Source organism: Bufo bufo, chromosome 2 (assembly GCF_905171765.1).
Source record: "Bufo bufo chromosome 2, aBufBuf1.1, whole genome shotgun sequence".
NCBI classification, from domain to species: domain Eukaryota; kingdom Metazoa; phylum Chordata; class Amphibia; order Anura; family Bufonidae; genus Bufo; species Bufo bufo.
The window spans coordinates 100,795,349-100,867,437 of NC_053390.1; positions in this window are offsets into that span (position 1 = coordinate 100,795,349).

Sequence of the window (72,089 nt, forward strand, 5' to 3'; positions counted from 1 at the left end):
CAGACCAGTTGGGGGACTGGGACCTACTTAGTCTACCTTTGGGGGAGGGGGGGGGGGGAGAAATGTCATAGAACCCACCATAACCTGGGCTCCTGGAGGGGGCTGATGGCCAGCCTTCTTTCTAACGACTACGGACCTAGGATTTTGGAGACCCCCCTTGTTTGGTTGAACCGGGTGTCTGGGGCACATGGACGGCAGTTGTGGTGAAGCCTGACCCTACGGCCGTTCAATTTCACAATCCAATACCGGCCTGGGAAACACAATGCGAATGCTGATGGACTATCTTGTCAAATAGAACTGGAATGGTGACTAACATGGACACCCCCAAGTGGACCCGTAGAGGGTCTCACCGGGTCTGCCATCCTTAAACTTGGGGGAGCTATGTGACGACATGGTGAAGAGTTATATGTGTAATTATGTTATGTTGTGTGACCTGGTTATGAAAAGACTGTCAGCACCCCTCTCCCCCCCCCCCCCCCCCCCTCTCATTATCTCCAATCGTACTCTGAAGGAGCTCAGAACAATGCCATTCTGGCCAGGCTTTTGCTAGGGCTGTCTGGAGCTATTAGCAGGTGGACCCCTGGGGTGTGGTGTGGTGCAGACAGAATGTCTGGGGAGGGGAAGGGGGATGTGATGGGATTTTAGTTTTATCTGGTCACAATTTCTGTATATAGGTTTGTGCAGTTGCTCAATACAGGAGATTTTGTTTCACCTACCCAGTGACTGGGGAAACTGGGAGCTACAGATCAGCGGTTTGCAATATCTCCTGAGTAAGGAAGAATACAGAGGCGGCATACTCTTCCTGAGTACTGGGGGTCCGTCACATGGGTAAGTAACTGTGATAGAAAACAGAGGGTGGTTATTAATGGTACACACTCAGTTTGGGTCACTGTCACTAGTGGGGTACAACAGGGGTCAATATTGGGCCCTATTATCTTCAATATATGTACTAATGATCTTGTAGAAGGCTTGCACAGTAAAATATAAATTTTTGCAGATGACACTAAACTGTGTAAAGTAATTAACACGGAAGAGGACAGTATACTGCTGCAGATGGATCTGGATAGATTGGAGGCTTGGGTAGAGAAGTGGCAGATGAGGTTTAACACTGACAAATGTAAGGTTATGCACATTGGAAGAAATAATGCAAGTCACCCGTACATACTAAATGGTAAAACACTGGGGTTTTCTTTTCGTCTAGGGAAGTGTTGGTGTATGATCATCTGTGGCACACCAGACATTATCCTTATATTTATGTATATCTTCTCTTTATCTATTTTTTTGTGATTTGTAATGTTTCCCTTCTTTAGGGTTTTAACAGGGATATTCTAGAATTAGGCACGGGGACAGGGAACCTCCACCATCAGGGGGCAACCCTGGGCTAAGGATAGGTTAGGGCATTACAGGGATAGGATGCCCTGTGGTCCCCTGACTAACCTCCTCTCTTGATTTATCTTGATCCTTTTTTCCCGTCGCCATATTATCATTAATATATCTCCGTTGGAGGATTACATCACATATTGTTAGCTAATAGGTACCGTCGTACCAATACCCATTACTTTGACATTAAAGGTATTTTTAAAGTCACGTTCATTTCCCATGTTTAGTTTAAAACACTGGGTAACACTGACATGGAAAAGGACTTAGGAATTTTAGTGAACAGCAAACTAAGCTGTAGAAATTACTGTCAGGCAGCTGCTGCCAATGGGTTGCATCAAAAGGGGCATAGATGCCCGTGATGAGAACATATTTACAAATCACTAGTCAGACCACACATGGACTACTGGAATAACTGGAATGAGTGGACTACAGTACCCAGAAACATGATCAGGGTCATTCAGTTTAGAAAAAAGATGACTGAGGGGAGATCTAATAACTATGTATACAGTATATATATATCAGGGGTCAGTACAGAGATCTCTCCCATTATCTATTTATCCCCAGGACTGTGACTATGATGAGGGGCATCCCCTACATCTAGAAGAAAGCAGGTTTCTACACAAACATAGAAGAGGATTCTTTACGGTAAGAGCAGTGAGACTATGGAACTCTCTGCCTGAGGAGGTGGTGATGGTGAGTACAATAAAGGAATTCAAGAGGGGCCTGGATGTATTTCTGGAGTGTAATAATATTACAGGTTATAGTTATTAGATTATTGGAGAAGGGTCGTTGATCCAGGGAGTTATTCTGAAGCCTGATTGGAGTCAGGAAGGATTTTTTCCCCCTAAAATGAGGAAAATTGGCTCCTGTAGATCAATTTTTCAGGATAACAGTCTAAACTGGATGGACGTATGTCTTTTTTCAGCCTGTGTTACTATGATGTGGCTGAAAACTGATTCATTAATGAAGAGCAAAAACTACATATGCAGCTTTGTGTTCCCAAATGTTCCTAGAACTGTTTCGATTTAAACTTCACCCGTACCATCAATTCTGTGCAATAAGCGGAGTAGCTTTCTATGTTATGTAATTTTTCTTTTTATTCAATATATTCTTTAGTGGAGAGCGCAAGGTGAAGGAAAAATGGGGTCTATATAATTGAGCTGAATCGACTGAAGCAAGTGCTGATTTTATGTGTCAATGCAATAAAACGTGACATGAATGTTTGATTTCCAGCTCCATTCTCTGCTGTTTTTATTTCAAACATTCTATAATCCTGAACATTTAATTGCCGAAGCACCAGTTTAGAAACTGTGAAATTAGCAGACTGGCTTTTCAGAGCCTTTATACCATAGAGCATTGTGAGAATCAGGTATGACAACTAATATAGGCAATACGTGCTAGGGCCATCCATAGCATCCTAGTGATTGTCCAGTGATTGCCAGCTTTTCTGTATTTATGTCATTTTTTTGTCTGGGCCAGTTTTAAAGTATAGGCCAATTACCTTTACAATAAGTGAATTACTATTGAGTAGAGTTGAGCGGACACCTGGAAGTTCGGGTTCAACGAACCTCATCATCCTCCACATCATCTTCCACCCACTCTTTACCCCTGCCCTCCTTGTCGGTCTGTACACTGCAGAAAGCCGCAGCAGTTGGCACCTGTGTTTCGTCATCATCAGAGACGTGCTGCAGTGGTCCTCCCTTGTCCTCATCCTAAAACATAAGTGGTTGGGCATCAGTGCACTCAATCTCTTCCACTTCTGGGGCCAGGGCTAGGTGGATGGCCCACGGAAAGTCGGAAACCCTGCCAGCAGAGTCATCAAAAAGCATAACAGACCGCTGCATGACTTGGGGCTCAGACTGCTTGCCTGATTTGCAAGGGGGTGAGTTGAAAGACAGATGGCCATGGGCTGTAGGTGCCAACTCTGATCTTTCAGCAGGGGACTGGGTGGGAGAAAATGTGAAGAAACTGGAGGCACTGTCAGCCACCCAATCTACTATCGCCTGAACTTGTTCTGGCCTCATCATTCGTAGAGACGCATTCGGGCCTACCAAATAATGCTGAAGGTTCTGTCGCCTACTCGCACCTGAGGAAGGTGTTTCACTTCGGCGTGTAGCTTGCACAGATCGACCACATCCTCTACCTGCAACAGGAGCTCCACTAACCCCAGCAGCACCACGACCGGGGCCTTGTCCCTTATTTGACGCTCTGTCATTCTTTGCGTTCACCCACTAAACTTTATGTCAGGCGACATTGTAACTGCCAGTAGTCAACAATTAAGTTCACTGACAGTAAGGCCTCATGCACACGACCGTTGTGTGCATCCGTGGCCATTGTGCCGTTTTCCATTTTTTTTCGTGGACCCATTGACTTTCAATGGGTCCGTGGAAAAATTGGAAAAAGCACCGTTTTGCAGCCGCATCCGTGATCCGTGTTTCCTGTCCGTCCAAAAAATATGACCTGTCCTATTTTTTTGACGGACAACGGTTCACAGACCCATTCAAGTCAATGGGTCCGTGAAAAAACACAGAAGCACACAGGATTGGCATCCGCATTCTTTGAACTGTGTACATGACTGCCCCCTGCTGCCTGGCAGCACCCGATCTCTTACAGAGGGCTGTGATCCGCACAATTAACGGATCCGTCCCCATTGACTTGCATTGTAATTCAGGACGGATCCGTTTGGTTCCGCACGCCCAGGCGGACACCAAAACGACTTTTTTTTCATGTCCGTGGATCCTCCAAAAATCAAGGAAGACCCACGGACGAAAAAACGGTCACGGACCTACGGACCCCGTTTTTGCGGACCTTAAAAAAAAAAAACGGTCGTGTGCATGAGGCCTAAGGCTGTGCCGGTGTCATTAAGAGAAAAAATTTCTTGAGGTCACACAACAGTGTGACAGGCGAATGTAATACAATTACTTCACGGTCACAAAAAATTTGAATTTGTCAACCAACAATGTAACAGCAGTATTGACTGGTTGTATTGGACTGTCAGAAATGCAGCGCAGTAGCACAAAAAGTGTGCTTTTTTTTCAACCAACAATGTAACTGCAGTATTTAACGGTTTTATTGGACTGTCAGAAATGCAGCGCAGGCCGCAAATGTACTATCTAGCACAAAAAGTGTGATTTTTTTTTCAACCGACAATGTAACAGCAGTATTTAAAAAAAAATTGGGACTGTCAGAAATCCAGCGCAGACCAAAAAATTTACTTTCTAGCACAAAAAATGGGAATTTGTCAACCGACAATGTAACAGCAGTATTTACTGATTTTATTTGACTGTCAGATATGCAGTGCCGGTGTCAAAAAGAGAAGAAATCGCTTTAGGTCACACAAATATGTGAGAGACTAATGTAATTGAATTATTTTCACTGGCAGGTATGCACTGCAGGCCGCAGGGGTACTTGACCGCCAAAAAAAGGGAATTTGTCCCCCTGGAATCTAACAGATGGATTTAATTAATAGATTTTCCCTGTCAGATATTAAGCACAGGGGTACTTCACAGAAAAAAATTTGAATATGTCCTCCCCCCCCTGGGGCCCTGAAGTCACAGACGGATTACCTATATTATTTTCCCTTCCCCTGGCACATATGCAGTGCAGGTGTCCTTAAAAAATGCCTAGATGTCGCCCACTGAGATACCAGAACAGGATTAAAGTAATGTCCCTGGCACACATGCAGTTGCAAGTGCACTGCAGTTGCAAAAATGGTCGCCGACGCCCACCTAACAAACAGACTGATTAAAGCTTAATTCTCTGTGACACTGGGCTCAGGGGTACAAAAATGTAGCATAGCACCCACAAAAATAATCGCTGTAGTTTGCAGATTTAACACCAAAAACAACACAATTTTTCCTAATATCTCCCTTACAGCTACAGCATCCTCTCCCTACACTAGTAAGAGCTGATGTGACGTGCTGCGCTACATGACTCCAGCTTATATAGAGGCTGTGTCACATGCTGCACTGGCCAATTACAGCCATGCCATTAGTAGGCAGTGCTGTGATGGCTTCTAAGGGCACACAAGTTAAACGCTTGTTGATTGGCTACCCTGCAGCTTTTCAACACGCGCTATTAAATCACCGAATACCGAACTCGAACCCGAACTTTTACTAAAATGTTCAGGTTCGGGTCCGGGGTCAATAAATCTTAAAGTTCGGTACGAACCCGGACTATACAGTTCGGGTTCTCTCAACCCTACTATTGAGTTATTATGTGTTTTGTTTGTTCAGCAGGTGCCATATGTTTTTACTTACATATATAGCGCTGTCAATATTCCGATGCGCAAAACTAGTGTAAAGGAAAACTGGCTTAGGGTGGGTTCTCATCAGCATTAGGAATTCTGTTATAGTGTTGACAGGACTTTTTTTTTCTGTCATGCATAACAGAAAAAAACAGAACCTTTATATGTGCCCATAGAAATATATTAGAACGGAGCAAAACAGAATACCTCTTAAAGGGTTCCGTTTTGCATTCTGTCCTAAAATTCCATTATATTCCGTTATAACGGAATTCCTAACGCTGATGAGAACCCGCCTTAGGTGCGCATAGTAACCAATCAGTTTCCACCTATCGTTTTCCAAAGGAGCTCTTAAACAAATGAAAATGGAATCTGTGTAACTATGGGCAACTAAGCCACTTTACCTTTACACTGGATTTGATAAATGTCCCCCAATCAGTTGCTGTCCCCAGTGGGGCTCACAATCTAAATTCCCTATCAGTATGTCTTTGGAGTGTGGCAATAAACCAGAGTACCTGGAGGAAAACCATGCAAACATGGGGAGAACATACAAACTCCATGCAGATGTTGTGCTTGGTCAGATTATACCCTAGCATCTCAGTGCTGCAAGGACCAGTTCTAACGATGAGCCACCGTGCTGACCTTTTGTTGGCTCATCAGTAGCAGATTAAATTATGGGGGATTGGGGGGGTGGGGGAAGGAGGGGGTTGGGAAGGGGTATTTACTATGTTATTTTTGTTGTAAAAAAGCACATATAAAGATTTGATTTTTTTTTTTAAATATGGAGGATTGGGCAGGGACGTTGGCTGCGCAAAGTGCTCAACAATTAGATGCATATTGTGGACCTGCACAAAAAAGGTGACATTACCAGATCTGTGCAGCTCTTGTTAAAGGTCCTATACTGATAAGGTCAAAATGTCCATATCTGTGCAGGTCCTAAAACAAGAGGACAGAACAGCAAGGAGGTTTCACAAAGGGAGAGTGTGAGTCTGTATTTAGGGGGTCTTTATTAATTTAGGGGTTAGTATATAGGGAATCTGCTCTGGGTCTGATCTGGATTCGTACTTGTTTAGGGTAGTCTGGGGGCTGTGATAATTTAGGGGGTCTGGCATCTGTGTTTGTTTAGGGGTTTTGGTACGGGGTTTGTATTTATTCTGGACATTGGTTTGGATCCTGTCTTTATTTGTCTTGGTATAGAAGGTGGAGATGTCTGCAGAAGGGAGAGGCCAAAGATGTCCTGTCAGCAAACTCTGCAGTAGTCAAGAGAAGTTGTCATGGTGGTCTTTGCTGAATAAAGAAGAAAAAAGGGATAAGCTACAGTTAGAGAAGGCATCACCTTTGAGCCACTGGATATTAGAGGAGTTGTCCTCTCTCCTTACATGTCTGCTAGTAAATGCTTGTATTAAAAAAAAAAATTATCCATGTATCCAGGCCTAACTGACAACTGGATTTTATCATTTCCCTCGACAATAGGATGTGCCTATGATCTATTTAATACACCATTGGAGCACATCAGTGTATAAAGAATGGGAGGATAACACCAGGAACCCAAACAGATCCCAGGAGAATGTGGAAACAGTGATCACTGGGGCATAACAGCCTTCATTGTATCCAGGCACAGCAATGCCTATGAGTGGCTGTGCCTGGTTCTACAGCTCATTCTCATTCACTTGAATTGGCTACACTGCAGTATCAGAAACATTCACACTCGTATGAAAGTTGCTGTCCTAGAAAACAATGTAGAGGTTGCAGGGTTTGATTGATTGCCTTACGCTTTATCTGAAAAAATCAACACTACAAATTATCTGGAAGGTTTATGGAAAAATGTTCTGGTGTACTTGTATCATCATTGTAGTATTGGTGCCAAGAAAACAAAAACATTGTGGTAAACAAAATATATGGAAGGAGCATGCCTTGGCAAGGGAAGCTTTCCATTCTCTTGTCATTGAGTGTGTATGCGGAGATGGAAGTGGAACATTTTGTGAATGTGGTCATAATTATAGGGTAATTTGTGACCACGCAAAATCCAATTTTATTTGTGTGGTCAAATAAAGAAAAAAAATCCCTAAAACAACCTAAGACCTATAAACTACCTTCAGTAAGAAGTTATATAAGACCCCAACATTAATCAGAATTTCCCATTATAAGTAATACCGAGATATAAAATGTATATATAACTATGGAAATCTTGTAGAGATCTGGTAGTGTCTTGTGCTCTAGTAGCCAAGGACTGGTGAATATGAATTGATATAAGCCACCAGCACTTATGATTCCTGAAAGCCAAGAGTCAAATGGCAGCAGGTTCTCATCATAAGAGTGTGAATCTTGGTGGTATCACCTATCCACAGGATACAGTAGGTAATACATCTATTCTTACTGCAGTCCAACTGCTGGAACTCCCACAGATTGCAAGGATGGGGGTCCCCAAGTTTACTAAGTGAATCGAACACTGGTGTAATAGACTGTGAATGAATTGATGGTTATGCATGCACACTCCCACTCCATTCCAACATGGGGGATTGGGGACCTCTGTTGTCTACCCCTGTGGTTGACCAATGATCATACATGTATCACCTTTAAAGGGGTTTTATGGCATTACTATGGTTTTTTAACATATATACTCATGTAGTTGCTTACCTCATGAATATCTACCTAATGCTTTTTCTTTTTCAATGTGGACTCTCTTGACCCATGTAAAGGGAAGTCAGGTGGGCGTATGTATGTATCTGCCCCTTCATTGATATGTGTAGATATGTATATGGGCCCCCTTATATGGCCAATAGGGATATATATTCCCTGTATGGCCGTGTATATATTACCTCTTATGTAGATATATATATGAGGATGTGTGTATGCAGGGCATACATCTGTATATGTGTATCTGCCATGGCTCTCCCCAGGTATATATATATATATATATATATATATATATATATGTGTGTGTATATGTATGTATGTGTGTATATATATATATATATATATATATATATATATATATGGGCCTATAACTGCCCATGTATGCCCCAGGTTTATAATGAGTATATATGTGCATATAGATGTGCCCCAAGTATCTATATACATATATATATACTTAAATGCGGCCAATTTTATGCCTCCAGGTGGCTGGTGACTTCAAAGGCTAAGGGATCAATAGATCTGAGGCCTTTTGTTGAGTTTCCCCAGCTTACTATGCTCTCCCCCACCTGGTGTTTATGACATGGGTGTGTGTGTGGTGCCATGGTGTCTTTGACTGTACAGATTCTGAGCCTCAGGGGGCCAGTCAGTTATCTGCTGCAGTCTGAGTGCATGCATTCCGTCACACGCACACGATGATGTTATATCCCTGCTCCTTGGATGGAGGAGGGAAGGGGAAGGGGGGGGGGAGTGAGAGTGACTTATATATGAGTCCAAGACAAAGGGAAGGTCTCTTGGAATTGGACTACAAGGAGAGACACATGGGAGAGAGCAGCTCCATGACGTGCCGCTGGAGAAGTAACCTGCAGCCCGGACCAGAAGGACCCCCCTAGAGATGAGCAACCCACCCTGGAAATGAGCATAGGTATCATTAACCCCTAACTACCCTATCCCACCAACGAATACCTACCCTATACCTGTAGCCCCACGGACATATATACCCCTATTCCCTATACCACCAATCCTCCCTATACCACCACCGATTTAACCCTATACCAACCCTTACCTGTGGGCCCTACCTACCCCTATTACCCCTGTTCCCTGATATACCCTTATCCCTGTCACCTGTACCCCTGTTCTGCACCCCTACCCTTAACCCCTGGACCACCAATCCTCCACCCTAACCCTATAGGAGCATCTCCGCTCCCTATTCTGGGTTAATCCCTGTAACCCTGTGTCTGTGGCCTGCATTTACTCTTGCAGCGCCACTGTAAACCCTTCGTTCTTAGGGATAGTTTTTAGTCCAGGTTGGGTGGGCTCCTAATGTGTGTGTGTGTAAGTGTATTGTATAGTTAGTTTGTGGGTGGAATTTGGGATTGTGTAGTGTAGTTTAGTACAGTATTTTTAGTACTGTATTGTTAGTGCATTGCGTGCGTTGTGTACTGTAGGTGTTAATAAATACTGTGTGTTATTTGCACCTACTGTGTAACGTGTGGTTACTAGCGGTAGTTAGTAAGTCGCATGCAGCTAGTTTAGTGATTAGCGTAAGGTAAAGTGAAAGTATTATTCATTAAAGGTATAAATAGACGGAGTCATCGGTAGTCGGCCCCTCCTATTTATGAATATTAATTATCAATATTTGCATAAATGTTGGTAATTAATATTCCCCCATAACATTGGCGAGCCAGGTAGGAGAGCCATGGCAGATACACATATACAGATGTATGCACTGCATACACACATCCTCATATATACATATACATAAGAGGTAATATATACACGGCCATACAGGGAATATATATCCCTATTGGCTATATAAGGGGGCCCATATACATACATATCTTCACATATCAATGAAGGGGCAGATACATACATACGCCCACCTGACTTCCCTCTACAACCCATTTTCAATATGCAAGAAAATCATTCTGGTTTTCATCCCATACGTACCACTTCCTGTTGCTGTATGCAACCAAACCCACTTCTCCTTTCTTTACCAGAACTCCAGCGCTGCCCCTAACAAGGCCCAGCTAGTTTATAGCTCCTTCCACACACCTAGTGACATAGACACTGCCCTATCACTTCCCCCAATTGCTGCTCTGACACGCCCATGGACATAACATCACAGGAAATAAGAAAGAGTGGCATGGACATGGTCATGTGACCACAGCTCAGAACAGGAGATAGCAGCAATAAAGATAAAAGAAATACATTACAAAATGACAGCGACTTTCATAAATAATTATTTTAAAGGATGTTGATGCAATCTGGCAAACCCCTTAAATACTTTCATTTAGATTTTTAACTCCTTAGTACACCATGAAATAGATTTTTGCACAATGCTATGCAGTTATGTGATGAAGATCTTGGGGGTTCAGCTGCTGTTGTTATTGAGCTGTGTGCACAGGCAATAATATGCAAAAATACACATTCAAAAGAATAATGAAAAAGTAATGTTGCAAAAGTAAAAAAAAAATATTTTATCAAATAAAGGTTACAACATAAAAAAAAACATATTCACATTTCACTCCTTGAAATTGAAATTGCTACCCAAAGAAAGAAAGGTCGTTGATTTTTGGAAATGATAGGATTGATTAAAAAAAATGGAAATAAAATATTTTCGATTTATTCAGTATCAAATATGAGCACCACGTGCAGAAATACATGCACTTACACGCCTTGGCACTCTATCAATGAGGTTATTAATGGTTGTCTGAGGAATGTTCTGCCATGCTGAATGCACTTGGACATGCATTTCATTAAGATCCACTGCTGGCAGCTCCCTTTGCAATTGCCGACCAATGACATTGGTGGACGTTGTGCTCGATGAGACACATTACACCATGCGGGCTGTTCACAGTAGCAGGAGCAACATGGTGTTGTCCTGTTGAAAAATGGCTTCTTGCTGTACCACTGGTTCCACAACCAAATCAATGTAACACTGAGCTGTTAATGTATGTGAAGTAAAGACTAAAGGGGTATAGCTACCATACCTTATGCCACCCCACACCATAATCCCAGGAGTAGGATCGGGCAGGGGGGGGGGGGGCATTTCAACCCACCCATAGGAAGGAGTAGATCAGAACAGTGAAAGACAGTGAAGTAAGCACAGAGAACAGCCCTGGAAAAAAAAACTGCCAGAAAGGAGCAAAAGATGTAACGAGAAAGCTTTAAAACCTATTTAAGTGAAGAAAAAGTGACATTGTGGAGCATACTGTACCAGTGTTGAGGGGAGGTGAATGCAAAGTTGAGACTATGGAGATAACTTGTATGAGAGGCTTATTGACTCCGCAGTGAAGTTGCCAGCCTAGAAAAATTCTCCCTTTTATCGGAAATACAGTAGCAGCAGAAATTATAGGGTAATAGTGGCATGTGGCCGCATCAGCAGTGGCAGCAGTAGCAGCACGGCATGTAACAGACAAGGAAGTAGATGTGCGTGAGGTTGTGTTGGGGTAGTAGTACTAGTAGTGGTGACTGTGTAGCGGTAATGTAGAGGCATCAATGAGTGTGAATGACTGTCTTCTGGACAACTGTCAAGCTAACAGTCTTCCCTATGATTGTGTAGCCTACTGAACCAGACTGAGGGACCATATAAAGGCTTATGAAACCTTTGCAGGCGCATTGTGTTAATAAGCTGATTACAGTGAGACACCATGAGTTTACACAATTGAACTTTTTCACAATATTCAAATTTTGGGAGATACTGTATTTTTCGCCCTATAAGACGCACCGGCCCATAAGACGCACCTAGGTTTTTGAGGAGGAAAATAAGAAAAAAAATATTTTGAACCAATAGGTGTGCTTTTGGTGGGTTTTGAACTAATTGTGGTCTGTGGATGGCGCACTGTTATGGGGGATCTGTGGATGGCGAACTGTTATGGGGGATCTGTGGGTGACGCACTGTTATGGGGGATCTATGGGTGACGCACTGTTATGGGGGATCTGTGGGTAACGCCCTGTTATGGGGGATCTATGGTTGACACTTATGGGGGATCTGTGGGTGACACTTATGGGGGATCTGTGGGTGACACTTATGGGGGATCTGTGGGTGACACTTATGGGGGATCTGTGGGTGGCTCTTATTGGGGTCTCTGGATGGCACTGTTATGGGGATCTGTGTATGACAGTTATGGGGGGGATCTGTGGATGACACATATATAGCATCTTATGCTATGTGTCATCCACAGATCCCCTCCATAACAGTGTCCCTGTAGTGAATGACCCTCAATACAGGGGGTGGGGGTCGCATCTGCTTTTATAATGACAGCGGGGCCCGTGCATTGACTGTATTCTACTACACGGGCCCCGCTCACTGTATAATCGTATCTGTAATAGTTAATTATGTATATACCGATAATCGCATAATCAGCGCTACTTACAACTACAAGCGCTCGGTAGGTAGCAGAGAGGAGGGAGTAGGCAGGCTGGGAGGACGGGCGGGCGGCGTGAGTCACTACGTCATGCGCCCACGCCGCCTGCTTCATTCATAAAGTGGGCGGCGCAGGCGCGTGACGTAGTGAGTGACGCGCCGCCCGCCCGTCCTCCCGGCTTGCCTCTTCCCTCCTCTCTGCTACCTACCGAGCGCTTGTAGTTGTAAGTAGCACTGATTATGTGATTTCCGGTATATACATAATTAACTATTAGAGATACGATTATACAGTGAGCGGGGCCCGTGTAGTACAATACAGTCACTGCACATGGCCCTGTTGTCATTATAAAAGCAGATGCCGGCCCCCAGCCCCTCCTCCCTCACAGCTGATACACCCGCCGCACGGCATCACGGCGGGTGTATCATTGAAAATACTGCGAAATCATCAGAATTCGCCCCATAAGACGCACTGCTATTTTCCCCCCACTTTTGGGGGGGAAAAAGTGCGTCTTATAGGGCGAAAAATACGGTACGTTCTTGTGCTTTTTCATTAGTTGTAAGGCATAAGCATGAACAATAAAATAAATAAATGTTTGAAATAGATCACTCTGTGTGTAATGACTCTATATAAGATATGAGTTTCAAATTTTTTATTAAATTACTGAAATACATTTTCAACAATATTCTAATTGATTGAGATGCACCTGTAATGGCATGATCGCTGTAAAATACTTTTGCTATAATTCAATGCATTTAATAACATGGGTATAATACCGGTGTTATTGCCGTAAAAGGCATAGGCTATAATTCAAAAAGGTTAATAAAACAGGTATAATATTGTCATTATTTATTTATTTTATGCACTTACACAGCACTGCTATATTCCGCGGATATTTACATGGCCATAAAATGCTTTTGCTGTAACTACCTGTTAACTTGCAGTAATATGTAACGCGTTTAATAACATGCAAAATGCACTGAAATGGTTTACAAGAAAAAAAATGTGCAATTGCTCAGCGTTTGCAGTAGAATGATATTGGGTTCTGGCAATAAGACTATTTACTGTCAAGGATGATGTTGCAGAAAGCTGGAACTTCTAAATAAACATCCGACTGGCTTGATCCCAAACTAAGGAGCATATGGGTGAGCCCTATAAAACCCCTAGAGCTCTCCCTGACTGCTACGCCCATGCAAGGGTCTCTATGGTAGACGATTGCATGCCCACGTACCTAATACTGTGTGACACCTGAAAACCCTATAATAGTGAGGGGATACGACCACCGGCTCCCTGCACTTAATACGGACTGAGTCAGGGTCACCTAGAATGAAGCCAGCAAGGAAACACAAATAAAGGAAAAATACTTATCTGAGGAAACAGCAGCAGCAGCCTCCAGCAGTAAACACCTCATCCAGGAAGTAGTATAAACCGCAAAGTGAGGCAGTATGGGAGGGAATATAAAGGGAGACAATTAGTCTAAATAGGTGACACCTGGGAGAAGGAAAGGAGATGACAAAGTGAAACCAAAACAAAGAACGTCATGCAAGAGGTAGAGAAGAACGTCTGCCAGACCTTCTCACAGAACTGGCGGTGACATTTACTATTGAAACTTTAAAAAAAGCTGTCTGTTCTGTGGGGATTCGCTCTGGTAGTTAGGACTAGCGGATGTAGTATAGAGGCCACGTACACAGTTCTTGAATCAAACAGCGGTGTTTATTCACACATTGGTGTATAACAAAATGCAGATAAGCTGTATCAAAAAACGCAAGTGGCTTGGTGTTTGTTCACACACAAGAAAAATCCTTAAACAATAAAAGTCACCTTTTCTCCTGGGTGTTAATTCACACCCTGCTATGAGTTCAGCCTCATCAAGTCCATAGGCGTCCTGTTCGCATTTAGAGGGGCCTGGTCCTCCAGCACGGCTCAAACCTCAAATCCCAGCACAGCACACAGACTCCTGAGCTCCACTGTCAGAGGGAGGTAAATACACACACCTGGCAGTGCTGGCTGGTTTTTATGCCTGGCAAAACCCGGCCTGGAACATGGGGCGTAGTCACCCACCCAGCACTTTGACTACTCCCAGTAAGAGCCGTGCCGGATTAGCTATGACAGCCATGCTAACTCTCAAGGTGTCAATTAGCAATAGCTGCTGCTGACACATAAAATACCGGCTCTTACTTCAGGAACCTCGGTGACACATACCTTCCATCCACGATGATTCCAGGTACCTTCTTACATACCCCCCATTTGTTCAACCCTGAGGGGGGGAAAACCTACCATACGGTATACCCGGGACAGGGCATCCACGTTCCCTGCAACCGGCCTGCCCTGTGTTCCATGGAGAACTTAAAGTTCTGTATGAACAGGAACCACCTGGTGACTCGGGCATTTCTTTTTGGCCTGGCTCATCCACTTAAGAGGGGAGTGGTCAGTCACCAGGCAGAACTTTCTCCCCAACAAATAGTAGCGGAGATACTCGAGTGCCCACTTGATAGCCAAGCACTCTCTCTCCACTATACTATACCTGGTTTCGGCTGAGGTGAGCTTGCAGCTTAAAAAGACAACGGGATGCTCCTCCCCGTTGACTTCCTGAGAGAGTACAGCACTGAGGCCTACTTCGGAGGCATCTGTTTGTACCACAAACCGGTGACCCACACAGGGCTGACTTCAAAGTGGAAAAATCCTCTTCCGCCCGCTCATCCCAGCGAACCATCACTGATTTTCATCCCTTCAAGAGCTCTCTCAAGGGCACGGCTATCGTGGCAAAGTAGGGAACAAATCTCATGTAATAGCCTATTATTCCTAGAAACGACTTTACTTGTTTAGTGGTGACACGTCGGGGCCAATTTCTTATCTCCTCTATTTTGTTTACTTGGGGTTTGATCACTCCGCGCCCAATGACATACCCCAGGTATTTTGTCTCCTCTAAACCTATCGCGCATTTTTTTGTGTTAGCAGTTAGTCCAGCTTTTCGAAGGGAGTCTACTACAGCCTGCACTTTTGGCAGGTGACTTTCCCAGTCTGTACTGTGATGACAATATCGTCCAGGTAAGCTGAAGCGTACCGACGATGTGGTCGCAGCACAATGTCCATTAGCCTTTGGAAAGTGGCGGAGACACCATGCAGACCAAAGACTAACACCTTATACTGGTACAGCCCCTCTGGTGTGATAAAGGCTGCTTTCTCTTTGGCAGCCTCCGTTAAGGGTACCTGCCAGTACCCTTTGGTGAGGTCCAAAACAGAAAAATACCGGGCTTGTCCTAAATTCTCAATCAGCTCGTCTACGCGGGGCATGTGATACGCGTCGAATTTAGATACCTCGTTTAATTTTTGAAAATTGTTACAAAACTGCAACTTCCCATCCGGTTTGGGTATCAGTACTATAGGGCTGGCCCACTCTAGACTCCTCGATGATGTCTAGTTGCAGCATTAGTTGTACTTCCTCAGAGATGGCCTGTCGCCGAGCCTTGGGTACCCGGTATGCTTTCAACCGGATTTTGGCCTGAGGCTCAGTGACAATGTCATGCTGGATTATGGAAGTGCATCCAGGGAGGTCTGAGAACACATCCGTGTTTCTGCTGACGAAGTCCCTAACCTCCTGAGTCTGTTTAGAGGAGAGGCTGTCAGCAATCTTCACTGTGGCAACCGCTTCCCTTACATCAGACTTAGGGGCCGGATCCTCTCCCCCTAGAAAACTCGGCTGCGGGCTATCGTCAGTACTGGTCTCCCTATCCTTCCACGGTTTGAGTAAATTCACATGGTACACCTAGTCCGGCTTCCGCCGCCCTGGCTGGTGTTCCTTGTAGTTTACTTCTCCAATCTTTTCGAGTACCTCGTAGGGTCCCTGCCACCTAGCCAGTAACTTACTGTCCACTGTCAGTACCAGAACCAAAACCCGATCTCCCGAGTTAAAGATCCGGACCCGAGCCTGCCAATTATACACCCGACTTTGAGCTCGCTAAGCTGCCTTTATATGTTCCTTTATCAGCGGCAACATGGTTTCCATACGTTCCTGCATCTGGGTGACGTATTCAACAACACTTTTATATGGTGTGGGTTGTTGCTCCCACGCCTCTTTGGCTATATCCAACAGACCACGTGGATGTCTGCCATATAGTAGTTCAAAGGGCGAGAACCCAGTAGAGGCCTGGGGCACTTCTCGCATTGCGAACATAAGATAGGGCAGAAGGAGGTCCCAGTCCTTTCCATCCATAGCTACTACTCGTTTCCACATAGTTTTTTAACGTTTGATTAAACCTTTCTACTAGGCCGTCAGTTTGCGGGTGATAAATGGATGCCCGTATCTGTTTGATATTTAGCAACTTACAGATTTCCCGCATGACCTTGGACCCTTGGACATAAAAGGAGTCCCTGGTAAGTCAGAACCTCTTTGGGTATCCCCACTCGGGAAAACATCTCCATTAACTCTTTTGCTATGAGTTTGGCCGATGTATGTTGCATGCACCGCCTCCGGGTACCGAGTGGCGTAGACCAGGACGACCAAGAATTGTTGGTGCCCCCTGGCGGACTTCGGTATTGGGCCTTCCAGATCCATAGCGATTCTCTCAAATGGTACCTCGATAATCGGGAGGGGCACTAAGGGACTGCTGAACAGGTGATGGGGGCTAGTTTTTTGGTAGGTCAGGCAAGACTTACAAAGTCATCCACCTCTCTAAAGACACTGGGCCAGTAAAACCATTGTAGTATCTGGTCCTGTGTCTTCTGCAGTCCCGGATGACCCCCGAGTAAATGTTGGTGGGTTAACTATAACACGAGTTTTCGATAGGCCCTGGGCACCACCAACTGTTCAACAGGTTCACCCTGCAGCTGGTTTACCCAATATAGCATATTCTGGTGGACCACAAAATGGGGAAACATCAACTCGGCCCCAGGTTGTTGGGGTACAACATCAAGTATTACCACTTTTTACAAAAGCCCGGGATTGGGTTGGGTCTCGGCGTTGGGCTTTACTGAAGTTCTCCCCGGAGACGTTGAGGTCTGCCAACCCAGGACTCTGTGGCAACTCCTCCACGTCTCCCATCATTACCCTATGCGGGGTTGTCTCCCCCTCTTCCACCAAAGTGGCGGTCACCCCTACTGCTGGCCCTTCGGCCTCAGGTTCCCAGGGTTCTGGCTGTCCCCCTGAACAAAGCAAATCTCCTGGGCTTATTCCTGTCTCAGGGGTATCCGTAACTCTCACAACCGGCCATAAGGCAGGGAAACCTGGAAAGTCTCTCCCTATTATGACTGCCACTTTGTGGGTCCACCTGCCGGCCACAGTGGTTCGAGACACCAGCAAGTCTCAATGAATGCACATCACCCCAACTTTCCATTCAGTATACTCAGTGGACTGCACCAGGGTAGCCCTTACCAGGGTCACCAAGCTTCCTGAGTACAGCAGCGCCTCCACTTGAGTGTCTCCCACTTCCACCTGACACAAGTGGTCTAGAGCCTCCGGGGTACCAGTGGCACACAGTTTCCTAGCATATAACGATTGTCGGTAACCACAATTAGTGTCCATGGGCTCAACCCGATGAGGACACTCAGCCCTGGTGTGGCCAGGTTCCTGACACCACCAGCAGATTAACTGGGACCGGCCCTCAGGGAGGACCTCCTGGGGGGTTTCATTGGCTCATACCGGTGGGCCTGGGGTGGGGAGTTCTGGAGTTTGCCTGCCCTCCTCCCAAAAGAACCCCCCTTGAGATTCTTAATGGCCTCATAGCGTTCCACCAGGTCCATGATTTCTAGGGCATTTCCAGGAGTTACCTGGCCGATCCAGTGCTGGAGAGGGGGTGGCAGTGCCCTCCAGAATATGTCAGCCAAAAGTATATCTAGCATAGCCGTGGGACTCAGCACATCAGGCTGTAGCCACTTTTGCAAAAGGTGGAGTAAGTCATAATACTGGGGTATCGCGGGCTCAGCCGGCTTAAACCCCCACAGCGTCGGCGGCCATTTTCTGCAAGTTCAGTGCACCAGCACAGCATATGTGCATTTGTGACAGTCAAATACAAGGTTTAAATACTGCAGTTATTGATGCTGCATCCTCATGTGTAGATAGACATATTTTTTTTTGGGCTATACCTCGTACTGCATATCACATGTCCCTTCATTTTACTGAGTTTCAATGTCTTAGAGTTTGGATCCCTCTGCACTAATCCTACATGGTTTGGCATAGTCATAAATATTTACCTTAAGTCCCACAACAACGCCTAAAAGGGTACGGACATGGAGTGATGTTTCCTGATACACTTTTGAAAGGCAAATCAGGAGGGAATCACAAAAAGAGAGAAAGCATAAAGGACAGATACGACTTCTCCTTTTTTAATTTACTAGTTTTGGATTACAAAACTGAATTTGGAAACCTGATTGTGTTGCTGTACCCTATGGACTATAATGTCTTGGTCCGCAAAAGATTAATAAGTGATTTGGAGGATTTAGGTTATGTGCACATACATCACATACAGTATGCAATGTGTCTGCCTGAAGGGGAGGCGTGAGGCCAAGAAGATAGTGGTGTGTCAATAAGGGAGGTTGTAGTCCTCAGGGTGGCTAACCCTGCTCCAGTGCTCCCACAGGCTGTGAGTGGAGGGGCACAACCTTTTTTACCCTTGAAGCACAGCCTGGACTTTCAGGGTCTCATGCCTGGTTTTGGCTAGGAGGCCCATGATATTGTCATGCATAAATCGAGGCATGGACTCACGGGGCAGGGATGTAATATTACCACTTTACAAAGCGTTGGTGCGGCCTCATCTGGAATATGCAGTTCAGTTCTGGGCACCAGTAAATAGAAAGGACGCACTACAGCTGGAAAAAGTACAGAGAAGAGCAACTAAAATGAAAAGGGGCATGGAGGGTCTTAGTTATGAAGAAAGATTAAAAGAATTTAATTTATTTAGTCTTGAGAAGAGACGTCTAAGGGGGAACATGATTAACCTATACAAATATATACATGGGCATACAAAAAATACAGTGAAAAGCTGTTCCATGTAAAATGTGCTCAAAAGACAAGGGGGCGCTGCCTCTGATTGGAGAGGAAAAAGGTCAGTCTCCGGAAGCGTCAAAGCTGCTTTACTGTGAACTGTGAAGCTGTGGAATAGACTTCCTCAGGACGTGGTCACAGCAGGAACAGTAGACAGTTTCAAAAAGGGTTTAGACAAATTCTTAAAAGTAGAAAACATAAATGCTTAGGAAAACGTGTAGAAATCTGAGTCTCAATTCCTTCTGGGATTTGCATCTCCACCTATCCCTTGGTTGAACTTGATGGACTTATGTCTTTTTTCAACCGTATTAACTATGTTACTATGTAACTATGTAGCTATGATGGTGCAAGGCAAGAGAACAGGGACTAACCAACCTGTGCTGGGTGTGGAGACCAATGACCAGGTTGTTTTGATTAAAAAAAAAACTCTACTTTACTGAATGAATGATAGGAGTTATGTATAAACACAGTTCTAAGATACTTTACAGAGTAGGCTCTTCCAAAAGACTGTGTATAGGAGGTGGGTATTATAATGGTGGTCCTCCCTGAGTTTCTCTCTTCATAGCTAGCAATCTTCCCAATTGACTAAAGGCATGCAATTTCTCAATGTTTCTCTGCAATCCCCAACTGTGGGGTGCAGTCCTAGATCAGATGGCAAGTCCATCTCGGTAGTGTGGCAGGCTCCAGAAGTAATATAACGCAAACCACAGGCAGTAAAATTTTAATCTGTATGCATGTGTTACCTTTATTCACTCTTTATTCAGTCTAAGCACGGCCCTTACATTTTCTTCAACCATCTGCAATAACTCAGAAGTTAGTTCCCTGTAAAGTTGCTTTTCTAGAAGCTTTCACTGACAGGAATGGTGTCTTCTTGGAGAAGGATTCTTTTTTTGTCTACTTAGCAGCAGCACACACTAGACACATCCTCTCTCTTGCTTGATGAAAAGCAGAATGCACTAACCAAAGGAAATTGGACCAGACAGCAACTAACACTAAGAACAGCCAGTTAACTTTTTCGTACCCATATATAGCCTTTTTGAATTACATAGTGCATACATCATACTATCACAGTAAACACTTCCTCGTGCATCATTTTTTCTCACTTCTATCAATAGAAATGGCTATTCTTAGTAGCAAAAATGGACAAGAATAGCAGTGAGATTCTCATATCAGGATCAGTGAGAAAAAAAACAATGTGTGCATATCCCCATTGACTTGTATGGATCAGTATTAAAAATTGATAGCACACAGAACAACAATATGGCTGTGTACATGAGCTCTTAACCTAACTTTTTAGTGCCATGTTCTAATGAAACTTTTACATTTTGTCATTTATCTCTTATGTGATGTTAAACTACTTTGTGTACATTGTGGCTTTATGGCAATGTTCAGGTCACAAGGTAACACTGTAAAAGGTGCAGTTGACACAGGTGAATGTATAGTACACTACGTCTTAAATATATGGCTTTGGGATAATGATTAAGCTTTATAGTATGTAAAGCGTACAAGATTATCTAGAGATATGATAACGATCACAAATGAACTTTGTGTATGAAAATACAGTGTAAAATCAGCTAAATTAATACAAAACTCTGAATATTTCAATACAACATGTACTACAAATTGATGTTATAATTCATAAAATTATAATGTGACATTTTTAACAGCCTACAAGTGATTTTTGTTTTTTTTACAAAAGCAGGGTGATAGTTTTTTGGATATACAGTCAGGTCCATAAATATTGGGACATCGACACAATTCAAAAATTTTGGGCTCTATACACTACCACAATGGATTTGAAATGAAACGAACAAGATGTGCTTTAACTGCAGGCTGTCAGCTTTAATTAGAGGGATTTACATCCAAATCAGGTGAATGGTGAAGGAATTACAACAGTTTGCATATGTGCTTCCCACTTGTTATGGGACCAAAAGTAATGGGACAATTGGCTTCTCAGCTGTTCCATGGCCAGGTGTGTGTTATTCCCTCATTATCCCAATTACAATGAGCAGATAAAAGGTCCAGAGTTCATTTCAAGTTTGATATTTGCATTTGGAATCTGTTGCTGTCAACTCTCAAGATGAGATCCAAAGAGCTGTCACTATCAGTGAAGCAAGCCATCATTAGGCTGAAAAAACAAACCAAACCAATCAGAGAGATAGCAAAAACATTAGGCGTGGCCAAAACAACTGTTTGGAACATTCTTAAAAAGAAGGAACGCACCGGTGAGCTCAGCAACACCAAAAGACCCGGAAGACGAGGGAAAACAACTGTGGTGGATGACTGATGAATTATTTCCCTGGTGAAGAAAACACCCTTCACAACAGTTGGCCAGATCAAGAACACTCTCCAGGAGGTAGGTGTATGTGTGTCAAAGTCAGCAATCAAGAGAAGACTTCACCAGTGTGAATACAGAGGGTTCACCACAAGATGTAAACCATTGGTGAGCCTCAAAATTAGGAAGGCCAGATTAGAGTTTGCCAAACGACATCTAAAAAAGCCTTCACAGTTCTGGAACAACATCCTATGGACAGATGAGACCAAGATCAACTTGTACCAGAGTGATGTGAAGAGAAGAGTATGGAGAAGGAAAGGAACTGCTCCTGATCCTAAGTATACCACTTCATCAGTGAAGCATGGTGGTGGTAGTGTCATGGAGTGGGCATGTATGGCTGCCAATGGAACTGGTTCTCTTGTATTTATTGATGATGTGACTGCTGACAAAAGCAGCAGGATGAATTCTGAAGTGTTTCGGACAATATTATCTGCTCATATTCAGCCAAATGCTTCAGAACTCATTGGACGGCGCTTCACAGTGCAGATGGACAATGACCGAAAGCATACTGCAAAATCAACCAAAGAGTTTTTTAAGGGAAAGAAGTGGAATGTTATGCAATGGCCAAGGCAATCACCTGACCTGAATCTGATTGAGCATGCATTTTACTTGCTGAAGACAAAACTGAAAGGGAAAATGCCCCAAGAACAAGCAGGAACTGAAGACAGTTGCAGTAGAGGCCTGGCAGAGCATCACTAGGGATGAAACCCAGCGTCTGGCGATGTCTATGCGTTCCAGACTTCAGGTTGTAATTGACTGCAAAGGATTTGCAACTAAGTATTAAAAAGTGAAAGTTTGATTTATGATTATTATTCTGTTACATTACTTTTGGTCCCTTAACAAGTGGGAGGCACATATACAAACTGTTGAATTCCTACACCGTTCATCTGATTTGGATGTAAATTTCCTCAAATTAAAGCTCAGTCTGCAGTTAGAATTGTGTTGATGTCCCAATATTGTCCCAATACACACGCCATAAAAATATTTAGTTAGGTTTTGATGTATATTATATTTCCTCTCTGGTAGCGCCCCCTGCTGTTTCTATTGCGGCTGAAGTTCTGGTCCACCTTCTCCTGCATTCGGTGGTGGACCCAAATGTTTAGTTCTTCCTCTCATACCGGTGTAGTGATATCGTAGTGACGTGGCCCAGACACCTTTCATTCATTAACTCACTCATCCTTATTTCTAAATTCTTAGAAATATATAATTATGTATGTCTCTTGACATGGAGAGGTTAATTGGGGATGCCATTACATACTATAGTGCAATTTATTAGTATAACCTTGGGGCATTACTCCAGATATTTTAATTTTAATTTGTGGGATAACCCCTTTTAGCTGCCTTTAGACACCACATGTTTTCAAATCATTGATGAATAATAATTGGTTTGAAAGTTCGTGGCTGAGGATCTGATGGATGTCAAGGAGAATCAAGATTGCCTAAAGGCAGCTCACTGCTATGCTGTCCTCCTTATATAAATGTAGGAGCTGCTGCCCACCCACAGAAAGGGAAGAGACAAATCCTACAGGTAATAGTAATGAGTAATGTTGAGCGAATTGAAGAGAAATTAATTGATTTCAATACGAATATCAGAAAAAATTTGATTTGACGCAAAGCCAGACTTCCTCACGTTTCGTGGTAACAAATCTATTTTTCCTGAAATGGGGGCAAAAAAATACATACTCACCTCGTCCATTTGCTTGTGGAGAGGACTTCGCGGCCATCTTGATTGAAGAAACCATGTGAAATCTTGCGCAGGGTGACGTCGCTACGCTGGGTTTTGCGCAGTTTCTTCTATCAAGATGGCTTCTCTGCAAGGAAATGGATAGGGTCAGTATGTTTGTTTTTTAAACCCTGATTAAACCCTGAAAGGCCTCCATTTTAATATCAGATGCCGCGATCAGCAATGAACACAGCATCCTAACGGTTCAATGACAGGGGGCAGTGCGATCACGGTTCCCTGTCAGTGTGCCTGCTACTTAGGGCCCATGCACACGGTCCGCAAAAAACAGATCAGCAAAAAATATGGATGACGTCTGAGTGCAATCCGTGTTTTGCAGAACGGAACAGCTGGCCCCTAATAGAACAGTACTATCCTTGTCCATAATGCGGACAATAATAGGACATGTTCTATCCTTTTGTGGAACAGACATACGGAAACGCAATGCATGAGGAGTAACTTCATTTTTTTTTGTGGACCCATTGAAATGAATGGTTCCGTATATGGTCTGCAAAAAAACCTGAACGAACATGGAAAGAAAATACGTTTGTGTTCATGAGCCCTTACAAAGGAATGTGATTTGTGATGAAGTAATTTGTAAAAAAATTTATTTCTTTGTGAAATTCGGTGAAGCAGCCATATGGAATTTTTCATAACTTTGCTCATCACTAGTAATGAGTGAAAAAAGAGCAAAAAATTGTCAAAATTACACTGGAAAACAATATTTTTTAATTGATGTAGTTAAAATAAAGGCATGCATTACTCTAGATTTTTTTTTTTTGGCGAGATATAACTCCTTTTAGCTGCCTTTGGACACCACAGGTTTACAAATCATATATGAATGATAATTGGTTTGAAAGATCATGGCTGAGGATCTGATGGATATCTGTAGGACTTACATGGTTGCCTAAGTACAGCCCTGTGCAATGCTGCCATTCTTATGCAAATGTAGCCTTAATCAGCATTTGCAGACTGCACAACCAATACCAGTACATTTTTATAGAGACATGATCAATCTTAATAATTTCTGTAATTTTAACATTAGTTTTTCCCCTCATTCCCACTTGCCAATTACTGTTAGTATAATGAGACTTTTTAACATCAATGTCTAATTATCTCTTCTTAGCTGAGAGCAGGACAAGGTACAGTATGTACTAGATTTCAGCCTCTGTATATAAACAAGTGTTCCAATTCACCAACAGCAAATAAATACCTTCAACATGGTAGAGAACTGAAACATAAACTTTATTAAGATGTAGAACTTTTCATTTTTAGACTGATTAAGCTTTACTGATGTAAACCTGGAACCCCCCTTTAAGATGTCTTCTACAAAAGAAACTTAAGATTGAACCATGAGCCTCGTAACCACCTAGGTCAAAGGTTGGAATCCAAGAAACATCTTTGAGGAGTCTGTATAGCCTCCCTATGTTCTTGCGGCTTTTCTCGCTCCATAAACATATTTGGGATGATTCCTATGACATTGGCCCTCGAATGGCTGACATAGGATTGGTGAGAAGGAGCAATCAGTGAACACATCCTGCATCTGAACAGTGCTGGGGAATACGCTGGGACTGTATTCCTAACAGACTAATACTGTTTAGAGCATGTTCCTCTTGCCCTTAGCTGTGTTTGGGACTTTACACAAGCAACCTATTACAAACCATGCCATAAAAGCACGTGTGAAAATCCTTGACTACGCATCTATTCATGGTACGCCCATCAACTAAAGAAAATATGCAGGTATCATTGCTTGCGTTTATAAATGTCCTATAAGGTATAGTAAATTCCAATGGTCTAAAGGGTATTTAAATGTAATTACAGACCAATTGATAAGTACAAAAATACACCCAATCACAGCAAAAGTTTTTTTTTATGGTTTTGCCCTTAAAACATGATGGCTGCACTGTGATTGGTTGCTATAGGCAAAGAGGGCAGTTTTGTTTTAGATAGCTTTCATAAATGTGCCCCATTGTATTAAAAAGGTTGTGTCACCAAGCATACAGTTAGGAACAGAAGTATTTGAACACTCTGCGATTTTGCAAGTTCTCCCCTTCATGGAGGGGTCTGAAATTCACATTGTTAGGTGCATTCCCACTCTGAGAGACAGAATAAATAAAAAAAAATCAGGAAATCACATTGTATGATTTTTAAAGAATTTATTTGTCTTGCACTGCTGAACATAAGTATTTGAACACCTGAGAAAATCTGTGCTAATATTTGCTACAGAAGCCTTTGTTTGCAATAACAGAGGTCAAATGTCTCCTGCAGTTTTTGACCAGGTTTACACACACTGCAACAGGGATTTTGGCTCTATCCTCCACACAGATCTCCTCCAAAGATGTTCTATTGGATTTAGGTCTGGAGACTGACTAGGCCACTCCAGAACCTTGATATGCTTCTTACGGAGCCACACCTTGGTTATCCTGGCTGTGTGCTTCGGGTTGTTGTCATGTTGGATAGAGATGTTGCGAACATAAAATTTTCCGTTCGCGAATGGCGAACGCGAATTTTCGCAAATGTTTGCGAACTGGCAAACTGGGCGAACCGCCATAGACTTCAATAGGCAGGCGGATTTTAAAACCCACAGGGACTCTTTCTGGCCACAATAGTGATGGAAAAGTTGTTTCAAGGGGACTAACACCTGGACTGTGGCATGCCGGAGGGGGATCCATGGCAAAACTCCCATGGAAAATTACGTAGTTGACGCAGAGTCGGGTTTTAATCCATAAAGGGCATAAATCACCTAACATTCCTAAATTGTTTGCAAAAACGTGCTTTAAAACATCAGGTATGATGTTGTATCGATCAGGTAGTGTAAGGGTTACGCCCGCTTCACAGTGACAGACCAAACTCCCCGTTTAACGCACCGCACACAGTTCATTTGCACAACCGCAAACTCCCCATTTGCACAAGGTTGGATACCAAGCTAGCCATGTCCCGTTCCTTGTCCTCACTGATGTCATTGAAGGTCTCTTCCTCCACCCAGCCACGTACAACACCAAGGGTCCCCGAAAGGTGACAACAAGCCCACTGGGACGCCTGCTGTGGTTGGTCTTCCACCTCCTCAAAGCCACCTTCCTCCTCTGACTCCTCTTCTTCAGACTCCTCTCTCTGCGTTGCCTCTCTCTGCGTTATTATAAGGTGTGTTAAGTAGTACTATTCCTATCAGTTTAATCCCTGTTACGTCCCCTATCAGGGGACGTGTATATGGCATTGATTTTAGGAACGGGGAGAGGGAAAAAGATGCTTGGTCGGTCCTCCTACTTCAAATTTGGGGCACTGCGCGTGCAATCTAATGTGCCGCCAGATAGTTGTGGTGTGTTATGTTGTTCTATTCTTATCAGTTTAATCCCTGTTACGTCCCCTATCAGAAGACGTGTATATGGCATCGATTTTAGGAACGGGGGGATGGAAAAAGATGCTTGGTCGGTCCTCCTACTTCAAATTTGGGCCACTGCGCGTGTAATCTAATGTGCCACCAGATAGGAGTGGTGTGTTAAGTAGTTCTATTCTTATCAGTTTAATCCCTGTTACATCTCCTATCAGCTTTCAGGCAAGTCAACCCCAAGACGGCGTGACACTGCCGTATCCGGGATGTGGAATAGCACCTGGGGAGCTGGGGGGGGGGGGTGCCGTTGATGTGGAGCAAGACGCAGCAGCAGAAGAGGACAGCCGAGGAGGTTATGGAAGAGGATGGAGTAGGAGGAGTAGAGGAGGTGGCAGCAGGCCGTGTCACCAACTCGTGGTGGTGTCACCAACTCCTCTGCAGAGCCACGCATTCCATGCTTGGCAGCCGTCAGCAGGTTTACCCAATGCGCAGTGTAGGTGATATACCTGCCCTGACCGTGCTTTGCAGACCAGGTATCAGTGGTCAGATGGACCCTTGCCCCAACACTGTGTGCCAGACATGCCATTACTTCCTTTTGTACAATCGAGTACAGGTTGGGGATTGCCTTTTGTGCAAAGAAATTTCGACCGGGTACCTTCCACTGCGGTGTCCCAATAGCTACAAATTTTTGGAACGCCTCAGACTCCACCAGCTTGTATGGTAAAAGCTGGCGGGCTAAGAGTTCAGACAAGCCAGCTGTCAGACGCCGGGCAAGGGGGTGACTTTGTGACATTGGCTTCTTACGCTCAAACATGTCCTTGACAGACACCTGACTGTGGGCAGATGAGCAGGAACTGCTCAAGGCGAGAGACGGAGTGGCGGATGGTTGAGAGGGGGCAAGGAGGACAGCAGTGGTTGACGTGGCTGAAGATGCTGGACCAGGAGGAGGATGGCAGCTTTGAGTTTGTGTGCTGCTTGTACTCATGTGTTGATCCCATAGGCGTTTGTGATGTGCGATCATGTGCCTTCGCAAAGCAGTTGTACCTAGGTGGGTGTTGGACTTCCCACGACTCAGTTTCTTTTGGCACAGGTTGCAAATAGCATCGCTGTTGTCAGAGGCAGACACACGAAAAAAAATCCGCCAGACTGCTGAGCTCTGCAATGACGGCATTCTGGTGGTGGCAACAGAATGCGTTGATTGGCGTGCTGTCGGGCTGACCCCGGGTGCCGATGCATGCTGTTTGACTGTGCCACTAGCTCCTTGCGACGACCTCCCCCTGCTTCCAACTTGTCTCCTCCTCCTCTCTGTCTCCCCATCTGAACTTTCCCCCTGTTCTTCTTCTCTTCTATCGGGCACCCACGTGACATCCACGGACACATCGTCATCATCAACCGCTTCACTTGTATCTGACAACTCAGCAAAGGAAGCAGCAGCGGGTACAACATCATCATCATCACACCGTACATCCATGTGTGTAATGCTGCCTGACTGAAACATATCCCTGTTATCTACATCCTCTGGCAATAATGGTTGCGCATCACTCATTTCTTCCAACTGATGTGTAAATAACTCCTCTGACAGATCAAGTGAAGCGGCTGTGGTGCTAGTGTTGGTGGTGGCAGCAGGCGGGCGAGTGGTAACTTGAGAGGTGCCCGAAGCTAAGCTGCAGGAGGATGGTGCGTCAAGGTTCCGAGCGGAAGCTGTAGAAGATTGGGTGTCCTGTGTTAGCCAGTCAACTATGTCCTCAGAACTTTTCGAGTTCAGGGTACGTGGCCTCTGAACACTGGGCATTATTCTAGGGCCAAAGGAAATCACAGGACCACGACGGCCCCTGCGGGGTGGCCTGCCTCTGCCTGTAATTTTTTTTTAGATTAGTTAAGTTGTACTATGCGTGCAAGCTACTGTGACACCAGATATGAGTGGCACTGTGCACTGGCAGAAGTTGGCAGAGTAGACGCTGTAGGCCTGACAGACACGCTTGCAGACAACTAACTGCTATTCAATCTATTACAGTCAAAATTGTATTTTTTTTTTAAATGTGCACTACTGTTACACCAGATATGAGTTGCACTGGTGTGACACTGTGCCCTTGCAGGCCCTGAAACGCACACTTGTGAAGGAAAATGACTGCTATTATTTCAGTCCAAAAAGTTTTTTGTTTTTTTTATGTGCACCACTGTTACACCCGATATGAGTTGCACTGTTGTGACACTGTGCCCTGGCAGGCCCTGAAATGCACACTTGTGAAAAAAATGACTGCTATTATTTCAGTCCAAAAAGTTTTTTTTTTTTTTAAATTGTCTTTTTCTTTGTATATATATTTCGCCATAGCAATGTGCACCTACATATAGCGTTGTGCTGATTGAATCCCCCACATTTTTTTTTAAATGCAAGCTATTGTGACACCAGATATAAGTGGTGGCACTGGGCAAGAGGGCACAGTATACGCTGTGAGCCTGACACACACGCTGGCAGGCAGGCAACTGCAATTAGATTACACAGGAAAAAAAAAAAAAAAGCAGACTGATGTTCTAGCCCTAAAAAGGGCTTTTTGGGGTGCTGTCCTTACAGCGGAGATCAGATGAGTCTTTCAGGGCTGTAGTGGACACTGAATGCACTAGCCTAGCTATCGATTTCCCTATTAAATCAGCAGCAGCTACACTGTCCTCCTCTCACTAAGAATGCAGCTTCCGAATGAATCTAAAATGGATGCTGTCCAGGAGGTGGGAGGGTCTGGGAGGGAGGGTCTGCTGCTGATTGGCTGGAATGTGTCTGCTGACTGTGAGGTACAGGGTCAAAGTTTACTCAATGATGACGAATAGGGGGCGGACCGAACATCGCATATGTTCGCCCGCCGCAGCGAACGCGAACAAGCTATGTTTGCCAGGAACTATTCGCCGGCGAACTATTTGGGACATCTCTAATGTTCGAAGACCCAGCCACGACCCATCTTCAATGCTCTGACTGAGGGAAGGAGGTTGTTGCTCAAGATCTCACAATAAATGACCCCATTCATCCTCTCCTTAAAGCAGTGCAGTCGTCCTGTCCCTTCACAGAAAAGCACCCCCAAAGCATGATGTTACCACCCCCATGCTTCACAGTAGGGATGGTGTTCTTGGCATGCAACTCATCCTTCTTTTTCCTCCAACCACAACGAGTGAAGTTTAGACCAAAAAGTTTTACTTTGGTCAAATCTGACCACATGTATTTCTCCCATGCCTCCTCGGGATCATACAGATGGTCATTGGCAAACTTCAGACGGGCCTGGACATGTGATGACTTGAGCAGGGGAACCTTTCATGCAATGCATGATTTGAAACCATGACAGTGTAGTGTTCTACCGACAGTGACCTTTAAAAACTGTGGTCCCAGCTCTCTTCATGTCATTGACCAGCTCCCCACTTGTAGTTCTGGGCAGATTCCTCATCTTTCTTATCATCAATGATACCCCACGAGGTGAGATCTTGCATGGAGCCCCAGTCTGAGGGAGACTGACAGTCGTCTTTAGCCTCTTCCATTTTCTAACAATTGCTCCAACGGTTGATCTATTTTCACCAAGCTGCTTGGCAATTTTCCCGTAGCCCTTTCCAGCCTTGTGGAGGTCCACAATTTTGTCTCTGGTGTCTTTTGACAGCTCTTTGGTCTTGCCCATGATAGTAGTTGGCGTCTGACTAACTGTGGGGTGGACAGGGGTCTTTAAAGATCTCAGACAGGTGCTACTAAGTTAGATTAATGAGTGGAGTAGAGGTGGACTTTTTAAAGGCACAGTAACAGGTCTTTGAGAGACAGAATTCTTGCTGTTTCTCAGGTGTTCAAATAAATTCTTTGAAAATCATACAATGTGATTTCCTGATTTTTTTTAAAAAAATTCTGTCTCTCAGAGTGGGAATGCACCTACGATGTGAATTTAAGATCCCTCCATGATTTCTAAGTGGGAGAACTTGCAAAATAGCAGAGTGTTCAAATAATTCTGTTCCTCAGATTTTAAATTTTTTCAAAATAACACCTGGATCTGACTACTTTTGTAGTTCCATGTAGTTAAAAATTTTGCATAGCCAATGAGCTATTCAATAAAATGTATCTGTGTAGCATTACCTGCTGTTTGTCCTTTTTATTATTTTTTGTCCGTCTCACTGAGAAATTTTTTTTTTTGTCACCTTACATCACTAAAAGTGCAACACCAAGCTATTAAAAAGGTGTATGCCCCCCAAAATAGCCGTTACCTCCTCCCGTAAAAAATGAGCCCCAACTAAGACAATTGCCCAAAAAATAAAAAAAAATGGCTCTCAGACTATGGAGACACTAAAACATGATTTTTTTTGTAGACATATTAGGTATCGCCACATTCGTAACCACCTGCTCTATATAAATACCACATGACCTAACCCCTCAGGTGAACACATTAAAAAATAAAACGGTGTAAAAAATGTCATTTTTTTGTCACCTTACATAAAAAGTGTAATAGCAAGCGATCAAAATTCATATGCCCCCCAAAATAGTGCCAATCAAACCATCATCTCATCCTGAAAAAATTATACCCTACCTAAGAAAATCGCCAAAAAAAAAAAAAATATGGCTCTTAGACTATGGAGACACTAAAACATGATTTTTCTTTTGTTTCAAAAATGCTATTATTGTGTAAAACTTAAATAAATAAATAAAAGTATATATATATTAGGTATTGACACGTCCGTAACAACCTGCTCTATAAAAATATCACATGAACTAGCCCCTCAGGTGAACACCGTAAAAATAAAAAAATAAAAACGGTGTTAAAAAGCTATTTTTTGTCACCATACATCATAAAAAGTGTAATACCAAGCGATCAAAAAGTCATACGCACCCCAAAATCATACCAATCAAACCATCATCTCATCCTGCAAAAAATGAGGCCCTAAGGCTACTTTCACACTTGCGTTCGGAGCGGATCCGTCTAGTGTCTGCACAGACGGATCCGCTCCTATAATGCAAACGCTTGCATCCGTTCAGAACGGATCCGTCTGCATAACAGTTTTTTTCAGATCTGATTTTTCACTTCGTGAAAACTCAGATCCGACAGTATATTCTAACACAGAGGCGTTCCCATAGTGATGGGGACGCTTCAAGTTAGAATATACTAAAAGAACTGTGTACATGACTGCCCCCTGCTGCCTGGTAGCACCCGATCTCTTACAGGGGGGCTGTGATCCGCACAATTAACCCCTCAGGTTACTTAGCAATTGTAGAAGCATTATACTTACCTGCGATGTCTGTGACTGGCCGGGCGCTCCTCCTACTGGTAAGTAAAAGGTCTGTGCTATAAGCAATGCGCCGCAAAGACCTTTCACTTACCAGTAGGAGGAGCGCCCGGCCGGTCACAGACATCGCAGGTAAGTATAATCCTTCTAAAATTGCTAAGTAACCATGGCAGCCAGGACTGCAGTAGCGTCTTGGCTGCCATGGTAACCGATCGGAACCGCAGCGATTAAACTGGGACTCCAATCGGAACTCTCCGCTGCCACCAATGATGGGGGGGGGTGATTTTAATTAGGGGGAGGGAGGGAGGGGGGCCACACTGGCCACCAATGAATATAATACTGGGGAGGGAGGGGGGCCGCACTGGCCACCAATGAATATAATACTGGGGAGGGAGGGGGGCCGCACTGGCCACCAATGAATATAATACTGGGGAGGGAGGGGGGCCGCACTGGCCACCAATGAATATAATACTGGGGAGGGAGGGGGGGGCCGCACCGGCCACAAATGAATTTAAAACTGGGGAGGGAGGGGGGTCTGGCCCCTGCTGCCTGGCAGCACCTGATCTCTTACAGTGGGCTATGATACGCACAATTAACCCCTCAGGTGCGACAGGGGGCAGTTATTACACAGTTCTCAGTATACTATGGGAACGCCTCTGTGTTAGAATATACTGTCGGATCTGAGTTTCACGATCTAACTCAAATCCGATGGTATATTCTAACATAGAGGCGTTCCCATGGTCATGGGGACGCTTCAAGTTAAAATATGCCATCGGATTGGAGAAAACTCCGATCCGATCGTATATTAATAGGGACTCCTGACTTTACATTGAAAGTCAATGGGGGACGGATCCGTTTGCAATTGCACCATATTGTGTCAACGTCAAACGGATCCGTCCCCATTGACTTGCATTGTAAGTCAGGACGATCCGTTTGGCTCCGCACGGCCAGGCGGACACCCGAACGCTGCAAGCTGCGTTCGGGTGTCCACCTGCTGAGCGGAACGGAGGCCAAACGGTGCCATACTGATGCATTCTGAGCGGATCCGCATCCACTCAGAATGCATTGGGGCTGTACGGATCAGTTCGGGGCTGCTTGTGAGAGCCTTCAAACGGAACTCACAAGCGTAACCCCGAACGCAAGTGTGAAAGTAGCCTAAAACTTTTTTAAATGCTGTTATTGTGTAAAACATAAATAAAATTAAAAAAGTATACATATTAGGTATCACCGCGTCCATAAGAACCTGCTGTATAAAAATATCACATGACCTAACCCCTCAGGTGAACATGTAAAAAATAAAAAAAATTAAAAGTGTGGCTAAAAAGCGTAATAGCAAGTGATCAAAAAGTCATATGCACCCTAACATAGTACCAATCAAACCATCATCTCATACCGAAAAAAAATGAGCCCCTACATAAGACAGTCGCCCAAAAAATAAAAAATATATGACTACATAAGACAGTCGCCCAAAAAATAAAAAATAAACTATGGCTTTCAGAATATGGAAACACAATTTTTTTCCAAAAAATGCTTTATTATGTAAAACAAACAACCCAAAAAAGTTGTCATATTTGGTATTGTCGCGTCTGTAACAACTTGCTCTATAAAAATACCACATGATCTAACCTGTCAGATAAACATTCTAGATGACAAAAAATAAAAATGGTGCCAAAACAGCAATTTTTTACCTTGCCTCACAAAAAGTGTAATATAGAGCAACCAAAAATCATATGTACCCTAAAATAGTACCAACAAAACTGCCAACTTATCCCGTAGTTTCATTTTTTTGAGTTTCTACTCTAGGGGTGCGTCAGGGGGTCTTTAAATGTGACATGGCAGCTTAAAATTATCCCAGTGAAATCTGCCTTCCAAAAACCATATGGCGTTCCTTTCCTTCTGCGCCCTGCCGTGTGCCCGTACAGTAGTTTACGACCACATATGGGGTGTTTCTGTAAACTACAGAATCAGGGCAATAAATATATGCTTTGGCCAAAATATAAACCAATGTCTCATCCAGCATGGAGGGCAGAGTGCTGGATGCAGTGTGCGATCACATTTGCATTTTCCGTTTGTGTATGTATTTCGCCATAGTGATGTGCACCTGCAGGCAGGTTGTGCGGACTCAACCCCCTATATTTTTTTCTTTGTAGCATATATTGGAGGCGTGGCGATCTCCTTTGAGTCAAGCACACCTGACCAGTTAATCTGTCCTGGAGGCTGGTTTTAAAGTCAGTATAAAACTGAGTCTGCTTATATAGAACCTACCATTAGCCATCTGGCTCCAGGAGAAGTATATGGTGGGTTCAGCATGCATGTTGGTACTTGCATCCCTGGATCCGATGAAAGCTGTAATGGCACCGGACGGGGTTACAAGCAAAGTGTACTTGGCTTGCATGCTAACCTGCATTCCCTGGATTTTATGTGGCTGTCATGGCCCATGAACAGGTAGGAACAAGAGTTAGGGACCACTCAATTGAGACGACCTTGACGCGGTGAGTGGCTTACTATGCTTTGGCCAAAATATAAACCAATGTCTCATCCAGCATGGAGGGCAGAGTGCTGGATGCAGTGTGCGATCACATTTGAATTTTCCGTTTGTGTATGTATTTCGCCATAGTGATGTGCACCTGCAGGCAGGTTGTGCGGACTCAACCCCCTATAATTTTTTTCTTTGTAACATATATTGGAGGCGTGGCGATCTCCTTTGAGTCAAGCACACCTGACCAGTTAATCTGTCCTGGAGGCTGGTTTTAAAGTCAGTATAAAACTGAGTCTGCTTATATAGAACCTACCATTAGCCATCTGGCTCCAGGAGAAGTATATGGTGGGTTCAGCATGCATGTTGGTACTTGCATCCCTGGATCCGATGAAAGCTGTAATGGCACCGGACGGGGTTACAAGCAAAGTGTACTTGGCTTGCATGCTGACCTGCATTCCCTGGATTTTATGTGGCTGTCATGGCCCATGAACAGGTAGGAACAAGAGTTAGGGACCACTCAATTGAGACGACCTTGACGTGGTGAGTGGCTTACTATGCTTTGGCCAAAATATAAACCAATGTCTCATCCTGCATGTTGGGCAGAGTGCTGGATGCAGTGTGCGATCACATTTGCATTTTCCGTTTGTGTATGTATTTCGCCATAGTGATGTGCACCTGCAGGCAGGTTGTGCGGACTCAACCCCCTATATTTTTTTCTTTGTAGCATATATTGGAGGCGTGGCGATCTCCTTTGAGTCAAGCACACCTGACCAGTTAATCTGTCCTGGAGGCTGGTTTTAAAGTCAGTATAAAACTGAGTCTGCTTATATAGAACCTACCATTAGCCATCTGGCTCCAGGAGAAGTATATGGTGGGTTCAGCATGCATGTTGGTACTTGCATCCCTGGATCCGATGAAAGCTGTAATGGCACCGGACGGGGTTACAAGCAAAGTGTACTTGGCTTGCATGCTGACCTGCATTCCCTGGATTTTATGTGGCTGTCATGGCCCATGAACAGGTAGGAACAAGAGTTAGGGACCACTCAATTGAGACGACCTTGACGCGGTGAGTGGCTTACTATGCTTTGGCCAAAATATAAACCAATGTCTCATCCAGCATGGAGGGCAGAGTGCTGGATGCAGTGTGTGATCACATTTGCATTTTCCGTTTGTAAATATAGAATTTTGTTTGGCTTTTAACCCTTGCTTTGTTAGTGGAAAAAGATTGATTAAAATGGAAAATCTGCCATTTTCCAATTCTTGTGGAACACCTAAAGGGTTAACAAAGTTTGTAAAATCAGTTTTGAATACCTTGAGGGGTGTAGTTTCTAAAAAGGGGTAACTTTTTTGGAGTATCTACACTACGGGTGCATCAGGGGGTCTTCAAACATGACATGGCAGCTTAAAATTATCCCAGTGAAATCTGGTTTCCAAAAACCATATGGCATTCCTTTCTTTCTGCGCAATGCCGTGTGCCTGTACAGCAATTTATGACTACATATGGAGTGTTTCTGTAAACTACAGGATCAGGGCAATAAATATTGAGTTTTGTTTGGCTGTTAACCCTTGCTTTGTTTGTTCTGTTCAAGTATCTTGCATTGTGTATTAGAATGCTCCTCCCCCCCCCCTTTTTTCAGGCTTCTAGTTAGTTTAGCCTAGCCACTTCCTGTTTTTCCAGTGAGGCCTTGCTCATAGTGTGCTCAGATTTCTGAGTAGCAGCAATCTTCTGAGTTAGGAGTTATTGTTGGCATAATTATTTTACCATCTGGATTACCCGGCAACATCTTGTAATACAATCTCCGGATTAAAAGGCTACTTGATTAACGCCTGGGTGTCTGATGCGTAAGATGTAAGTGGAGAAAGTCAAATTCAACAAGTGCGCATAGAGGTTGCTCTACACAGGTGTGTGATTGTATATAGCTGACTTTTGAAACGCCACAGTAAAATAATTGCCTTAGTACTCTCCTTCTCTTGCTAAGGATAGAATATTCCACTCCTCCAAGTAATAACACATCATCATTAGTCTCCTGCTTGCTGCAGTGGAGGGTAATTGCACCGCTTGTGTAAGACTTTTTCATCATATCTTTCTCTGCACTGCATTCACTGAGGATCGCAGAAGCTTCTAGCAATTGCAGTTTTCATACAGGCGAGGAACTGCATTCAGTCCTGTTTTTCTGAGGCAAATATAATCTGCCTGCTATCAAGTTACAGGGCAGAGCCTATCATATTGATACATTGCAAGGCTTAAATCAAAACACCACCTGTAGTAGGAGGTCATGTGACTGCCTTTCTGGCACCCGGCCAACATTGTAAGCTACTAAAAGACTGAACTAACCACTAGAGGTAGCTGCTGTGTAACAAATGGAAATGGAAGACACAGCTAAAAGATTTTCCAAGCCCTCTTTAAAAATGAAAGAGTCCCTCCTAACTAGAGTTGAGCTGACACCTGGATGTTCGGGTTCGGCAGGTTCGGCCGAACTTGAAAAAAAAATTTGGGTTCAGGACCCGAACTTGACCCGAACTTGACCCCAAACCCGAACCCCATTGAAGTCACTTGACCCGAACTTGACCCAAACTTTTGAGCACTAAAATGGCTGTAAAAATGTCATGGAAAGAGCTAGAGGGCTGCAAAAGGCAGCAAAATGTGCTTAAGAGCATGGCAAATGCTCTGCAAACAAATGTGGATAGGGAAATAAATAAAAAAAGCATAAAAGACCTTAAAAAAATAAAAATTAAGAATGATGTAGGAGGAAGAGGTTGAGGAGGCGGTGAATGGGTGGATGTGGCCGTGTAGGCTCACGTGGCGGTCTAGGTGGAAGCGGCGGCGAAGGAGGAATAGGTAGCCAACACAGATGTGTGTTATTTTGCATTTTTAGATAGGGGTATCCCCCAAAATATTGGCACATATAAAAAAAAAAAAGGAATAAGTGCACTTGAGTACAAGGATGGATGGTTGAGGCTGTTAGAACTGTCTATTCTGCACAAGGCACAGATAAGTCCTGAGGGATCCAAGCCTGGTTCATTTTAATGAACGTGAGCTTGTCCACATTGGCTGTGAACAGGCGGCTGCGTCTGTCTGTAATGACGCCTCCTGCCGTGCTAAACACACATTCAGAGAGTACACTGGCTGCAGGGCAGGCCAGTACCTCCAAGGCATACAGGGCAAGCTCTGGCCATGAGGACAATTTGGAGACCCAGAAGTTGAATGGGGCAGAACCATCAGTCAGTACGTGTAGTCGTGTGCACAGGTACTGTTCCACCATGTTGTTCAAATGCTGCCTCCTGCTAACACGCTCCATATCAGCAGTTGGGGCCGGTTGTTGCGGCGAGGTGACAAAGCTTTTCCACATGTCGGCCATGCTGACCTCTTCCTCCTCCCTGCCTTCGCCTTATGCTTCCTCTTGTCCCCCGGCGTCAGTCGGGAATGCTCTCATGAGCGCGTCTCCCAGCGTGTGCCTGTAGTCGCGCATCTTCCGATCACGCTCCAGTGAGGGAATTAAGGACGGCACATTGTCTTTGTAACAGGGATCCAGCAGGGTGGCCACCCAGTAGTCAGCACACGTTAAAATGTGGGCAACTCTGCTGTTGTTGCGCAGGCACTGCAGCATGTAGTCGCTCATGTGTGCCAGGCTGCCCAGAGGTAAGGACAAGCTGTCCTCTGTGGGAGGCATATCGTCTGCGTCCTCCGTATCCCCCCAGCCAGGCACCAGTGATGGGCCCGAGCTGCGTTGGATGCCACCCCGCTGTGAACATGCTTCATCTTCATCCTCCTCCTCCTCTTCCTCCAGTAGTGGGCCCTGGCTGGCCAAATTTGTACCTGGCCTCTGCTGTTGCAAAAATCCTCTTTCTGAGCCACTTCTAAAAGACTGACCTGAAAGTGTTAGAGATGACCCCTCTTCCTCCTTCTCGTCCTGGGCCACATCCTCTTCCATCATTGCCCTAAGTGTTTTCTCAAGGAGACATAGAAGTGGTATTGTAACGCTGATAACGGCGTCATCGCCACTGGCCATGTTGGTGGAGTACTCGAAACAGCGCACACAGGTCTCGCATGGAGGCCAAGTCATTGGTGGTGAAGTGGTGCTGTTCCGCAGTGCGACTCACCCGTGCGTACTGCAGCTGAAACTCCACTATGGCCTGCTGCTGCTCGCACAGTCTCTCCAGCATGTGCAAGGTGGAGTTCCACCTGGGGGGCACGTCGCATATGAGGCGGTGAGCGGGAATGCCGAAGTTACGCTGTAGAGCAGACAGCCGAGTGGCAGCAGGATGAGAACGCCGGAAGCGCGCACAGACGGCCCGTACTTTACTCAGCAGCTCTGACATGTCGGGGTAGTTGTGAATGAATTTCTGCACCACCAAATTCAGCACATGCGCCAGGCAAGGGATGCGCCAAACCGGCTAGTCCCAGAGCTGCAACGAGATTTCGCCCATTATCGCACACCACCAGGCCGGGCTTGAGGCTCACTGGCAGCAACCAATCGTCGGTCTGTTGTTCTATACCTCGCCACAACTCCTGCGCGGTGTGGGGCCTGTCCCCCAAACACATCAGTTTCAGAACGGCCTGCTGACGTTTACCCCTGGCTGTGCTGAAGTTGGTGGTGAAGGTCTGTCGCTGACCGGATGAGGAGGTGGTAGGAGGAGGAAGCCGAGTAGGAAGAGGAGGCAACAGGAGCCAAAGAATAATGCCCTGCAATCCTTGGCAGCGGAAGGACGTGCGCCAAACAGCTCTCCGCCTGGGGCCCAGCCGCTACTACATTTACCCAGTGTGCAGTTAGGAAGATATAGCGTCTCTGGCCATGCTTACTGGTCCACGTATCTGTGGTTAGGTGGACCTTGCCACAGATGGCGTTGCGCAGTGCACACTTGGTTTTATCCGATAGTTGGTTGTGCAGGGAGGGCACGGCTCTCCTGGAGAAGTAGTGGCGGCTGGGAACGACGTACTGTGGGACAGCAAGCGACATGAGCTGTTTGAAGCTGTCCGTCTCCACCAGCCTGAATGACAGCATTTTTAAAGGCCAGTAGTTTAGAAATGCTGACATTCAGGGCCAGGGATCGAGGGTGGCTAGGTGGGAATTTACTCTTTCTTTCAAAGGTTTGTGAGATGGAGAGCTGAACACTTCCATGTGACATGGTGGAGATGCTTGGTGATGGAGGTGGTGTTGTTGGTGGCACATCCTCTGTTTGCTGGGCGGCAGGTGCCAACGTTCCTCCAGAGGTGGAGGAAGAGGCCGAGGCAGCAGCAGAAGAGGGAGCAGGAGGGGCCTGAGCCGTTTCTTGGTTTAGAAGGTGCTTACTCCACTGCAGCCCGTGTCTCGCATGTAGATGCCTGGTCATGCAGGTTGTGCTAAGGTTCAGAACGTTAATGCCTCGCTTCAGGCTCTGATGGCACAGCGTGCAAACCACTCGGGTCTTGTCGTCAGCACATTGTGTGAAGAAGTGCCATGCCAGGGAACTCCTTGAAGCTGCCTTTGGTGTGCTTGGTCCCTGGTGATGGTGGCCAGTAGCAGGCGAACTGTTTTGGCGACGGCTGCACTGCTTTTGCACCCTGCTCCCGCTTTTGCTACGCTGTCGGTCTCACCACTGCCTTTTCCTCCGAACTCTGAAAGTCAGTGGCACGACCTTCATTCCATGTGGGGTCTAGGACCTCATCGTCCCCTGCATCGTCTTCCACCCAGTCTTCCTCCCTGACCTCCTTTTTGGTCTGCACACTGCAGAAAGACGCAGCAGTTGGCACCTGTGTTTCGTCATCATCAGAGACGTGCTGAGGTGGTATTCCCATGTCCTCATCAGGAAACATAAGTGGCTGTGCGTCAGTGCATTCTATGTCTTCCACCCCTGGGGAAGAGCTAGGTGGATGCCCGTGGGAAACCATGCCAGCAGAGTCTTCAAACAGCATAAGAGACTGCTGCATGACTTGAACCTCAGACAGGTTCCCCGATATGCACAGGGGTGATGTGACAGACTGATGGGCATGGGTTTTAGGCGCCACCTGTGGGGGGGTTTTTGTAGAAGACTGGGTGGGAGATAATGTGAACGTGCTGGATCCACTGTCGGCCACCCAATTGACTAGCGCCCTGTACTTGCTCAGGCCTTACCATCCTTAGAACGGCATTAGGCCCGACCAAATACAGTTGTAGATTCTGGCGGCTACTGGGACCTGAGGTAGTAGGTTCAGTAGGACGTGTAGCTGTGGCAGAACGGCCACGTCCTCTCCCTGCAACAGAGGCTCCACCAACACCACCACCATGACCATGACCGCGACCCTTATTAGATGTTTGCCTCATAGTTAGCGTTCACAAAGCAAAGTAAAAAGTGGTTAAGTCTGTTAAAAATAATTAACCGCCAATAAAAACCCTGATGTAGGGTATTGCACAAAAAAAATTTTTTTTTAACTCTATATGACAGTGGTATTTGTGGCCTAAATTTCACAGTAAATTATGCACGTCTAATCCCAGATGTGCAGTATATCAGAGGTTTTTTTCACCCCAGTAACCAAAAAGCCATATTTCTGGCCTAAATGTGACAGTCACTTATCCACGTCAAATCCCAGATGTGCAGTATATCAGAGTTTTTTTTCACCCCAGTAACCAAAAAGCCGTATCTCTGGCCTAAATGTGACAGTCACCTATGCACGTCTAATCCCAGATGTGCAGTATATATTAGAGTGTTTTTTCACCCCAGTAAGCAAAAAGATGTATTTCTGGCCTAAATGTGACAGTCACTTATGCACGTCTTATCCCAGATGTGCAGTATATCAGAGGGTTTTTTCACCCCAGTAACCAAAAAGCCATATTTCTGGCCTAAATGTGACAGTCACTTATGCACGTCTAATCCCAGATCTGCAGTATATATTAGAGGGTTTTTTCACCCTAGTAACCAAAAAGATGTATTTCTGGCCTAAATGTGACAGTCACCTATGCACGTCTAATCCCAGATGTGCAGTATATATTAGAGGGTTTTTTCACCCCAGTAAGCAAAAAGATGTATTTCTGGCCTAAATGTGACAGTCACTTATGAACGTCTTATCCCAGATGTGCAGTATATCAGAGGATTTTTTCACCCCAGTAAGCAAAAATATGTATTTCTGGCCTAAATGTGACAGTCACTTATGCACGTCTTATCCCAGATGTGCAGTATATCAGAAGGTTTTTTCACCCCAGTAAGCAAAAAGATGTATTTCTGGCCTAAATGTGACAGTCACTTGTAACGGTCGCGTACACACACACACACAGGGGGGAGGGAAGTGACCACTGCGCTCCACCCTTACCCCTGGCCCTGCCTACTTGCCTCGCGAGTCCTAATGACAGGGGACAACTGAACGGCAATCCCTAACTTGGAATAAGTGCAGGGATGACAGACAGACAAACAACAGGACGTGAACGGACCGAGTCAATACCAGGAAAGCTACAAAGTACAAATGGAGCAAGCAGAGAATTGTCAGGAGAAGCCGGGGTCATAAATACCAGGAGAGACGTGAAGTACCAAAGGAGTCAGCAGAGGATCGTCAGGAGGAGGCCGGGGTCAAATACCAGGAGAGCAGCAAAGCACACAAGGAGCAGGCAGAGGATCGTCAGGAATTCAGCAGGAGGTAAGTACGCCAGGAAAGACCAAATCACAGGTGGAACCTAAATTAACAGGCAACCTGTGGCCAGCAGGCTGCCTGTATTTATAGTGGGGAGTGAGGGTCATGTGATGTGGCCAGCGTCACATGACCGACAGACCAACCAGTCGAGCACCGAGTGATCAGCTCGGCGCTCAAGGCAGACTAGGAGCCACCCAGCTAGTAAAGCCGCCCTGGGAATGAGGTCAAACACAGATCCTCATTCCCAAAGCTAAGCAACAGTTCTGCGGGCAATGGGGGACCGAGTGCACCTTCGGAACCCCGTTACATCAATTATGCACGTCTTATCCCAGATGTGCAGTAGGGTTTTTTCACCCCAGTAACCAAAAAGCTGTATTTCTGGCCTAAATGTGACAGTCACTTATGCACGTCTTATCCCAGATGTGCAGTATATCAGAAAGTTTTTTCACCCCAGTAAGCAAAAAGATGTATTTCTGGACTTGCAGACATGCATATAGCCTGTGCTGGTGCACTATCGTTGCATAAAATGGCTGCCGATTATGTATTGATATTGACAAACTGAAGCAAAAAAAGTTCGTTTTCAGCAGTAGTTGGCTCAGGGCAGGCTTAAAAAAATTGTGCACTGCACCCACAAAACACATTTGCTGTAGATCGCTGAGTAAAAAAAGCAGTTCTTGATAAGATTTCTCCCTGATCTCTCTCTCACAGCAGCTGCAGCCTCTCCCTACACTAATCCGAGCAGAGTGACGGGCGGCGCTACGTGACTTCAGCTTAAATAGAGGCTGGGTCACATGCTGCAGTTGGCCAATCACAGCTATGCCAACAGTAGGCCTTTTGGGGCAAGTAGTATGACGCTTGTTGATTGGCTGCTGTGCAGCCTTTCAAAAAGCGCCAAGAAAGCGCCGAACACTGAACCCCGAACCCGAACTTTTACGTAAATGTTCAGGTCCGGGTGCCGAAAAACCTAAAGTTCGGTACGAACCCGAACTTTACAGTTCGGGTTTGCTTAACTCTACTCTTAACTTACAAAATTGAGATATGTAATAACTTATCCAGTTTGTGGGAAAAGACTAAACAATGTATGGATGCAGCATATGGATCAGGCTATAATGAAGATCAACTAAAGGCCATGTGTACAAAATTGAATAAGACCTATGAAAGTTATAAGAGACTGTCTGAAAAATATTCTTCTCTGTTATCAAGTCTCAACTCAGAGTAAATCATCCTAGAATTAAAGACCTACACTGCACTTAATGATGAAAGATATAGCAGATTTGTGGAAGTCAAGTCAATGCTAGAGGACAAAATATCACAACAATATGAAACTGTGTCCCGCCATTCTAACCTTTCAAGGCACTCTAAGGCTTCATCCCGTTCCTCGAAATCTATTGCTCAGTCCTTATCGCTAAGGTCTCACTCACAGAACTCTTCGCTGAGTAACTCACTGGCGTTAGCACGGGCAAAAGCGGAAGCAGAGAATGTACAGGCTCACTGCATTAGAAAGGAAGCAGCCATTAAGGCACAAGTCGCAGAGACACAAGCCCAATCTAAAGCTAATCAAGCAGCTATACAGGCTCAAGCGCAAGCGACCAAAGCCAAGGCCGAAGCTGAGTTGGAGGTCCTTCAGAAGGAAAGGGAAGAAGCAGTAGCAATGGCTGAACTCAGAGTTCTAGAAGAAGCTGCTGAAGAAGAAGAAGCTTATCGTCCTATGTCCAAGATATCTAATGACTCAGAAAGACGTACCCTGCAATTCGTCCTTAAACCAAAGTCAATGCATGTGCACCAGAAGATTCGGCCTCTGCACGTCAGCCTGCTGAACTCATGCGAGTAGAAAAAGAGGCAGCCGATAACTTTACCTTTGACCCCAGTCCAGTGAACATTTCTCTTTCTTTCAAACCTCTGGCACCTTACACTATATTTCAGGCGCCATTAGAGACCAAGCCACTTCAAGCTCATCAAATCACATTAAACCCTCCTGAGACTAGTCGCATAGCGACCAAGACGCTGGCGCCAAGATTACCAGATGTGAAGCCTTCACTTAGGCTCAACCCAGCTGCCACTCCATTCCATCTTCCAACCCCCAAACATAGGGTATCAGATGGTGCCAATAACACCAGCGAGGCAGAAGTTCCCGTCGCCATGATGCAGGAAAGAAATTACGCATCAGAAATCACTAAGTACCTCACCCTCAGGGACCTCATCAGTACTATCCTTACCAACTTTGATGATTGCCCAGAGAATTATAGAAGTTTGAAGGCCACCTTCAAGGCAACATTTCAAACCCTTGGTGTTCCGCCTATGCAAGAACTTGACTTACTAATTAGATGGCTAGGTCCATGGTCATCAAACTGTGTTAGGAGACTCAAAACCATTCATATCTACGAACCAGTCAAAGGCCTTCGTCTTGCATGAGAAAGATTAGAGCAGACATACGGCGGCTCGGAAGTAGTTGAACGTGCCTTATTTAAACGACTATACGAATTTCCTGAATTATCCAATACAGACCACCGAGGGTTCCAGGCATTAAGCAACCTTCTTCTTGAGTTTGAAATCGTCAAGGGAGACCCGCAGCTACCAGGTCTCAGCTTTCTTGATACCTCCCATGGTGTTGGCCTGATCGTGGAGAAATTACCCCTCAATGTTCAATGGGCAAAAGCAGGTTCAAAATACAAGGAGCAACATCACGTTTCCTTTCCACCATTTTCATTCTTCTGTAAGTTCATCAAGGGCTTAGCTAGAGCCAAAAATGATCCGAGCTTCAACACCTTGGGGACCAACATCTTTGGCTCTACTAAACAGAGACACGAGACTTTAAGTCCCAGACAGAGAAACCCTAAACATTTAATTTCCGTAAAAAAGAAAGGGGTTGTGCCCACTATTAACGCAGCCGCTTTCATTGGAAACTAAAGCCTAAGGAACCCGATCGTCATTGCCCTATCCATGATAAAACACATCCTTTAAGGAAGTGCCGTATCGTCATTGGAAAGCCCTTTGAGGAACGTAAGGAGTTCCTAAGGAGTCATAATATCTGCTTCAGATGCTGTGCATCCACTGAGCATTTCGCCAGAGACTGAGGTTCCAGTCAAGTGTTCTGAATGTAATAGTGATCTACATGTGTCCGCCGTTCACCCGGGACCAATGAGGCGGAAACTAGAACCAGTTAGCTGGCGCAAGCCCCATTGTGATCAAGGCAGGGAGAGTCATGGCAGGGAGAGTGCCGACCATCCAACCTACTCTCCATATGCCCAGAAACTTACAGTGGGTTGGGTCATCGTGGGAGATGTATGTCTGGACAGAACCCGCAGACCCTGCCAAGTATACTCCTTCAGAACAGACATATTAAGAGGGGGACAAACTTCTTACTTCACTCAGTGTCCCAACCACTACTATGTGCAAGAGAGCCCCAAGCTGAAAACCAAGGAGCAGCCAGCAATGCCCTGCAAATATACCTTAGACCCTGCAGGACATGATGGACGGAAGAGACAGTATCTGTAGTATATTCCCACAGTCCCGGCTCCTGGACGCAGGTCCCACAAATACGTCATCGATCATTCCAAACCTTCCACAGACATGGAGTATGATCCTGACAAGGCGACCAAAAGAAGCCGGGCCCATAGTCAAGGAGAAGACCATACAGCCTCTAAAAGAGGTAGAACACATAGTCAAGGTGAAGGCCAAACAGCTTCTACTGAAAGAAGTAGGACCTATAGTCCGGGTGAAGACCATACAGCCTCTTCTAAAAGGAGTAGAACATCTAAGATAATGGTGGATCTGACTCGGATCCTCCATCTTCAGATGTAAATGAAGGAGGAGACATTGTTGCATAGCCTTACCAACTTTGATGATTGCCCAGAGAATTATAGAAGTTTGAAGGCCACCTTCAAGGCAACATTTCAAACCCTTGGTGTTCCGCCTATGCAAGAACTTGACTTACTAATTACATGGCTAGGTCCATGGTCATCAAACTGTGTTAGGAGACTCAAAACCATTCATATCTACGAACCAGTCAAAGGCCTTCGTCTCGCATGAGAAAGATTAGAGCAGACATACGGCGGCTCGGAAGTAGCTGAACGTGCCTTATTTAAACGACTATACGAATTTCCTGAATTATCCAATACAGACCACCGAGGGTTCCAGGCATTAAGCAACCTTCTTCTTGAGTTTGAAATCGTCAAGGGAGACCCCCAGCTACCAGGTCTCAGCTTTCTTGATACCTCCCATGGTGTTGGCCTGATCGTGGAGAAATTACCCCTCAATGTTCAATGGGCAAAAGCAGGTTCAAAATACAAGGAGCAACATCACGTTTCCTTTCCACCATTTTCATTCTTCTGTAAGTTCATCAAGGGCTTAGCTAGAGCCAAAAATGATCCGAGCTTCAACACCTTGGGGACCAACATCTTTGGCTCTACTAAACAGAGACACGAGACTTTCAGTCCCAGACAGAGAAACCCTAAACATTTAATTTCCGTAAAAAAGAAAGGGGTTGTGCCCACTATTAACGCAGCCGCTTTCATTGGAAACTAAAGCCCTAAGGAACCCGATCGTCATTGCCCTATCCATGATAAAACACATCCTTTAAGGAAGTGCCGTATCGTCATTGGAAAGCCCTTTGAGGAACGTAAGGAGTTCCTAAGGAGTCATAATATCTGCTTCAGATGCTGTGCATCCACTGAGCATTTCGCCAGAGACTGAGGTTCCAGTCAAGTGTTCTGAATGTAATAGTGATCTACATGTGTCCGCCGTTCACCCGGGACCAATGAGGCGGAAACTAGAACCAGTTAGCTGGCGCAAGCCCCATTGTGATCAAGGCAGGGAGAGTCATGGCAGGGAGAGTGCCGACCATCCAACCTACTCTCCATATGCCCAGAAACTTACAGTGGGTTGGGTCATCGTGGGAGATGTATGTCTGGACAGAACTCGCAGACCCTGCCAAGTATACTCCTTCAGAACCGACATATTAAGAGGGGGACAAACTTCTTACTTCACTCAGTGTCCCAACCACTACTATGTGCAAGAGAGCCCCAAGCTGAAAACCAAGGAGCAGCCAGCAATGCCCTGCAAATATACCTTAGACCCTGCAGGACATGATGGACGGAAGAGACAGTATCTGTAGTATATTCCCACAGTCCCGGCTCCTGGACGCAGGTCCCACAAATACGTCATCGATCATTCCAAACCTTCCACAGACATGGAGTATGATCCTGACAAGGCGACCAAAAGAAGCCGGGCCCATAGTCAAGGAGAAGACCATACAGCCTCTAAAAGAAGTAGAACACATAGTCAAGGTGAAGGCCAAACAGCTTCTACTGAAAGAAGTAGGACCTATAGTCCGGGTGAAGACCATACAGCCTCTTCTAAAAAGAGTAGAACATCTAAGATAATGGTGGATCTGACTCGGATCCTCCATCTTCAGATGTAAATGAAGGAGGAGACATTGTTGCACAGTACGATGTTGACAATGCTGGAAACTCCTTGAAGTCCTTTAAAAAACTATACAAAGATCTAGAGCCAAAATCCGGGAAGAGCGAGCGTATAATAGAGCACAACCTTTATAAGTTTCAGTGGAAGCAGGTACAACATCTCTCCAGTCAGTTCTGGAAAAGATGGAGAAGAGAGTACATCTGCCTCTTGTAAGAACGCAGAAGGTGGCAAGAACCAAGGCCTAATTTAAAGGAAGGAGATTTTGTTCTGTTAAGAGACAAACAAGTTGATCGTCTCGACTGGCCTACTAGTCTTAATACTAAACTCGTTTCCAGTTCGGATGGGAAGGTTCGTAAGGTGGAAGTAAGAACCGCGAGAGGTGGAGTAATCAAGATCTTCTTCCGCCCTGTTACAGAAGTTGTGTTACTCAAGCCTGCAGAACTTCCATGTTGAGATCCTTTCTTCCCAAGATGCTCAACATCTTCTAAGACTGTTTCCAGTACAGCTCTATGGCCCGAACTGAAGACTTATCCTTTTTGATTTGAATAATGTTCATTGCATGTTTCCTATTCAGGTAAATGGACATTATTTGCATCTGCAAACTATTGTTATTTTATACAATTCCATTGTATGCATTTATATAGTGGTATCTACCGATACCAGACGGGGAGTGTTCTGTTCCAGTATCTTGCATTGTGTATTGGTATGCTCCCCCTTCCCCCCCCCCCCCATTTTCAGGCTTCTAGTTAGTTTAGCCTAACCACTCCCTGTTTTTCCAGTGATGCCTTGCTCATAATGTGCTCAGATTTAGTAGCAGAGTAGCAGCATCAATCTTTTAAATTAGGAGTTATTGTTGGCATAATTCTTTTACCATCTGGATTACCCTGCAACATCTTGTAATACAATCTCTGGATTAAAAGGCTACTTGATTAACGCCTGGGTGTCTGATGCGTAAGTGCGCATAGAGGTTGCTCTACACAGGTGCATGATTGTATATAGCTGACTTTTGAAGCGCCACATTGTTAGTGGATGAAAATTGATTAAAATAGAAAATCTGCCAAAAAGTAAAATTCTGAAATTTTATCTCAAATGTGACATGGCAGCTTAAAATTATCCCAGTAAAATCTGCTTTCCAAAAACCATATGGCGTTCCTTTCCTTCTGCACAATGCCGTGTGCCCATACAGCCCGTATACTACAGAATCAGGGCAATAAATATTGAGTTTTGTTTGGCTGTTAATCCTTGCTTTGTTAGTGGAATTTTATTTTATTAAAATGGAAAATCAGCCAAAAATGTGAAATTCTGAAATGTAATCTCATATTCCTTTAATTCTTGTGGAACACCTAAAGGGTTAGCAAATTTCGTAAAATCAGTTTTGAATACCTTGAGGGGTGTAGTTTCTAAAATGGGGTCACTTTTTTGGAGTTTCTACTCTATGGGTGCATCAGGGAGTCTTCAAATGTGACATGGCAGCTTCAAATTATCCCAGTGAAATCTGCTTTTCAAAAACCATATGGCGTTCCTTTCCTTCTGCGCAATGCTGTGTGCCCGTACAGTAGTTTACGACCACATATGGGGTGTTTCTGTAAACTATAGAATCAGGGCAATAAATATTGAGTTATGTTTGTCTGTTGATCCTTGCTTTGTAAGTGAAAATAAATTGATTAAAATTGAAAATCTGCCAAAAAATAGAAATTCTGAAATTTCATCTACATTTTCCATTAATTCTTGTGGAACACCTAAAGGGTTAAATCAGTTTTGAATACCTTGAGGGGTGTAGTTTCTAAAATGAGGTCATCTTTGGGTGGTTTATATTATGTAAGCCTCACAAAGTGACTTCAGACCTGAACTGGTCCTTAAAAAGCGGGTTTTGGAAAGATTTGCTTCTAAACTTCTAAGCCTTCTAACGTCCCCAAAAAATAAAATGGCATTCCCAAAATAATCCAAACATGAAGTAGACATATGGGGAATTTAAAGTAATACATATTTTTTGAGTTATTACTATCTATTATAAAAGTAGAGAAATTGAAATTAGTAAATTTGGTAATTTTTCCCAATTTGGTAATTTTTTTATAAAAAAAAATGACTGAATTTTACCACTGTCATGAAGTACAATATGTGACGAGAAAACAATCTCAGAATGGCCTGGATAAGTAAAAGTGTTTTAAAGTTATTACCACATAAAGTGACACATGTCAGATTTGCTAAAAATGGCCTGGTCCTTAAAGGGGTTGTCTTACCTGATAAAGTCATAGTTATTGTGTTTATGATGTTATTTTCAGTCACTTTGTAATGTACTTCTATTTTCTATATGGCTTCTCTTCCCCGTTTTCTTTCATTATAGCTTCCTTTAGACCCTGCTCGTCTCTAGGGGTTACGGCCACCGCTGGATTGCACTTGCGGTGGCCGCGCTTGTGCACTTAGAGAGAAATATCTGGCCTTTCTGGTGGCCGGGAATCGCGGGAGCGAGCATACATAGCGGCCAGTGTATGTGCATTCGCTCCCGTCCCCGGCCACCTGGTATGTATTCTTCTATTAGCTCCTGCACCCGGCCACCTCGTTCTGCTAATGAACAGCCCTGAAGCTGTTCTGTACAGTTATGCTAGGAGGGTAAATAGTATAACAGGTCCAGGGCTTGCACAAATAGCCCTGAACCTGTAATATACAGATCGCAAGTGCCGGCTGTCATCTTGTGAAAGATGACTGTAGGAAAGCTTCAGATCTGACCTGAAAGTTTCCTACAGTGGCTGGCAGTGCGATCGTATCTGTCTCTTGGTAACCTCATCAGAAGACAGACGTTACCGCTTGCTGGGACCCACTGTTATCTCTATATGCAAATATACAGAAATAACAGTGTGCAGTGAGCTACAGAGGGCTGCCTGTGTGAGCGCGCATGGAGAGGCAAGGGTTACTGTCAGGAGGAGAAGCCCCGCCCAGCTCCAGCTCAGAACGAAGCCCACAGAGCAGCAGAGATGCCGGGAAGGCAGAAGGTGAGACAACCCCTTTAAGGTGAAAAATGTCTAGGTCCTTAAGGGGTTAATTAAGTTTTTGGGGAATGTTGGGAGGTGAATTGATGAAAAAACTGTGAATCGGCCATTTTGATTTTTCTTTTTTTTCATTACAGCTGTACAGGATAAAAAATTTCGATTTTAATAGGTGGGGAATTTTGAAATGTGGCAATGCCTATGATATTTATTTTTATTATTTATTTTAACTTTATGAGGTGATATGAATGTTTAATTTTTTTTTTAAATGTTATTTCTTTTTTTAAGCTTTCTTTATTTTTAGGCCCCTAAGGGGACTTCAGCATTCAGTCTACATTTCTATCCAGTTACAAAAGTAATCAGATCCAGGTGTTGGATTTAAAAATGTAGAATATTTTTCGTGGGGCAACCCCTTTAAGTTATTAATTCCATTAACTGGCCTACTATTATGATCCAAAGATAGTGAAGGCACAGGAGCTGTGTCTTCAGCATTACTAGCAGATGTAATATACAACCAGGATCCTGCTATAACACCCACGACCATAGATAACTAAGCTCACATCTGCCATGAAAGCTTGTATTGCTTTTTCTGTAACTCTCGTAGACGTCAATGGAGGAGCAAGATGGCTATTTCACCTTTCAGTCTGCAACTGGATAGGACAACCTTCAATGGAGAAGTGGTGGTGAGACAACCTTCTATTCTCCCAATGATTGGAGTCCAAGAGGTGAGCCCTCATTTATCAGCTTTAAATCAATATTATGAATTTTCTGCCCTGAAAAATACAAAAGGATGAATAGTAGTTTCAAGGCAAAAATTGCCTTCTTTAACTTAAACACCTTATTTTCTTGCATCATGGTGGCAGGAACAAAGTGAAGGTGTCAGTAGCCAGACCCTTCTGATGGGCTAACCCTTGTAAGTAAAAAAAAAAACTGGCTGAAATATGGCCTCCTGTAGATATTGTACATACATGTATCTGAACATGGCTGTAAAGTATTACTTCCAAAGCACTGAAATCAGCTGAAATTCACTATACACACATTACAGAACACAGGTGTGCAAACAGCGTAAGGACAAAAGTGCATGTATTCAAGAAACCCAAGACTCCGTTCATTTAGCAATTATAACCCACTGAGAGCGACTTTTATGAAAAATGTGCAACCTAGAAATAGCATCAAAGCTACATAAGATTTGAAGAGTGAGGTAGGCCGTGTTAAATAAAAGCAGGGCACTGTATAAAGGTGGGAAGTTAGTTTAGAGAAATAACATCAGGGTTTACATAGTTTAGTGGTGATGGGACTTCAAGGTTATACTGCTTCTTGGCAGTGAGGAATGCTGTTTTAGCCGGACAAGGAAGTGATTTTTGGAACAGAAAGTCACCAGTTTGCGATTCTGTACAGAGACATTATTCCTGAAGTCAAGGAAATGCTTTGTAACGAAGCCAAAGGTGTTGATGAGATGTGAAAGAGTCAAGTTGAAAAAAGGGGAACGGGCTCAGAAGTCACCATCTTTTGATGAGGCAGGTGGCTTAACATGCCAACATTTTTCCCAGAATAACCTGCACGAGAACTATATAGATTTGTTAACCAAAATATGAAGTTTGAATGAGGAAAAGTAACTGATGTAGCTAAGATAAACTTGATAGTTAACGCATTAAGTAAAGAATGGAAAGAAAAAGATAACTAACTTTTCAATGGCTTTTGTAATAAGATAACCGAGATAACACTGTGTGGGGGCAAATTACTTCATGGGGGAAGTGTGGGGGCAAATTAATCATGGGGCAGTGTGGGGGAAATTACTATATAGGGGCAGTGTGGGGGAAATGACTATATGGGGACAGTGTGGGGGAAATTACTATATGGAGAAGTGTGGGGGAAATTACTATAGAGGGCAGTGTAGGAGAAATTACTATATTGGGACAGCGTGGGGGAAATTACTATATAGAGCAGTGTGGGGGAAATTACTATATTGTGGAAGTGTGGGGGAAATTACTATAGAGGGCAGTGTAGGAGAAATTACTATATTGGGACAGTGTGGGGGGAATTACTATATGGGGCAGTGTGGTGTAAATTACTATATGGGAGCAGTGTGGGGGAAATTATTATATGGGGGCAGTGTAGGGGAAATTACTACATGGAGCAGTGTGGGGGAAATAACTATAGAGGGCAGTGTAGGAGAAATTACTATATTGGGACAGTGTGGGGGAAATTACTATATGAGGGCAGTGTAGGGGAAAATTACTATGTGGGTGAAATTACTGTATGGGGAAGTGTGGGGGCAAATTACTATATGTGGGCAGTGTGGGGGGTTTCTATTAGGGGACATTATTTTTGTGGACACTATACAGGTATTATTACCTGGAGCACACAGTATAGGGTGTTATTATTACTGGGGGCACTCTAGGGGACATTATAATTGCTGTAGAAACTACAGTGACCTTTCAGATAATTTTTCAAACTGGTGTAAAGTAGAACTGGGTTAGGCTACTTTCACACTCGCGTTTTGTGCGGATCCGTCATGGACGGATCCTTTCAGATAATGCAACCATCTGCATCCGTTCAGAACGGATCCCTTTGTATTATCTTTAACATAGCCAAGATGGATCTGTCTTGAAAGTCAGTAGAGGACGGATCTGTTTTCTATTGTGCCAGATTGTGTCAGTGAAAACGGATCCGTCCCCATTGACTTACATTGTGTGCCAGGACGGATCCATTTGGCTCAGTTTCATCAGATGGACAACAAAACGCTGCAAGCAGCGTTTTGATGTCCGTCTCCAAAGCGGAATGAACTGATGCAAACTGATGCATTCTGAGCGGATACTTTTCCATTCAGAATGCATTAGAATGCAAACTGATCCATTTTGGACCGCTTGTGAGAGCCCTGAACGGATCTCACAAACGGAAAGCCAAAACGCGAGTGTAAAAGTAGACTTAGTAGCCCATAGCAACAGATTCCACCTTTCATTTGTGACAGCTCCTTTGGAAAATCAAAGGTGGAATCAGATTGGTTTCTATGAGCAACTAAGCAAGTTCTACTTTACACCAAATTGATAAATGACCCGAATTATGAGAAATCTAACGTGTCTGTGTAACAAACTCTGTAGAGACGAGATGAGGATAAAATAATTTGTCATGGCGGTCTGGCTCAAATGGAGGAGAACAGGAAAGAGAAGATCTACATGACAGGAGATGTCACTGGAAGTAAGAGGTATGTGGTGCTGTATTCTCCTATGGCTCCCTACTGTACCGGCGTCTCATCTTCTCCTCCAAGTCTTTTTTTATCATAATCATATGTATTTTAAATTTGGCAACTAAAATTTTAATTTGTAGATGTTACCTGCAGTCCTATGTAACAGCCCAGATAACAGTGATAACTTTCTGTGTGCAGATAATGTAGTAGATGTTCCCTGCAGTCCTATGTAACACCCCACATAACACAATAATTCACTGGTATGTGGGGTGTTACATACGACTGCGGATACCATCTATGACATCTGTACTCAGAGAGTTATGAGATGGTGGGGGTCTGACTCCTGGCACCCCCGCCAAACAGTTGTTTGTGGAGACCGCAATGTTCCAGTGAGCCTTATGATGTTCCTGAAGACAGCTTATGTGTGAGTTAATATGATTTTGATTGCAATGCTTAGCCAACATTGTTGTAGAGGCTGATGTAACTCACATGACCATCAGTGTATACAAATTCTGTGAGGTTTTATATACTGTCAATTAAAGACAATAATGCCTGCTGTGGAGGTCTTTATTAGGGGGCGGGTGGGGTGTTGTGGAGGTCACTGTTAAAGGAGCGGTCTGCTGTGAAGGTCAAAGTTAAGGTGGTGGGCTGCTGTGGAGGTCACATTTTAAGGAGGTGGGGCACTGTGGGGGGGTTAGTGTTAAGGGGTGGGGGGCTCTGGAGGTCATTGTTATGAGGAATACTGTCGATATCTTTTAACGACACACACAAATATTAAATGAAATAGATGAAATATACTTTTGCAAAGCCGGGTCCTTGTGCTAGTATAAAATAATATTAAAGAGCATGTGTCACCTATGTTTTTTACGGGAACATATTATTTTATTCTAATCTGTTTTTATTTTCTGATTACAGATTTTTGGTATTATTTTCCATAAATAATTATGGGGGAAGCCTTCTTGTCTAGGCTGCTTCTGTGATACTCTATACAGAAGAAAAGTAGGCATATTAAGTATCGCCGCGTCTGTATCGACCAGCTCTATAAAAAAAAAAATCACATGATCCACCCCGTCAGGTGAACGCTGTAAAAAAAAACTAATAAAAAAACAGTGCCAAAACAGCCATTTTTTTGGTCACCTTCCCTCACAAAAAGTGTAATACCACTGTCATGGTCTTACCTGCTTGCTGCTCTCCTTCGTTTGACATGTGCTGGCGGCCATCTTGGTTTCTGGGTTTCTTGTAGCCTTCCACCCTGCGGCTCCTCCTTCCCCTGGGAGGAGCTGGATGCCTAGCTCATATATATAGGAGGTCTGTGGCTTCAGTTCCTTGCTTGGTCCCCTTGTGTTCACATGCTTCTAAGACTGCTGCTGCTTCTGGTTCCTGATCCTGGCTTCGTCTGACTACCCTGCTGGTTCCTGATCCTGGCTTCGTCTGACTACCCTGCTGGTTCCTGATCCTGGCTTCGTCTGACTACCCTGCTGGTTCCTGATCCTGGCTTCGTCTGACTACCCTTCTGGTTCCTGACCTCTGGCTTCGCAAAGACTCTGCTCGGTTTCACCATCCGTTTGGACTTTTGCTTTACAGCTTTATTTTCAATAAAGCCTTCTTATTTTCACTTATCTCTTGTTGTACGTCTGGTTCATGGTTCCGTGACATTAGGACCAAGCCATGAATTCTGACGTTACAGGGCCATCCTCGCTACCCACGCTGGTTGCCAGACTTGATCAGCAGGATCACCTGTTGGGTCGGTTCGCTGTGGCGTTGCAAACCCTGCTTGAACGTACGGCTCATTTCGCTCCCGTTGCCGATGGGTCGGTTGTCGCTCCTGGGCTCGCTCCTACTGCCGCTCCGGTTGTTGCACCAGAGTCTACCCCGACACCTGTTGTTGCGCCTGCGGTGTTTCGGGGTATGACCGGTTCTGCCCCTCTTCCACAGCGCTTTGGGGGAGAGCCAACTCAGTGCCGAGGTTTCCTTAACCAGGTGGGCATTTATTTCGAGTTGCTGCCACATGCCTTTCCTACTGAGAGATCAAAGGTGGGCTTCTTGATCTCGCTGCTCTCGGATAAGGCCTTGGCCTGGGCCAGCCCTTTATGGGAGAACAACAATCCGGTGGTTGCCGAGTTTTCCGGTTTTGTTGCTTCTCTTCGGAAGGTATTCGATGTGCCGGCTCGTGCTGCCTCTGCTGCGAAGCTCCTTATGTCCATCAGACAGGGTTCACGATCCGTAGCTGAATACGCCATTGAGTTTCGTACCCTGGCAGCAGAGGTGGGCTGGAATAATGAGGCTCTGGTCGCTGCTTTCTCTCATGGTCTCTCGGATGCCTTGAAGGATGAGGTTGCAGCTAAGGACCTACCAGTTGAGCTCGAGTCTCTTATTTCTTTCCTGATTTTGATTGACACCAGACTCAGGGAGAGACCTTCCTTTAAGGAGAACCTGCGGAGGTCTTCTAACAGATTGGTGCCTACGTTTGCTGTCCCACCCGTGCCTCCCTCTCCTCCCACGCCTCCTGGGGATGACTTGTCTGGGGGTGAACCCATGCAGCTGGGGTTTGCTCGCCTGTCCGAGGGGGAGAGGGCACTCCGGAGATGCGAGGGCCGATGCATGTACTGTGGTCTCGGTGGGCATTTTCGGTTGGCATGTCCGAACCGTCCGGGAAACGCTCGTACCCTGAGATCCTGTCGGGGGCAGATCTTGGGTGGAGTCTCCTCGTCCCCGGTTTCCCATGTTGACAAACCACTGATCACTGTTGTCCTCTCCTGGGTCGGGGGCTCGGTGACGACCCAGGCGTTGGTGGACTCTGGTGCTGGTGGTTTGTTCATTGATAGTGTGTTCGCTGCCGCCAATTCCATTCCTCTGCAGGCTCGAGGTACCCCACTGGCTCTTGAGGCGATAGACGGCAGACCCCTTCTGCCGCCACACGTGACTCATGAGACCCTTCCAGTGGGGATAGCCATTGGTGCCGTTCACAGAGAGTCGGTCTGCCTCCAGGTTATTTCGTCTCCACACTACTCGGTGGTCTTGGGGTACCCCTGGCTCCAGAAGCATAATCCGACTTTCGATTGGAGATCGGTCGAGATCCTCTCGTGGTCACCGCAGTGTGGGGCTAGTTGCATCCATGGGTCTGTCAAGTTGCTGTGTACTTCCTCGGACTCTCTGTTGCCTCCTGAATACGAGGAGTACCGGGATGTATTCGATAAGGTGCGCGCGGTTGCCCTACCTCCGCACCGCCCATACGATTGTGCCATAGAGTTACAATCTGGTGCCGTTCCTCCTCGTGGCAAAGTCTATCCACTGTCGGTAGCGGAGAATGAGGCCATGGAGGAGTACGTGAGGGAGGCGCTTTCACGCGGACACATTCGCAAATCTTCGTCCCCGGCAGGGGCTGGATTTTTCTTTGTGAAAAAGAAGGGCGGTGAGTTGAGGCCTTGCATCGATTACAGGGGTCTCAATCGCATCACGATCAAGAACGCTTACCCGATACCCTTGATTTCCGAGCTGTTCGATCGCCTTAAAGGGGCCACGGTCTTTACCAAACTCGACCTGAGGGCGGCATATAACCTGGTAAGGATCAAGGCGGGCGATGAGTGGAAGACCGCGTTTAACACCAGGACCGGTCATTACGAATCCTTGGTTATGCCCTTTGGGTTGTGCAATGCGCCCGCAGTCTTTCAGGAATTCATCAACGATGTTTTCCGTGACCTGTTGCAGCAGTGTGTGGTAGTCTATTTGGATGACATCTTGGTATATTCTGAATCCATGGAGGCCCACATTCTGGATGTCAGACGAGTGTTGCAACGGTTACGAGAGAACAAGATGTTCGGTAAGCTTGAGAAATGCGAATTTCACCGATCCCAGGTAACCTTCTTAGGTTACATCATTTCCGCTGAGGGGTTCTCCATGGATCCTGAGAAGGTTTCGGCTGTCTTACAGTGGCCCCAGCCCAGTGGTCTTCGTTCCCTGCAGCGCTTTTTGGGCTTCGCCAATTATTATCGGAAGTTCATCAGGGACTTTTCCATGCTGGCCAAGCCTCTCATGGATCTGACCAGGAAGGGCAGTAATTCCCAGGTCTGGCCGCTCGAGGCCATCCGAGCTTTTGAGGCCCTAAAGTCCGCCTTTGTGTCGGCTCCGATTCTGTCGCATCCCAACCCTGGGTTGCCCTTTGTCCTCGAGGTGGACGCGTCTGAGACGGGAGTAGGCGCCCTTCTGTCTCAGCGTAGAACACCAGAGGGTCCTCTGCTTCCTTGTGGGTTTTACTCCCGGAAACTGTCTTCCGCGGAGTGCAACTATCAGATTGGTGACAGGGAGTTATTGGCCATCGTGCAGGCCCTTAAAGAATGGAGGCACTTGCTCGAGGGTTCGGTGGTTCCGGTTCTCATCCTGACGGACCACAAGAATCTGACCTACCTTTCTGAGGCCAAGAGATTGACACCACGTCAGGCCAGATGGGCTCTGTTCTTGTCACGTTTTAATTACGTGGTCTCCTACCTACCCGGTTCCAAGAACATCAGGGCGGATGCCTTATCACGGCAGTACTCCGAGCTGTCCAGGGAGGAGTCGATTCCGACTTCGGTCATACCTCCGAATCAGATCCTGGCCGCCATTCGCACCAGCCTGACCTCTCCCTTGGGTGAGCAGATTTTGGCGGCTCAATCTGGTGCTCCCTCTGGGAGACCCAACGGCAGATGTTTTGTGCCTGAGGAGCTGCGCACTCGGTTGTTGCGAACCTACCATAACTCCAAGACCGCGGGGCATCCTGGAAAGAATCAGCTGTCCTGGGCTGTTTCACGTCTGTTCTGGTGGCCTTCCCTACGTTCCGACATCACCGCATATGTAGCGGCATGCTCCGTTTGTGCCCAGAGTAAGTCCCCTCGGCACCTTCCGTTGGGCCTTCTGCAACCCATAGCCACCGGGGAGCGCCCATGGTCACACCTGGGGATGGATTTCATTGTGGACCTCCCTGCATCCCGAGGCCATACGGTCATTCTCATGATTGTGGATCGGTTTTCCAAAATGTGCCACTGTGTTCCTCTCAAGAAGTTACCCTCTGCACAAGAGTTGGCCACGATTTTTGCCAGGGAGGTCTTCCGGTTGCACGGTTTGCCTAAGGAGATTGTGTCGGATCGGGGGAGTCAGTTTGTGTCCAGGTTCTGGCGCGCCTTTTGCTCCCAGTTGGGGATTCATCTCTCCTTCTCCTCGGCCTACCACCCTCAGTCCAATGGGGCCGCAGAACGATCCAATCAGGCCTTGGAGCAATTACTTCGTTGCTATGTCTCCGATCACCAAGACAATTGGGTTGACCTCCTGCCTTGGGCTGAGTTTGCCAGGAACACGGCGGTGAACTCTTCCTCTGGGACGTCTCCCTTCATGGCCAATTATGGGTTCCAACCTGCCGTGTTACCGGAGGTATTCTCTCCCCAGGATATTCCGGCTGTGGAGGATCACCTTTCCGTCCTACGTGCTTCTTGGGTACAGATCCAGAAGTCCCTTGAGGTCTCTGCGCAGCGCCAGAGACTCCAGGCTGATCGCAGACGAGCGCCTGCTCCTTCCTACCAGGTCGGAGACCGTGTATGGTTGTCCACCCGCAACCTCAACCTTCGAGTGCCCACTCCCAAGCTGGCGCCTCGCTTTGTTGGTCCCTTCCGAGTGCTTCGCAGGGTAAACCCGGTAGCCTATGCCCTTGCGCTTCCTCCTGGCATGCGGATCTCCAACGTGTTTCATGTCTCCCTGTTGAAGCCACTGGTGTGTAATCGTTTCACTTCCTCGGTTCCTCGGCCTCGTCCGGTCCAAGTGGGCAATCGTGAGGAATATGAGGTGAGCAATATCCTGGACTCACGCCTGGTCCGCGGTCGGTTGCAGTTTTTGGTCCATTGGCGTGGTTATGGTCCAGAGGAGCGTTCCTGGGTTCCCTCCGCAGATGTCCATGCTCCTGCCTTGCTCCGAGCCTTCCACGCACGCTTCCCTCAGAAACCGTTTTGTGCTCCGCGGAGGAGGGGCCCTTGAGGGGGAGGTACTGTCATGGTCTTACCTGCTTGCTGCTCTCCTTCGTTTGACATGTGCTGGCGGCCATCTTGGTTTCTGGGTTTCTTGTAGCCTTCCACCCTGCGGCTCCTCCTTCCCCTGGGAGGAGCTGGATGCCTAGCTCATATATATAGGAGGTCTGTGGCTTCAGTTCCTTGCTTGGTCCCCTTGTGTTCACATGCTTCTAAGACTGCTGCTGCTTCTGGTTCCTGATCCTGGCTTCGTCTGACTACCCTGCTGGTTCCTGATCCTGGCTTCGTCTGACTACCCTGCTGGTTCCTGATCCTGGCTTCGTCTGACTACCCTGCTGGTTCCTGATCCTGGCTTCGTCTGACTACCCTTCTGGTTCCTGACCTCTGGCTTCGCAAAGACTCTGCTCGGTTTCACCATCCGTTTGGACTTTTGCTTTACAGCTTTATTTTCAATAAAGCCTTCTTATTTTCACTTATCTCTTGTTGTACGTCTGGTTCATGGTTCCGTGACAACCACATTATCAAAAAGTCTCAAAATTATACCAATCAAACTGTCATCTCATCCCGCAAAAAACTGAGACCCTTACTAAGACCATCGCCCAAAAAGTAAAACAAAGTATGGCTCTCAGAAAATGGCAACAAAAAAATATTTTTTTTCTTGTCAAAAATGCTTTTACTGTGTAAAACTTAATGAAAATAAAAATAATAGGCATATTAGGTATCGCCGCATCCGAAACAACCTGCCCTATAAAAAAATCACATGACCTACCCAGTCAGGTGAATGCTGTAAAAATAAATAAATAAAAACTGTGCCTGAACAGTCATTTTTTGTCACCTCGCTATACAAAATGCGTAATATCGAGTGATCAAAAAGTCATATGTACCCCAAAATGGTTCCAATTAAAATGTCACCTCATCCCGCAAAAAAAGAACCCTGACATAAGACAATTATTAAAAAAAATAAACCAATGGTGCACTTAAACCAATCTATCAAAATCTGCGTTGCAAATGCCATGTGACGCTCCTTCCGTTCTGAGTCCTGCGATGTGCCCCCACAGCAGTTTACCACAACATATGGGGTGCTGCCGTATTCAGGAGAAAATGTGTAACAACTCATGGGGTGCTTTTTCTCCTGTTGCTCCTTGTGAAAATTTAAAATTTGGGGCTAAAGGAACATTTTCACAGCCAAGCGTTTCCAAATTCCATAAAACGCCTATTGGGTCAAAGTGCTCAGTACTCCCCTTAATAAATTCTTTGAGAGGTGTAGTTTCCAAAATGGGGTCACTTTTTGAGTGTTTCCATTGTAGGGGTACATGAGGGTCTGTTCAAATACAGAATGGTGCACAAAAAACATTCTAGCAAAATCTGACTCCAAAATCCATATGGCGCTCATTTCCTTCTGACCACTGTCATGTGCCCCGACAGCAGTTTACCATCACATATCGGGTATTTCTGTAAACTGCAGAATCAGAGTATTGCATATTGAGGTTTATTTTGCCGTTAACCCTTGCTGTGTTGCAATAAAAAAAATTATTAACATGAAAAATATGCAAATTTTTTTTTTTTTTACTATAATTTCCTTTAATTCTTGTGGAACACCTAAAGGGTTAACAAAGTTTGTAACATCAGTTTTGAATAATTTGAGGGGTGTACTTTCTAAAAAGGAGTCATTTATGGGTGGTTTCCATTAGGAAAGCCCCTCTAAATCACTTTATATCTGAATTGGTGCTTTAAAAAATGGTTTGGGAAATTTTCTTGAAAATTTTAAAAATGGCTTCTAAACTTCTAAGCCTTCTAGTATTCCTAAAAAAATAAAATGACATTTACAAAATGATGCCAACATAAAGTAGACATATCACTCTGCAACTTGATTCTCTGTGACGGACATCGTCACAGTGGGGAGAAATCTCATTTAGCAAAGAAGAGGAGTGACTGGCTACGCATCTAGTCGCTCTGTGTTGACATATATGGCACCACTATTCTTGGGGGACATCATTCCACAATGGGGGGACTCATATTCATAACACCAAGTATGCCATGCGCAGGGGAGCATGAACAACAAAAGTATATATGTATCTCACATTTTTTGATTTGGTGACAGGTCCTCTTTAAGGGCTCATGGAAAGAAAATATGTTTGTGTGGATGGGCACTACATACAGTGAGGAACAGAAGTATTTGAACACCCTGAGATTCTGCAAATTCTCCCACTTAGAAATCACGGAGGGGTCTGAAATTCACATTGTAGCTGCATTCCCGAGAGACAGAATTAAAAAAAAAAAACATTCTGGTAATTACATTGTATGATTTTTGAAGAATTTATTTGTCTTGCACTGCTGAACATAAGTATTTGAACACCTAAGAAACAGCAAGAATTGTGGCTCTCAAAGACCTGTTGCTATGCCTTTAAAAAGTCTACCTCTACTCCACTCATTAAATTAACTTAGTAGCACCTTTCTGAGCTCTTTAGAGACCCATGTCCACCCCACAGTCAGTCAGACGCCAACTACTACCATGGGCAAGACCAAAAAGCTGTCAAAAGACACCAGAGACAAAATTGTGGACCTCTACAAGGCTGGAAAGGGCTACGGGGCAATTGCCAAGCAGCTTGGTGAAAATAGATCAACCGTTGGAGCAATTGTTAGAAAATGGAAGAGGCTAAAGACGACTGTCAGTCTCCCTCGGACTGGGGCTCACTGCAAGATCTCACCTCGTGGGGTATCACTGATGATAAAAAAAGGTGAGAAATCAGCTCAGAACTACAAGTGGGGAGCTGGTCAATGACATGAAGAGAGCTGGGACCACAGTTTTCAAAGGTCAATGTCGGTAGAACACTACGCTGTCATGGTTTCAAATCATGCATTGCACGGAAGGTTCACCTGCTCAAGTCATCACATGTCCAGGCCGGTCTGAAGTTTGCCAATGACCATCAGGATGATCCAGAGGAGGCATGGGAGAAAGTCATGTGGTCAGATGAGACCAAAGTTGGTCTAAACTTCACTCGTCGTGTTTGGAGGAAAAAGAAGGATGAGTTGCATCCCAAGAACACCATCCCTACTGTGAAGCATTGGGGTGGTAACATCATGCTTTGGGGATGCTTTTCTGTGAAGGGGACAGGACGACTGCACTGTATTAAGGAGAGGATGAATGGGGCCATTTATTGTGCTATTTTGAGCAACAACCTCCTTCCCTCAGTCAGAGCATTAAAGATGGGTTGTGGCTGGGTATTCCAACATGACAACAACCCGAAGCACACAGCCAGTATAACCAAGGAGTGGCTCCTTAAGAAGCATATCAAGGTTCGGGAGTGGCCTAGCCAGTCTCCAGACCTAAATCCAATAAAACATCTTTAGAGGGAGCTGAAACCCTGTGTTGCTCAGCGACAGCCCCGAAACCTGACAGATTTAGAGGAGATCTGTGTGGAGGAGTGGGCCAAAATCCCTGTTAGTGTGTGCAAACCTGGTCAAGAACTACAGGAAACGTTTGACCTCTGTAATTGCAAACAAAGGCTTCTGTACCAAATATTAGCACTGATTTTCTCAGGTGTTCAAATACTTATGTTCAGAAGTGCAAGACAAATAAATTCTTTAAAAATCATACAATGTGATTTCCAGATTTTATTTTATTTTATTATGTCTCTGAGTGGTGTGAGGATTTGCTCTGGTAGACAGGCTAGCGGACGCAGTACAGAGGCTACCACAAAGTCTTTAACTTAAACAGTTCAGTGTTTTATTCACACATAGAGAAAAACAAAAAGTAACAGTTTGCAGTCTTGGTGTTTGTTCACACCATAAAAAGTCCACAGAACAAAAGCCTTCACCTGGTCAGCAGTTTTTTAACCCGCAGTCCCCAGCAGGCTTTAGTGCCTGTTTCCTAGCAGGCGTCTCTCAGCCCTTTAGCACGGCACAAGTTCTCAGTTCCAAAACATACAGAGACTGACAGCACTCCACTGTCAGATGGAGGATAATCCACACCCAGCTGAGACTGCTGGCTGGGTTTTATATTGGCCAATAAAGACCTGGCCTGGAGCATGGGGAGAAGCCACCCACCCAGCACTTTGGCTACTCCCAGTAAGAGCCGGCCCGGATCGACTTTACAGCCACACTAACAACAAATAGTGTCAACCAGCACTACCTGCCACTGACACTTAAAACTACCGGCTCTTACCTCACCGAGGCCAGGAATCTCGGTGACACATACCTTCCATCAATGACAGCCCCTTGCGCCTTCCTACAGTGGGAATGCACCTACAATGTGAATTTCAGACCCCTCCATGATTTAGAAGTGGGAGAACTTGCAAAATCGCAGTGTGTTCAAATACCTCTGTCCCTCACTGTATGAAAAAATCTAAATACATTACCTTACAGTTATTGTAACTAGAGATGAGCGAATCGAATCAGACAAAGTGGAATTCGATACAAATTTCAGGAAAAAAATCGATTTGCAACAAACGCCAATTTCCTCGCGCTTCGTGGTAACGAATCACAATGTTTCCTAAAATGGCAGCTACAATGAGGACATAGGGCAAGGAACTCTGGGAAGCGGGCTGACCCATAATGCCATGCATGCAGCCAATCAGCAGCCAGCCAGCCCTGTGATGTCACAGCCCTATAAATACGGTGGCCATCTTAGAGTCAGACGTTTTCCAGTGTTCTGACTGCAGGGACAGATGTGAGAAGGCGCTAGGGACAGCAATATGAAAAACCTCATTGTGAAAACAAAAACTGAAAAAACAATCTATAAGTGCAAGGAAAGGATGAGGAGGAATAATTTCACAGCATCTTAGTGCAGGGACAGACGTCAGAAGGCGCTAGGGACAGTGCCAGAAAGGCAATTTACAAGTGCAGGGAAAGGATAGGGAGGAATCATTTCACAGCATCTTAGTGTAGGGAGAGACGCTAGAGACAGTGCTTGAAAAACCTCATTGCGAAAAAAAAGCGACTTATAAGTGCAGGGAAACATTATTTGGGGATCAAAATAGCTATTATACAGCTCTGGCATTCCAGCAATTTGTTCTTGTTATTGGGGTGCAAGTGATATGTTGAAAAGCCTTTAGTGGCTTATTTTAGTACAAAAAGAAAAATATATAAGCACTTCACTGTTGCAGTTATTTGTGGTAAAAGCGTTTAGTGGCCTATTTCAATACAAAAAGGAAAAATATATACGCATTTCACTTCTGCAGTTATACAGTATGTGGGGAAAGCGTTCAGTGTCCTATTTCAGTACAAAAAGGAATAAAATATACACACTTTACTGTTGCATTTATTTGTGGTGAAAGACTTTAGTGGCCTATTTCAGTAAAAAAAGGAAAAATATCTAAGCATTTCACTTCTGCAGTTATATGTGGTGAAAGCTTTAGTGGCCTATTTCAGTACAGAAAGAAAAAAATATTCGCACTTCACTGGTGCACTTATTTGTGGCAAAAGCATTTTAGTGGCCTATTTCAGTACAAAAATAAAAATATTCTCAGTTTACTTCTGCAGTTATATGTGTTGAAAGCATTTAGTGGCCTATTTCAGTGGAAAAAGAAAAAAATATACACACCTCACTGGTGCACTTAATTGTGGCAAAAGCGTTTAGTGGCCTATTTCAGTTCAAAAAGAAAAATATATTCTCAGTTCACTTGTGTAGTTATATGTGTTCAAAGCGTTTAGTGGCCTATTTTAGTACAGAAAGAAAAATATATACGCACTTCACTGGTGCAGTTATATGTGGCAAATGCGTTTACTGGCCTATTTTAGTACAGAAAGAAAATATACATGCACTTCACTGGTGCATGTATTTCTGCTAAAAGCATTAACTGGCCTATTTCAGTACAAAAAAAAAAATATTCTCAGTTCACTTCTGCAGTTATATGTGTTGAAAGCATTTAGTGGCCTATTTCAGTACAAAAAGAAAAATGTATTCTCAATTCACTTCTGCAGTTATATGTGTTGAAAGCGTTTAGTGGCCTATTTCAGTACAAAAAGAAAAATACATATGCACTTCACTGGTGCAGTTATTTGCGGGAAAAGCGTTTACTGGCCTACTTCATGACAGAAAGAAAAAATATACGCACTTCACTGGTGCATTTATTTCTGGCAAAAGCGTTTAGTAGCCTATTTCATTACAGAAAGAAAAATATATACACACTTTACTGGTGCATTTATTTCTGCTAAAAGCATTTAGTGGCCTATTTCAGTACAAAAATAAAAATATATTCTCAGTTCACTTCTGCAGTTATATGTGTTGAAAGCGTTTAGTGTCCTATTTCAGTACAGAAAGAAAAAAAATATACACACCTCACTGGTGAACTTATTTGTGGCAAAAGCGTTTAGTGGCCTATTTCAGTACAAAAATAAAAATATATTCTCAGTTCACTTCTGCAGTTACATGTGTTGAAAGCGTTTAGTGGCCTATTTCAATACAGAAAGAAAAATATATACGCACTTCACTGGTGCAGTTATATGTGGCAAATGCATTTACTGGCCTATTTCAGTACAGAAAGAAAATATATACGCACTTCACTGGTGCATTTATTTCTGCTAAAAGCATTTACTGGCCTATTTCAGTACAGAAAAATATATATTCTCAGTTCACTTCTGCAGTTATATGTGTTGAAAGCATTTAGTGGCCTATTTCAGTACAGAAAGAAAAAAAATATACGCACTTCACTGGTGCACTTATTTCTGGCAAAAGCGTTTAGTGGCCTATTTCAGTACAGAAAGAAAAATATATACGCACTTCACTGGTGCACTTATTTGTGGCAAAAGCGTTTTAGTGCCCTATTTCAGTACAAAAATAAAAATATTCTCAGTTCACTTCTGCAGTTATATGTGTTGAAAGCGTTTAGTGGTCTATTTCAATACAGAAAGAAAAATATATATGCACTTCACTGGTGCAGTTAGTTGTGGCAAAAACGTTTACTGGCCTATTTCAGAACAGAAAGAAAAAATATACGCACTTCACTGGTGCATTTATTTCTGGCAAAAGCGTTTACTGGCCTATTTCAGTACAGAAGGAAAAATATATTCTCAGTTTACTTTTGCAGTTATGTGTGTTGAAAGCGTTCAGTGTCCTATTTCAGTACAAAAAGGAAAAGAATATACGCTCTTCACTGTTGCATTTATTTGTGGTGAAAGAGTTTAGTGGTCTATTTCAGTATAAAAAGGAAAAATATATACGCATTTTAATTCTGCAGTTATATGTGTTGAAAGCGTTTAGTGACCTATTTCAGTACAGAAAGAAAAATATATATGCACTTTACTGTTGCAGTTATTTGTGGCAAAAGCGTTTAGTGGCCTATCTGCCTACCCTGTGAGAGATCTGAGAAGATCGGATAGACTTGCAGCACGTAAGTCTATATGATAGGTCTTTCTGTGTTTCCTTTCTGTTTGTTGTTGTGGGCTGGATCCCACCTCTCCACAGGTTCTGCTCGTTATCTGTTTAAGGGGCTCTATTTAAGTCCACCTCTTACTGCTGACTTTGCGGTTGATATTTTCCTTCTGGATTTCTATACTGGTTGTTTGTGGATCCTCTACTTCTCACTCGTTTCAAGCTTAGTCCTCCTGTTTTCTCCTTTGTGCATGTGTTGCTGCTAGGTCTCAGGGAGACGCTGGTCCCTTCACGGTGGAAGGTACCGGCTGTCTCATTCCCCTCTCCCTAAGTTAGGGTTTGCTACAGTGTCAGCAGGGCTTAGGTTCCAGCGTATGAGTTCGTTCACCATCAGGACTTTCTCATACTGTCAGCAGTCATGGGGAGGCTCAGGGATTGTTAGGAGGTTTCCATTCCCTCCTCCCTAGCTTTTGGGCCTAGTCTGTTTACCTGTTGTTGTTTGTTTACTTGGTGTTCTTCTTATCCCCACTTGCCATGACACCTATTTCAGTACCAAAAGAAAAATATATATGCACTTTACTGGTGCATTTATTTATGCTAAAAGCGTTAATGACCTATTTCAGTACAAAAAGAAAAATATATTCTCAGTTCACTTCTGCAGTTATATGTGTTAAAAGCATTTAGAGGCCTATTTCAGTACAGAAAGAAAAAAATATACGCTCTTCACTGGTGCACTTATTTCTGGCAAAAGCGTTTAGTGGCCTATTTCAGTACAGAAATAAAAAAATATATGCACTTCACTGGTGCACTTATTTGTGGCAAAAGCGTTTAGTGGCCTATTTCAGTACAAAAAGAAAAATGCATTCTCAGTTCACTTATGCAGTTATATGTGTTGAAAGCGTTTAGTGGCGTATTTCAGTACATAAAGAAATATATATGAACTTCACTGGTGCACTTTACACTGGTGTAAAATTTGCGCACTTTACTGGTGCATTTATTTCTGGCAAAAGCGTTTAGTGGCCTATTTTAGTACAAAAAGAAAAATATATTCTCAGTTCACTTCTGCAGTTATATGTGTTGAAAGCGTTTAGAGGCCTATTTCAGTACAGAAAGACAAATATATACGCATTTAACTTCTGCAGTTATATGTGGTGAAAGCGTTCAGTGTCCGATTTCAGTACAAAAATGAAAAAAAATATACGCTCTTCACTGTTGAATTTATTTGTGGTGAAAGAGTTTAGTGGCCTATTTCAGTACAAAAAGGAAAAATATATACTTATTTTAATTCTGCAGCTATATGTGGTGAAAGCGTTCAGTGTCCTATTTCAGTACAAAAAGGGAATAAATATACGCACTTCACTGTTGAATTTATTTGTGGTGAAAGAGTTTAGTGGCCTATTTCAGTACAAAAAGGAAAAATATATACGCATTTCACTTCTGCAGTTATTATTATTTCAGTACAAAAACAAAATGTATTCAGCGTTCACTTTTGCAGTTATATGTTGTAAAACCTTTAGTGATGTATTTCGGTAGAATAACAAAATATATTCAGCGTTCACTGTTGCAGTTATATGTGGCAAAACCTTTAGTGACGTATTTCAGTCGAAAAACTAAATATAGTCAGCTTTGAGCGCTGCAGTAATATTTTTAATAAAACCTTTATTGACGTATTTCGGTAGAAAACGATACATTTGTTCTGCGTTCAGCGCCGTAGTTATACGTGGTAAAGCCTTTAGTTGCGTATTTCAGTAGAAAACGAAAAATGTATTCTTATAAAAATGTATCCTTGTTAAGGAGGGTTCCACGGGTTCACAGAAGCATTGGCGGTAGCAGTCAGTCAGTGAGTAGTGTTGTCGGTAAAATCACCTACTTTGCGGTGTGGCAGCTTTTTTACAGTCTCTGGAGGAGGTGAACATGGCCATGTGTAGAATCTGTGGGCAGAAGTTGAAGTGTGACCGGTGTGCCAATGTTAGCACCATGGCCCTGCGTCAACATATGCAGCGTCACCATAAAGTGGCCTGGGAAAACCATGGCTCCGATGTGGTGGTCCAGCCTGCCGCAGCAACTGCTGCATCACCCAGTGGCATGCCGCACCCGATTTCAGGCGGTCAAGGCTCCACCACCTCAGGCGAAGAGAGCTGCCTGTCATTCCCATCATCTGCTGGTCCTGATGCTCCTGCTCCTCCTACTCCACGCAGAAGCTGAACGTGCTGCTGTCTAAGTTGCTGGTGCTGCAGTCCCTCCCTTTCCAAGTGGTGGACTCTGCACCTTTCAGAGAACTGATGGCTTATGGCGAGCCGAGGTGGAGAGTTCCAAGGCTTTAGTGACGTATTTCAGTAGAAAAAACAAAAAGTGTTCAGCGCTGCAGTTATATGTGGTAAAACCTTTTGTGACGTATTTCGGTCAAAAAAATTATTTTATTCAGAGTTCAGCACTGCAGTTATATGTGGTAAAATCTATATTGAAGTATTTCGGTCGAAAAACTAAATTTATTGAGCGGGTAGCGCTGCAGTTATATGTGGTAAAATCTTTTATGAAGTATTTGGTAAAGAAACAAAATAAATTCAGTGGTCAGTGTTACGGTTATATGCGATAAAATCTTTATTAAAGTATTTAGGTCGAAAAACAACATTTATTCAGCGGTCAGCACTGAGGTTATATGTGGTAAAACATTTTGTGACGTATTTCGGTCAAAAAACTAAATGTATTCAGTGGTCAGCGCTGCGGTTATATGTGGTAAAACCTTTATTGAAGTATTTTGGTCGAAAAACAAAAATTTTCGGCGGTTAGCGCTGCGGTTATAAGCGGTAAAATCTTTAGTGACGTGTCTTGATGAACTTCGCAACTCCAGTCTCAAAGCTATCTTGACGCTTTGTTTTCTCATTGTCTGTAGCTACTAGAGGCCTGTTTGTGCCAGGCAGGTTCCCCCAGAAGTATCTGGGTCGATGAGCAGCCAATACCGCACTTGCATCAATAATGACCGGATTCGTCTCCAGGTGGAGAGAAATTGTTTTTTGGAATGCTTTCTCCATTGTAACCACGTCTTTGAATAAACTGAAGACTGCCGGATTCTCTCCTGTCTTAGGCAACACTTAATTTTTAATTATTATATTTATTAAATATTGAATATTAAATTGAACCAAAACTTGATTAAAATTATAAGAAAGCAAACTTAAATTCGCCAATATACACTGCTCAAAAAAATAAAGGGAACACTTAAACAACACAATGTAACTCCAAGTCAATCACACTTCTGTGAAATCAAACTGTCCACTTAGGAAGAAACACTGAGTGACAATCAATTTCACATGCTGTTGTGCAAATGGGATAGACAACAGGTGGAAATGATAGGCAATTAGCAAGACACCCCCAATAAAGGAGTGGTTCTGCAGGTGGTGACCACAGACCACTTCTCAGTTCCTATGCTTCCTGGCTGATGTTTTGGTCACTTCTGAATGCTGGCGGTGCTTTCACTCCAGTGGTAGCATGAGACGGAGTCTACAACCCACACAAGTGGCTCAGGTAGTGCAGCTTATCCAGGATGGCACATCAATGCGAGCTGTGGCAAGAAGGTTTACTGTGTCTGTCAGCGTAGTGTCCAGAGCATGGAGGCGCTACCAGGAGACAGGCCAGTACATCAGGAGATGTGGAGGAGGCCGTAGGAGGGCAACAACCCAGCAGCAGGACCGCTACCTCCGCCTTTGTGCAAGGAGGAACAGGAGGAGCACTGCCAGAGTCCTGCAAAATGACCTCCAGCAGGCCACAAATGTGCATGTGTCTGCTCAAACGGTCAGAAACAGACTCCATGAGGGTGATATGAGGGCCCGACGTCCACAGGTGGGGGTTGTGCTTACAGCCCAACACCGTGCAGGACTTTTGGCATTTGCCAGAGAACACCAAGATTGGCAAATTCGCCACTGGCGCCCTGTGCTCTTCACAGATAAAAGCAGGTTCACACTGAGCACATGTGACAGACGTGACAGAGTCTGGAGACGCCGTGGAGAACGTTCTGCTGCCTGCAACATCCTCCAGCATGACCGGTTTGGCATTGGGTCAGTAATGGTGTGGGGTGGCATTTCTTTGGAGGGCCGCACAGCCCTCCATGTGCTCGCCAGAGGTAGCCTGACTGCCATTAGGTACCGAGATGAGATCCTCAGACCCCTTGTGAGACCATATGCTGGTGCGGTTGGCCCTGGGTTCCTCCTAATGCAAGAAAATGCTAGACCTCATGTGGCTGGAGTGTGTCAGCAGTTCCTGCAAGACGAAGGCATTGATGCTATGGACTGGCCCGCCCGTTCCCCAGACCTGAATCCAATTGAGCACATCTGGGACATCATGTCTCGCTCTATCCACCAACGTCACGTTGCACCTCAGACTGTCCAGGAGTTGGCAGATGCTTTAGTCCAGGTCTGGGAGGAGATCCCTCAGGAGACCATCCACCACCTCATCAGGAGCATGCACAGGCGTTGTAGGGAGGTCATACAGGCACGTGGAGGCCACACACACTACTGAGCCTCATTTGTTTTAAGGACATTACATCAAAGTTGGATCAGCCTGTAGTGTGTTTTTCCACTTTAATTTTGAGTGTGACTCCAAATCCAGACCTCCATGGGTTGAAAAGTTTGATTTCCATTTTTTAATGTTTGTGTGATTTTGTTGTCAGCACATTCAACTATGTAAAGAACAAAGTATTTCAGAAGAATATTTAATTAATTCAGATCTAGGATGTGTTATTTTTGTGTTCCCTTTATTTTTTTGAGCAGTGTATTATCCCAATCTTCGAGGGAAATTCACGGACAATCAATTTGCCAAGCCTTTTGTGCCGGAGAATGTGTATTATTAAATTGTGTTTTAAGTAACACTTTATAAAGTTGAGAAATTTTAACCTTATGTTCTGTCCCATATTTCCTACA